Source organism: Eleutherodactylus coqui, chromosome 2 (assembly GCF_035609145.1).
Source record: "Eleutherodactylus coqui strain aEleCoq1 chromosome 2, aEleCoq1.hap1, whole genome shotgun sequence".
Taxonomy (NCBI): Eukaryota; Metazoa; Chordata; class Amphibia; order Anura; family Eleutherodactylidae; genus Eleutherodactylus; species Eleutherodactylus coqui.
Genome location: NC_089838.1, coordinates 114,310,025 through 114,382,113, shown reverse-complemented (window position 1 = coordinate 114,382,113; position 72,089 = coordinate 114,310,025). Strand labels below are relative to the sequence as shown.

General features: G+C 43.9%; 1 protein-coding gene across 3 annotated transcripts; it reads right to left on the bottom strand.

Moving 5' to 3' along the window:
- Positions 1 to 29,633: 29,633 nt before the first annotated feature.
- Positions 29,634 to 67,469, bottom strand: REEP2 (receptor accessory protein 2). 3 transcript variants are annotated; one of them, XM_066589839.1, is made up of 8 exons: positions 67,371 to 67,469; positions 59,387 to 59,459; positions 53,213 to 53,289; positions 49,003 to 49,123; positions 46,310 to 46,423; positions 40,241 to 40,388; positions 34,767 to 34,924; positions 29,634 to 31,414 (listed from the first exon to the last, which is right to left on the bottom strand). In XM_066589839.1, the coding sequence occupies exons 1-8, from the start codon at positions 67,400 to 67,402 to the stop codon at positions 31,340 to 31,342; spliced, it is 798 nt and encodes a 265-aa protein (XP_066445936.1). In that variant the 5' UTR covers positions 67,403 to 67,469; the 3' UTR covers positions 29,634 to 31,339. The 3 variants fall into 3 exon arrangements, with proteins under 3 accessions (XP_066445936.1, XP_066445938.1, XP_066445939.1); XM_066589841.1 differs by having other exon boundaries at positions 34,767 to 34,906; XM_066589842.1 differs by having other exon boundaries at positions 34,767 to 34,903.
- Positions 67,470 to 72,089: the final 4,620 nt, after the last annotated feature.

The following is a 72,089-nucleotide window of genomic DNA, read 5'->3' as shown; positions in this document are numbered from 1 at the left end:
AGTCACAATACGTAGCCACTGACTATCTGTGCAACAGTCTTAGACAAACTTCACAGCCTCTATGGCTATCTGTTTCTCTCAAGTGACCCCTCTTAGGACTTCCAGTTCCTGGACCCATCTCACTCTCTCTCCATTACATACAGCAGAGTTTAGGGCTCTACTTCTCCAATATAATGGTAATCCCATACAGGATTTTTGCAAATATTTTGCCCCAGGGTTTATACCCCAGCCTGTTTCTTATGCCCCTACTGCATTTTCAGGCTATGCATTTTCCAAATCAACCTCACTTAAGTATCCTTGATTACTCATCTTTATCTATTTTTTTTTAAGATTCATTCAAATGTCTTCCTCCTTATCTGCACTGACTCATCCTTCCTCCCACAAACCCAATTAAAATGCAGACAGCTCCTAAAAATAATGTGCAGTATACCCTTATATGGACATATATGTCCTAATTACGCAATTAACCCCAGAAACTCCAGGTTGTACTTGAAACCTATTGTTTTCCGATGCTCTTCCCAGGCAGGTTGAAATAAATGAGGTGAAATGAACCAGAGATGGATAATCTTAGATGCTGCTTTCCAATACACATAGAGAGATGGGAGACCTCCTCTTATATTACCAACACTGATGGGGATCCTCGTTATGTTGCTGCAGTGGTGATCCCGCCTCTTTAGTTAGATATTTGTGTGGGCGCAGGGATGGCACATCTCTGACATTAATAACATCTCCTCTGGGCAGCCAGAGAGGTAGACTTCCACCTACGCAAGACGTCCCAAGGGAAACCCACGCTGCAAAGAAAACAGGCTGTATTTCAAAGGAATGGGATTCCAGCCCAATCGAAATTCAGAAAAAAAAGAGAGAGAGAGATAGAGATAGGATATTAGTCTGAGTAATTTCCATGTGCCTGTCAGTGACTCCAGCAAAATGAGGAAAACATGAGCCTTGCTCTCAGTGCTGCACAGACAAGAAACATACTTTGACTCTTTCTGTACTTGTGCTCTTGGCTAGTGCTCCACAAGCCCACACTCCGCCACCAATGTTTTCATTGGATTTATCATCTGTTTCCGGCAGATGTGCTTGCAGGGGTGTGGAGCCGCGCTCTACATGTGTGTGCAAGCAGCAGACTGACTTACATTTTGGACTGTACTGTAAAACATTTCCTTATGACTAAGCACTAATAATTCTTGCTGTGCCTCTATACTATACAATAGACAGCACAGAAGTGATGTTATACTGTATCTATACATGAATGATGTATATCTCTGATTTCATCGTAAAGGAAGACCAAAGTAAAGGCTTATAAAAGCGAGCCTTATAAAATGAACTAATGCAGAATGATTCTCTGGCTAGGAAACCCAAACATTTCTCAATAACTTTTTGCATTTGTGTATGGTTTTCTATGAAAATTGACCCGAATGAAGATTATATGGAGCAGATTTATGAAAATTGTCCAGCAAAAATACTATCACAGAGCAGCTGTCACGTTTGTCTACTCCTGTCAAGAGCAACTGACCTACAGATTCAGGAAAGGGGGACAGGGACAGGCTAAATGACATTTTGAATATAGGGGGTTACTGGGTAGCTAGACGTGCAAGACAATACAACTGATGGTGGTAGAAATGGAGGTGAGGCCTGAGATCTTTCCCTGGTCTGCCCTAACTGCACTTTCTAATTAAGCGGAGCACCCACTCCGAAAAAGGTAACCCCACTTCTGGAAGCTCGCTTGATTCGCTATGCGTCCTTAGGTGTTAAATGAAGGACAGTGAATATGCAAGGATGGGGCAGAAAAGAATAGCCAAATAAACAAGCAGAGGTCAGAGTGCAAAAGTAATAATAGTCAGAACCAGAGAGAATAGCAGACAAATGAAGTTTGAAGTACAAATTCTAAAAACGAAGGCACTAGAGGAAACACTCCCAACCAAGGAGTGGGACGGGTATACAGATGTATTACCGGCATCCTCTGTAAGGAGGAGCCGTAATAAATATACTAAGCAAGCTACTGATAGGCTGAATGAGATGATAGACAGCTCAGCGGGCCGCTAGAACAGAAGGGAGATGTTTCTCTCTCTGCATCCAGCAGCAAATGCCAATGCGCATTCACCGGCAAGTGCATCAATTGGTCCGGCACTGACACTGTGACATCAAACCAGATTTCATTTTTCAAAAGCACTATGAGAAATCAAAGCTATGCTGCGATTGGTTGTTATAGGCAACAACATTTTTGCTTTCAATATCTCCTACTTTTGTATAGTGAACAATCATACCTCTCGACAAAGTGGACTGTTCCCGTGATGTCGAGACGTGACCGCCAAATAGGCGTTTGACTCAGTTGAATAGCGTGTTAATACAGGGGAAAGGCTTCATGTAAACAATGTCAAAAGCCTTTCAGAATAAAGATGGTGAGATAAGCATACAGACAAAATCTTGTATTCACAGATTGTTGAAAAAATTTGAGACGAATTATTGGAAAGTTCCTTAACACAAAATAGCACAACGTGCCGCACATCTAACGCAAGCAGGAGGGAAAGTGAAAGTTAGTTTGCTCACCAATTAATTTAGAAAATTCTTTGGCCTCCATGATGACCAGACTCAACACCATCTGATTACTGAAGGACAGCATATACAGCAATAAGCAAGACCAATTGATGCTCACAGAGACGTGTTACACCGGCAGGTTGTTCCCTTTACTGATGTCACATAAGAAGGTGCCTTCACCAATATCCAGACTCGCATAGAAAAGTGTTGGAGGAGACTGTTTTCATCATATGCTCTAGGACATGTGTCAAACGGAAGACCCGTAGGCCGAGTCCGGCCCGCAGCCATAATTTTTGTGGCCCACCGGCTGTGCATAAAACCTGGGATACACCAGAGTAGCGCCTGCTGTTACACAGGGGTTGGAGCAGTTTTTCCGCTCCAACCTCGGTGTATCCTGGCGGGCACTGCCTGAATAATCCTTTTGAAGGAATGCTACTCTCACCCTACCTGCAGCTCAGCCCAATGGTGCAGTGCAGAGACTGTGACAGCTGACCTCTCCTGACCGCTGACGTCTGTGCCAAGGTGAGAGGTCAGCGGTCAAAGACTCAGCGGCCCTTGGTGTGCCAATGTGCACAAAAATAGAGCATGCTGAAATAAGTAATGAGAATGGCCCATTGAAATGAATGGGTTCAATTCTCTATGTATTGCACATGCAAATACATCTGTATGAAGGAGCCCTTAGAGTCTAGTATCAGCTGGATGCACTAAAATATAATGTTATTTCAGGCCATCAGGAACAGGTTCATCACTGCAGATGGAAGTTGGGACATGGATACTTGAAGTCTAAGTCTATTTCATTCTAGAGGATTTTTTTCCACCATATGTACTTAAGATCATGATGCAAGGAACGATTATCAGAGCTCCAGCAGATATAGCCACAGCTTATATACTCCAAATATAAAGGAAAGAAAATCCTACATTGTTACTATGGTAACCACTGCCAAGATTTGTCTAACATAAGACTGGGAGTTAAATCTGTGACACATATATATGGCAGAATGATTATAAGTCTATATGCTGCAGGAAAATTAAAATTGCTCTGCTCTGGAGAGGGAAGAACTGCCTGTGATGGAGGTGAACAATCTGCCCTACATGGAAACGCTGCGCACTGAAATATGAACAGGATTTCATGTAAAACTAATGTGCACAAGGGGTCATGAGAACCGAGAAGGAAAATGCATACATTGAATGTCGCGCTTCTGTAGCTTTTTTTGCGTATGTGCTTTTATGTAATGATAATGCATTACTAAGCCATGCATTAAGAATGAACTCATATGAGTTATTTCATGCAATGTTTAATAACATGTTATTATTCCAATTGCCAGATTGGAGTCGGGAAGGAATTTGTTTTCCCTTAAATTAGGAAAATTGGCTACTACTAGAGATGAGCGAGCATACTCGCTAAGGCTAACTACTCGAGCGAGTAGTGACTTAGCCGAGTATCCTCCCGCTCGTCTCTAAAGATTCGGCTGCCGGCGTGGGTGACAGGTGAGTTGCAGGAGTGAGCAGGGGGGAGCGGGGGGAGGAGAGGGAGAGAGGGATCTCCCCTCCATTCCTCCCCGCTCTCCCCCGCCGCTCCCCGCCTGCCGCTGGCAGACGAATCTTTAGACACAAGCGGGCAGATACTTGACTAAGGCACTGCTCGCTCAAGTAGTTAGCCTTAGCGAGTATACTCGCTCATCTCTAGCTACTACCTCATTGAGGGGGTTTCTTGCCTTCCTCTGGATCAACATTGGGGGGGGAATAGGCTGAACTGGATGGACATAGGTCTTTTTTTGGACTTACGCACTATGTTACTATGCTATATCATGGATAAAAGTCTTAGTGCTCGTTCACATCAGTGTCAGGGAGTTCTGATTTCATGCTCCATTTAGAATTGAAGGGCGCTGAATGAACCCCAATTGACTTTAACGGGGTCTATTCAATTTCCAGTCAGCAGTCCGGGGATTTTGCTGTAGTGTTCAGGATGAAATAGCGCTGCTTGTTGCGCTATTTTTTCCTGTTTTCTAGCAGAAATCAGCGATGGAGGCTCTGAACGGAACCTCCGACGCTGATATGAACGAGCCATTACACTACTGAAAGCTGTAGTATGGAAAGAAATATACACTGGCAGGCGTTATTTCTGTGCAGCTTCCAAATCATTACTTTGGTGTCTCATTAAAAGTCTGCAGTAAAAGTGAATCATGATCCCGGGGAGCGGAATTTGTTATTTGTTTCTTATCAAGTTAATAAGAGTTCATTTGTTAGCGCTAACACTGCTGAACATATCGATTGGGCCCAATTGACCGATGTATGCCAAAAGTCAAACAGTGGCCTCTTTTATGTATTGAATAGCGGAGTGGAGAAAACTAGTCAATACAGAAGTGTCCTGCAATAAAATATCTAGTCAGTCGTACACTGCGGTGTATGCTTTCTCTGATAGTGGCAACATGTATGTCTATATAGCCAGATAGCTCAGGAACTATTTACTAACGTATGTTTTAATATACATTGCAAACACAGTGCAAGCAGAAATGTCTGTGATACGGTTCCGTAATGTGGATCCGCAACCCAGAGGTATTACAGATGACATTGCAACCATATATCATCAGTACTTGATCAGTGTTTGATCAGTATTAGGGTGACTACCCACTAGCATTTTTTTCTGCTGCGAATTTGCTCCTATTTTTTCTTCCAATTGTCAATGGGACTTCCTAATGTTAAAAACGCAACGCGACGCAACACAACTTTGCGTTTTTAACATTAGAAAGTCCCCTTGACAATTGGAAGAAAAAATAGGAGAAAATTCGCAGCAGAAAAAAAACGCTAGTGGGTAGTCACCCTTAGGGTCATTCACATGGACGTTGTGATTTTCGGCCGCCCACATGGCGGCCAAAAATCACATGAGCGAGAGAATGCCGTGACTAAGTCACAGCTAAATCTCACGTTTTCTCGCCCATTCAGATGGCCACAGCCAGGGGCGGAACTATAGAGGGTGCAGGGGATGCAGTTGCACCCAGGCACAGGAGCCTTAGGGGGGCCCATAAGGCCTCTCTTCTCCATATAGGGAGCCCAGTACTATGAATAAAGCATTATAGTTGGGGGCCCTGTTACAGGTTTTGCATTGGAGCCCAGGAGCTTCAAGTTAAGTCTCCGTGCAGCATGGTTTAGGTATGCGTATGGGTACAGAAACAGATAGAGGGGGGGCCCCAGCTCACGTTTTGCATCAGGGCCCCCGAGCCTTTAGTTACGCCCCTGGCCACAGCCCAGGAATTCCATCAGCCATGGGGAGAGAGTTTAACAACGCTAAACTCTCTCCCTCTTCCTTTGCCGCCTGATCCCGGCAATAGAAGCTCCCATAGAAGCCTATGGGAGCTGCCGGCAAAGGAAAGGGGAGGGAGTTTAGCAGCGCTAGTCATGATAAACTCCTCCCCCTCCCCTTGCCTATACAAGACCTATCTTTTCTGGCCACACGTAAAAGCGTCCGGCATCTGCAGCGTTCCAGCTATCTTTAACGGCTGGACGATTTTAAGTGCTGAAAAATTGCCCATCTGAACTAATGCGTTGGAATCCAATGCTTCAGATGGTCGCGATTTTTGGCCGATGTTTTATCGCAGCAAAATAGCTGCGATAAAACGTTCGGGTGAATAAGGCCTCAGCTGTCATTGGTTTCATTTTCTACTGGGTACATCTGGATCTGCATGTGCTCAATAGGAAATAATACCAATGAATACAAATACAGAGGCAAAACCGGACAAAAGTAGCGCATACTGCCTTTTTAAAACACAACAGTGAAAAATAAAGTCATGTGCATAGATTTACATTACCTCTGTATGGGCTCATGCCCACAGATGGAGCGGGATACCTGAACGGATATACACCGCAAGAGTAGAGCAGTGGTAAACAAACGTGCCTGCTGGTGATCTAGGTGTCAATTAATACTATAACAATGGAGACCTCCTGCGGCATAAATCCATGGAAAATAGAAGATACCACGATTTATTTCCCGCTGCGAAAATCTACGGTAAAATTCCGCCTGTCGGCATTGGCTGGCAAAAAAGTTTTAGGTTCAATAGAACCTAATAGCTGCGGAATTCCACTGCGGATTTATGCCGTGGGCACCACGGTACAAATCTGTTTGTGGGCGTTAGCCCTAACGGTAAAAAAATTCACTGGATTGTTTGAATTTGAATTCTTCATTGTAAAGGCAACCAACAACTTAACGAGGAATGAATTTCAAGCAGGCACGAAAATCATTGTTGGCTCGTTCACCAATCGCTCGGTTTAAATACCGATCGTTCAGGAGTTCTCATTCACTTAGGGTGGTTTCAGATGACCATATGTGCAACTACGCTTGCCGGTACGAAGCGTAGTTGTGTGTGAATGGCTTTTTTTTCCCTTACGTATTTGCATGCCTCCCATAGTCTTCTATGGGGCCCTTAGAAGAACAATAGAGCAGGTCTTCTTTTTTTCACAGGGAGAATGCGCACAACAAAAACATTTGTGAGAACGAACCCATTGAAATAAATGGATTTTGTGCGCAAAAATGGTCATCTCAAGGAGCCCTTGCTATGTGCGGCCCAGTATTATTCTGCTGGAAAATGCCTTTTGGAAGAACGCATGTGGCTGCAGGATGTCCTAAACATATCGCTGTCATTGTCCCTCGTACCACTACTAGGGGTGACCGACTGTGATGACCCCTTCCCAGACCATCAGTCCAGCAGTGAGGGCAGTGTGCAGCTCCACAGCAAAGGCAGGATTGAGGCGCTGACCGCTAGGTCTTCAGACACGAATATGGACGTTGTCAGTACACAAAATAAATTCGTCGCTGAAGACAACCCGGCTCCTCTCCATAGCAGTCCAGTTTCGTCATTCACGAAACCAAACAGAGGTGACGGTGGGTGTCCAAGGCAGTACGTGGTGCCGTATAACTAAATGTCAGCCAACTAGGAGAAATCTCTCCTCTGTGTCTTAGAGGCGTCTAGTGGTCAACAAGCTCCACATAAGCAGAAAAAGAGGTCACTACATACAAGTAGCCTCTGAGAGCCTTTTTATAAAAAAGGTAGACCAAGGGTGGCACTTTTAGGGCCTCAGGTGTCAAGACTGTTCATCTAATCACACCAGAACTCTCATCATTTGTATATCTACCTGAGATGGAACTGACAACTCCTTCTAGGTGCTTGATTGGTTTTGACAAAAAGTGTACTGTGCTTCCTGTGTTGCCTGTCCCTACCGCTACAGCAGCCAGATTTCATTACATGATGAATTATACCAAATTGTAAACTAAGCATTAAAGCGTACCTGAGTTTTCAGCAAATTTTCTGAAATACACAGTAGGTTTTCCTTACCCTTTCATTTGCTGCTGTTTGCACCCCGTTTCATTTCTGTATGTCCTGATTTTCAGGTGGTCTTCTCCATTTTTCTACTGTTGCAAATCACTTTCAAGGAGGGGGGTGGAGGGGTGTAGCAAGCCTAGTATTCTCCCAGTGGTTTACCGAACTGCACTTTCTTGCCACATTACATCTCTGGTCCAATCAGCTAGGAAGCAGAATCTGAAAGCCTTCCTCTCTGCTTTTAGAGACATTCTGGCCAAATGATTAGTAAACCCATCCTAATGTACGCAGAACACACACACAACACCATACACACACTGCAACAACAGGAGAGGCAGAGACTGTGGATATGATTATCACAGTGTCCGCAGATCTGTCAGCCTGCAGCCTGTAAGTGCAAGGGAGCTGCCTATGAAGATAGCTCCCCCCCCCCCTGTTACTATAAGAACATTCCTGTGTCCTTGTTACTATGGAAGCTCTGTAACTAAAGACAAAGAGTGAATTGCAGAGAAGCTGGAAGGGAGACCTCTTGTGGCAGCCACTTCAAATGTGATTTACAGAGGTAAAACAACAACATTTTTAATGCCAGTATATTACAAAAATTATGAGACTAATACAAGCTAGTAGATGAGCAGAAGCTGCCTAATGTTAGTGCCTCTTTAATATATGTATGGAAATAAACTGTTATCCTATTATAATCATTGGCCAGAATGTAATTACAAAAAACAATTAACAGGTCAATTCTTCATTTTTGGAAGTGATTTTTTCATTTTTTTATCTCCACTTTCCAAGAGCTATAACTTTATTGTTTTTTTAAACTCGTTTTATTGAAATTTAACAGCATGCCAAATCTTTCGTTTTACAAAATCACATATGGATATTGGAAACCCATAAAAAACAAAGAAAAGAAGGAGGAGAAGGGGTAGGGGAAGGGAAGAGAAAGGGGAAAGTTTCCCCTTGTCGTTACAGTGTATAGCACTTGCAGTGTACTCCAGAGGTGAAGGAAAGGGAGAGAGGGAGAAAGGAGAGATGCAGAGAACACGTATGTAAAAAATGGACATGTCATAATAGAGGCAGTACTAGACCATCCAGGTAATCGCTCACCCGTCGCTGTGGTCTAACATGACAAAGTAGGTCCCGGATCCCCCTGCCCGTCTCCAGCATCTGTTGATTACTGAGGTCCCCTTCGCAGAGTTGATATAACCGAGGAGAGCAGTCGCGGAGGGAACAGGGTGAGCGAGGAATCACACCATCGACCCCATACCTTCTGGAATTTTTCTGGGCATTTGCGTGCCTTATAAACTAAGTTGTTGAAGGGAATAGTTGTGTTAGTGATCTTTCTTCACATCGCCAGGGTAGGGCCCCTTGGCTCCATCCACCTCAGCGCAATTACCTTCCTAGGCAGGAACAGGACCTCTCGGAGAAAAATTCTATCATGGTGTTGCCAATGCTCCTCGTCCAGAATGCCGAAGAGGCAGACTTCTGGGGTGGCGGGGATCGGAATACTAAGGATCTCAGCTAGCAAATTTATGACCTCGCTCCAGTACGACTGGATCAGCTATAACTTTATTTTTACATTGACAGAGCTATATGTAAGCTTGCATTTTGCAGGACGAGTTGTATTTTTTCTGGGCACCATTTAATGTTCCATGAAATGTACTGAAAAACATTTACAAATTTTTAAATGCGTTGTAATAGGAAAACAAGGCAATTGTTTTTATAGTTTAATGTTTATGCCATTCACTATGTAGAATGAAAGAAAATATAAACTTATTCTATGGGTCAGTATGGTTAAATTGATATTAAATTTATATAGTTTTTTTATGTTTTACTGCTTTACAAAAAGACCATACTGGAGCCGCGTGAGAGCCTTCTTTATCTAGGGCAAGCTGTAGTATTTATCGGTACCATAGTGGGGTACATATGACTTTATGATCCTTTTTAATCAATTTTTCTAGTAGGCGACCCAGAAAATCTTGCAATAATTATATAATTCTGTGGGGTTTTTTTCAACAGCTTTCACCATGCGGGATAAATAATGCAATATTTTACATTTAAACTTTTATGGATAGCGATATCCAATTATGTTTATATTTTTTGTTGTTTAGATTTGTATGTGATAACTGGGAAAAAGTTATTTCTTAACTTGCAATACTTGTTGTTCATATCTATATCTATCTATATATATGTATATATAGATATAGATAGATAGATATAGATATTGTGACAGTGCAGTAGCAAGAGTGGCCCGTAGGGGGCCTCTGAGCACAGTCACTGTGTTTGGTTTAGTTAACCTGCACCTGCAAGAGTGTCGCTACACAGTTTAAATTTCCCCTCCCTCACAAGCTCAGTGTCCTTGAAGCCTGTGGAGCTTAAGTCCATTGAGGCCTGTGGGACCTGAGGTCTATGTAGACCTGGTGCTGGTCTGTGTGGGACCTGGAAGCATGGAGCGGACAGGGGGTAGTCGACCCTTCGCTCATCGCCTGTCGGGGCGAAGTCACCTTCCTGGAAGGTCCACTTGAAGTAGCAGTACGTCTTGCTGTGTGCACTGTGACAGACAACAGTGTGAAGTTGCATATGATATGCTGGACTGTATGTATATTAAATACGCTACTATGCTAAAATAAACGCTGGAGGGAACAGCATTTGGACTTTACCTCATGTGTCCGGACTTCATTGAGGTGCTGCCACCCCTGGGCAGGGGAAAGTAAGCTGGAGATCCCGGGCAAGTAACCCCAACTTGCCACAATATATCTATCTATCTATATATAAAATTGCTTTCTTTTTAACTTATTTGTAACATTATCTCTGATCCCAGCCATTGGAGGTGGGTGTTGACTTAGTACCAAAGCTGGCACCTGCCATATATATGAAGTAGGCTCAGCTCCTGAGCCCATTTCATTCACTCATACATGTATGTTGGGAAGGGGTTAAAAAGATTATATCAGATTCTGTATTCCTATAGCCTGGATTAGAACAGATAAGAATATATATAAGGCTGGGTTCACACCAGTGCTTATGCATTCTATTGTTTGGCTCTGTACTAGGAGTCGAACAACTGTAAAATCGTAAATGCCAGATCCGGCACACATCAGACCCGGACAGTGCCAGCTGGACCCATTCACCACAATGGGGTCAGTCTGGCTTCTGGCATCCCCTCTGCTATTTTACTGGACATGCTGCACTATTTTGTCTGGACCTTTGAGTTGGATGTGAAGATGTGGAGACTCTGATGTGAACTTAGCTTTACTGGTTGCTATATGTAATGCCAAGATCATACGCAGGACTGCAGACTGTGCTATTTGTTCAGTTAGGCCTCATGTCCACGGGCAAAAGAAGAATTAAAATCTGCAGCGGATTTTAACTCTTCTCCTGCACGCGGATCCGCATCCCATGGGGATGCATTGACCACCGGCGGGTAGATAAATACCCGCGGATGGTCAATAAAAGTGATTTTTTTTAAAAATGGAGCATGAAAAAATCTGGACCATGCTCCATTTTCGTGCGGGTCTCCCGTGGGGACGGCTCCCGCGGGCTTCTATTGAAGCCTATGGAAGCCGTCCGGATCCGCGGGAGACAAAAATCAGATTTTACTCACCCGCTCCGTTTCTTCTCTTCGCCGCGGCGCCATCTTCTCTCAGTCGCGGCCGGATCATTTTGCTTCGGGCCGGCACATGCGCGGGGCACGTCACCGACGTCATCCTGCGCATCCGCCGGGCCGAAGAAAGAAGATCCGGCCGCGACGCATCTCTTGGTAGAAGATGCTGGTCTTTACTCTGTTGTAAACCCATTGAGAACTAGTGTTATGCATGCTTGTTTGTAGTGCCTCTCTCACCTTCCCTGAGGACCATCTGGATACCCGTTGTCCCTCCCCTCCTTGCATTTTGGTGTGTGGTATGGTGACCGCACAGGTGCATACATCCGCAGGTTTCTCCCTATCCCTTTACAGGTGTGGTCTCCAGACTTCTGATGTCTTATGTGTGTGTCAGATGGGTGATGTCTGACACTATTCCCTATTACGTCAGCATGGTGCCTGACTCTCTATCCCCTTGGTGTGAGAACACTTGGACTAGCTATAGTTTTCTACCTTTGTGCATGTGAGTTTTGGGTGGGGTTCCTGTTCTATGTGGTATGCATGACCTCGTGTGTTGGTATGAACAGCGACTTGCTCCGTATGTCTGTGCAGGTGGCTAGACATGAGGTGTGAACTGTCCTGTTCTGTGTGAGAATAGTGTTGAGTCCTGTGTTTTGTACTTCTCGTTCCTAATCAGAGATAGCCAGATCATATTGAGTTGGAAGGGACCTCCAGGGTCATCTGGTCCAACCCCCTGCTCAGTGCAGTATTCACTAAATCCCAGATGAAGATAGTGGGGCTGTCCTTATTGGGACAATCACCCTGCTTTTAGGCAGGGTTTCCACACTTTCCCTGATTAGTAAGGGACAAGGGTCCTTCAATCTTTACCTGGAGTGGTGCAATTGGTCTGTGCAACATGATGAGAGTTATTGCGGTTTTATTAGGACACCATCTCGCCTCCTTGCTGAGGTGTGGCACTTTAGTGCGCCGAATCGACGTAACAGAAGCAAATGGAAGCAAACTGAAAGCTTTCCGTTTGCTCTCCATTTTTTGGAAAAACCATTGAAATCAATAGGGAAAGAACAACAAATTTATTTCCATCTTAACCCTTTGCAATCCAATTTTGGATTCAAGGTTTCCTAGGGGCCTTTCTCTTTCTGCCATTATACAATGGCGCCATCTGCTGGCTAGAGCCAGTACTGCAGTATGGGACATGCTGGAGAGGCCCCCCGACAACAGAGCGGCCAGTAATATAGAGTAAGAATACCCTGTCGGACGTCTTCCGACATCAGAGCTGTACAGCCTTCAATCAGAATGTCTTCAGATGTCAGACAGTAGATTGGAAAGGGTTAATTGTGTTTCTCTGCTCCAAAAACGGAATAGAGAGATTGAATTTTAACTGGTGTTAATGGAGCCTTAGAGAAGAATCTAAAATCTAGTAATAAAATGAACGCATCAAGTGAAGATTTTGTCCCCCTGCTTCCTCAGTGACATTGGGAGAGACTTATCAAGCTGTTTTATAGTAATAATGTCCTAACCTCTCGTTTGCTAGGTTGTTCTTCTCCTTCCCTAGCTTGTTTCTTTAACTTTTTGGGTTCTTATTCCTCGAATCCCCCCCCCTTTTTTTTCTTTCTTTACTTCCCTTTTCCCAATTTTTTCTATCTGTTCTACTTCTCCCTGGCAGTTTTCTTTCTTTCTTTTCTTTCTCCCCCATCCCACCTCCTCGATCCCCTTGTTCTTTGGTTCTAAAGGATATTTGAGTCGTTCGGTTTAATTACAGAACCGCCTTTCCAAGTGCTTGCACATTTGGTTAATTTCACTTATGTCTTTGTTCGAAGAACGGCTTGTTACTTGGCACAGTCGTGTGACATCAGGCCTGCGTACTGACACTTTATTTCAGTTCGCTTTTTGTTGTTTCCTCTATTTGAAAACTTGAAATGAATAACAGAATAAAAAAATGAATGTTCTTTGGTGCCCTTAGCAACCAATCAGAGCTCAGCTTTCACATTTAGTGATCTATGTTAAAGGAGATGTCTCGAGGAAGCAGTGATTTTTTTTTTTTGCCCAGTCCCCCTAATTAAACATACATTACTAATTACCCCTGTAAATTACTTTTCTAGCTGGTTCGTACTTACCGTTCCAGCGTTTCAGTAACTTATAAAAGTTTCCCCAAGATGGCCGCCGGCTCTTTCCCCGTCGCTCGCTGCAGCCCGACGTGCGCGCTCCCGAGACGCTGCCAGCTGTGTCTCCATGGCAACCGGACGCCCCGCAGCCGCCGACCAGACGCCCCGCAGCCGCCGACCAGACGCCCCGCAGCCGCCGACCAGACGCCCCGCACCGCCAGGCAGCAGGTAACCGGCGCTAGCCCCCGGCTCCCCAGCGCTACGCTCCCGGCTCCCCAGCGCTAGACCCTCAGCCCAGGTGAAGGCCCCGGAGCCCAGCGCTGGGCTCCGGGGCCTTCGCCTGTCAGTGAACATCACTCCCGGCCTAGCGGCAGCCCCCCCCCCGGCCTAGCGGCAGCCCCCCCATCGCAGCGGCAGCCCCCCCCATCGCAGCGGCAGCCCCCCCCCCCGGCCTAGCGACAGCCCCCCCATCGCAGCGGCAGCCCCCCCGGCCTAGCGACAGCCCCCCCATCGCAGCGGCAGCCCCCCCCGGCCTAGCGACAGCCCCCCCCCCCGGCCTAGCGACAGCCCCCCCATCGCAGCGGCAGCCCCCCCCGGCGCAGCGGCAGCCCCCCCGGCCCATCACTTACCTGGACAGCTGGGCGGCTTCTCCGTCAGCTCGGCAGCTCTGCACCTTCCTCTAACAGAGGAAGGTACAGAATGGCCGCTCCAGCGCGCTCCCGAGCAGTGACAGCTCATCTGCGCATGCGCAGAAGAGCTGTAGCGGGGAGCACACTGAAGCGGCTCGTGCTGAATGGAGAAGACCGGACTGCGCAAGCGCGTCTAAAAAAGCAAGCTGCCGGCGAATTTAGACGGAACCATGGAGACGAGGACGCTAGCAACGGAGCAGGTAAGTGAATAACTTCTGTATGGCTCATATTTAATGCACGATGTATATTACAAAGTGCATTAATATGGCCATACGGAAGTGTATAACCCCACTTTGTTTCGCGAGACCACCCCTTTAAATGAAAGCTCTGATTGGTTGTTGGATCAAGCAAGGATCATGTCCCCCTATGACACAATCTTTACATGACACAAATGTTGTTAAAACAACTGAAGTAGTGACAATCATGTCCCCCTAGGACATCAATTTCATCTGACACAAATGTATATGTCTTCTGCCAATATTAACTATTTATTTATAAACATAATCATACTGAATTTATCATACATAAACAGGAAACTACTCTGCAATATGCAAGTTTATGGGACAGCATGTGCACAGGACTCTGAAAAGAGTCAAACTTTTGTCGGGTGAGCAGACTTTACAGGTGGGCACTACAGGATGAAGTCTCATTGATTTTGTGCGTAAATACCCAGCAAATATGCACATAACCTGTGTATTTTGCGCGAATTTACGCACACCCATTGATTTCAATGGGCTTTTACAGTTCTTAATACGCACCAATGCGACATGCTGCATATTTTTACACACGCTCGCACAAAGCGTGGAAAAATATGCGCAAGTGAACAAACCCATCGAAATCAATGGTTCTATTCACTGTGTATTACAGACTAAAAAATACATGAATAATATGCAGCGTATTTACACCCGTGTGAATGCACTCTTATGCTGGGTTCCCACGGGATGGAAATCCCGCAGCTTGGCTGCACTGGAAAGCTGCTAGATTTCCGCAGGAGAGGTGCAACTTCAAAACCTGCTGCATTTTGCCACGGGTTTTGGAGCGGTTCGGCCGACAGCATTCTGTTGTGGCTTCCACCCCCCCTTCCCCTATAGAAAGGAGTGAGGCCGCAACGGAAAAAAAAAAAGAATTGACATTCCGCGCTGCATCGCCGGTTCCGCCTGGCTGTGCCGTGACGGATTGGCCGCCCCCTGTTGACGAGATTTTTGCAAAATGTCGTCCACATGGTTGGCTAATCCCGGGATTAGGAGCCGTGGGCGGATTTGCCGCACAGGAATTCTGCACAAAATTTCCATGGCAAATCCGTCCCGTGTGAATCCAGCCTTTTAATTACGATTGAAGGCCTTATTCACACGACCGTATTCATTCAGATTACATATTTATTCAGATGAGTGAATTTTTTTTTTAGGCGCGTAAAAAAATCACGCCAGAAAAAAAAAGAACATCAGCAATTGAAAACGGCAACCAATTCTATACAGTTTGTGAAAAGATAGGTCTTGCCCTATCTTTTGCCGGGATACACTGGAAGTTCCCATAGACTTCTATGGAAGCTTAAAAAAAAGGGAGGGGGAGGGAGTTTACCGGAGTCCAATGCTGGGAAAAGAGGACATCTGGCTCTACTTAAGTATTAGCAGTCATTCCGAGGATTTCTGCCAATCGACGGAATCCACGCTGCAGCGTATTATTTTGCCGATACGCCACAGCCGCTTGTGTGAATGGACAAGAGAACACTAATGAAAATTTGGACTTGATCGTGGCTATTCTTCATTCATGCAATTTTTTTTTTTTATTTAATTTTATTTTTGTATCTGCGATGCAGGGACCGTAAAAAACGCATACTCTCGTGTGAAAGAGGTCTACGGGTCATGTGGCTCTTGGTGAAAATGAGTTTCACAGCTCTGTCCTAGAGAGATCTAATCTTCACTTGATCAGGTGTCTTAATCCAATATTGGATGTCATAAAAAGCTAAAACTATTCAATACATTCCACAATTGCTTTTCAGTTACCTATATAATTATATTTACATAAAGCAATTATCATCCTTACTTGAAAGAATGGGCTTATTTGCAAACTAGTAAAGTGACATTTGTACCTTGTCTTCATCCTGCAGATATTTCAAGAATATGTGGAAATAAACACAAAAATTGTTAATTGACTAACTGTGCTGCTTCTGCCATCTAGTGGCTGCAAATAATATTGACATTAACAAAGCTAATTCCAAATTCACCAACCAATAAATCTAATGAAAATAAGGAAAGAGCAGATAAATGGCCAATCCTTCAACCTGATAATAAGTAATATATGTAGATCTATGAAAGATACTTGGATATGTGCAACCAAATATTACACACAGAAATACACACAGCTGATTTTCCAGCAGTGATCTCCCAGCCCAGGACTGTGACATAAGAGAACATGTTTTAGAGTAGAGCTGGGAATAGCACTGCAGTGCTGCCCTCAATAAAAAGGGGTTCTCCCATCAGGACAACCTCTTCCTATGCTCTGCTGGCACGTGGATGTCATAAAACGGTTCCCACACGGAAGCCCTCTATGAGTCAGAGTGGAGAACCAAAGAGAAGGGTCAGCTCTTAGGCTGCTCCCACATAGTCTGCTTTTTACGGTGTTTGGGGAGGCATATAGTGATCTCTGATACAGCATGAAAATATTCATGTAGATTGCCAATAATGAAGAACTTATTAGAAAACTACTAAGAATATGAGTACAGTGATCCCTCTATTGCGGTGGTTATGTTCCAGAGACCCCTGCGATACGTGAAAATCAGCGAAGTAGCGGCGTTATATTTACACAAATCAATCTGTCGGGTGAACTGCCAAACAATCTCAAAAGTGAACAAACAGACCGATGCTACGATCAGTGAGCCAATCAGCGCCCAGGATACAGAATACATTCCAGCAGCCAATAGTGTGCCTGTACAATCTCACATTGGCAAGCGCTAGTAGCGTACTGTATTTCCTGTATGTACCGCAAAATTCCGCGATATAGCGAAAAACTCTGCAAAACAGAATTATATATGGTCTATCTAAAATCCGCGATGCACTGAAGTCGCAATAATTGAACTGCGATATAGCGAGGGATTGCTGTACTTTATTCTGAAAATACTGCCTCGTTATATTCTTCAGGGCGCCTTCAGATGGCCATAGGCACAACTACGCTCGTCGATGCAGAACGTAGTTGCGCCTGATTTGAGTCCCACAAGCGGAGAATCGCTGTGATTCTCCACTCGTGGAAACGGGGGCGGCTTTTCCATAGCAAGGCTATTAAAACTGTGCACTGTATTACTCGCGGCCGGATTATCACCACAAATAGCGCAGCGACTATCGTCCGTAGACAGGAGCCTTATCACAGCCGCATAAGGGGAGTAAAATACGTTCGTCTGAACATGCCCTCATATGCAGACTGTGTCAGAAGCAAAGGGCTCACATGTCGCCCATGTATCATGCATGTATTTTTCTCATACGTAATACGCAGTGCTAAAAGCCCGATTGATTCCTACTGGGTCATTTATACCTGCGTTTTTCTTCGTGCACGTGCAAAACCAACTATGCGGATTTAACATATGCATCAAATACGCGTTTACATGCGCTTTTACTGTGTACTGCATATTTTACGTGCATGTAACATACACACGGAATGTGTGGGACACATACGACCATGCAAGTCAGCCCTTAATGGGACATTTTTAATAGACTTCCATGGGAGAGTGGACGCATGGCAGTCATCAGAGTCAGATTTTTGTGCCGTGCGCAGACACCGGCTCCATATACAAATACATCCTCCAGCTCCCTGCCACCTTCCCAAATAGCACCGTAACTTAGTTTTTTGGTGCTATTCAGAGGTGACTGGTTTCCTTTAACACTATCACCACGTACAAGCGCTATTATGATCTTCCTACATGGAAATCCTCAAACTTGCCAACTCTCCTATAATGTCCTGGAGAGCTCTCAGACACCCAGGCAAATCTCTCCTCATTCTTGCAGCCCTCTATAGTCCTGAATGGTACTGTAGACAACATTGTTGGTGGCACTACCACCTGAGTGTAAGGGAGTACTACGGTAGTTGTAGGAATGGAAGAGGTGGTTATCCGCAGGATGCATGAAATATACTTTGGGTATCTTAGCTGGAGTCTGTATTTATTCAAGGGTCTGTCTTGGGATCCAAATGCCATTGGTGGGGGGGGGGCATTTCCTATGTAATCAGAAAGGCATACGGTTTGCACAATGCCTGTGTGTATCCCTTGAAGATTGGCACACTCAGTGTCTGGCACAGACCACCAACAGCTGCCAAGCTTATTTGCCTAGTGCGACCACTGCCATTCAGTTTGAATGGTGACTGTGCTACCCAAACAGTGTAGCTGCACCTCATTAGCCCAGTGGCTACATTTATAGATCACTTCAGAATTTCTTAAATGTTACTTCTCAAAAGTTGGCAAGAATACAAAAGTGAAATGAGAAGAATAAGAATGCGACACCTATATAGTCCGAAAATGTTGTTCTTTGACTCAAAGGCTATGACTCCTTGGAGGGGCAATTTTTTTTTAACTTAAATGCATGTATTTTGGGCTGACAAAGCATTTTTGCAATGGGGTTTGATTAAACGTTTTGTATAGTTTGTCTTCTGCAGTTCCTACATATCACTGTATATAGAAATTGCAGTCAGTGGGGGACATTCATAAAACATTTCACAACAGTTTCTGTTGTAAGAAAATCGCAACGTTTTGTACAAGGTTTGTTTGTGCAAACATTTTGCAACTTTTGGCTGTTGATTATTAAGGTTATCACAGGCAGCATTATTTTGCATTATGGTACACCAGTCATTAGTTTAAGGAGGTCATTTACTTCATAAATGAGGGTTCGTTCACATCAGCATTGGATGTTCTGTTAGGAACCCCATCACTGATTCTCACTAAAAAACAGGATGAACTAACATTGCATGTAGCGCTATTTTGTCCTGTCAGATCCAGACCCCATTAGACCAGGTTCAGGCAGGAGTATTACAGACGTGTTACGGATGACATCACAACAGTATGGCATCAGTATTTGCCTTCATATGGTTTTTAATTCCTACTGGGCAAATACTGACCTGTAGTTGGGCAACAGAATGGAATAGAAAAACGGAGTCAGAAATGCGAAAAATAGATCATGCAGCCTTTTTAAACAAAACCCATATTAACCCTTTCCAATCCACTGTCTTGCGTCTAAAGACATTCTGATTGAAGGCTGTACAGCTCCGATGTCGGAGGACGTCCGGCAGGGTATTCTTACTGTAAATTACTGGCCGCTCTGTTCTCGGGGGCCTCTTCGGCATGTCATATACCGCAGTACTGGCTCTAGCCAACAGATGGCACCATTGTATAATGGCAGAAAGAGAAAGCCCCCTAGGAAACCCTGAATCCAAAAATGGATTGCAAAGTGTTAATAGATACATAACGTTACATAAGCTCCATATTCTGATCCCCAAAACACGGAACAGATACAGAGCTAAAATACGCTTGTATGAAACTGGCCTTTTAGCCAATGGGGTATGTTTGGCTCCATCATATTACAGTGCAGCCAGCGGTTGCCATTTTCCTGCTCCCTGAATGAAACAAGAAAATGGAAATCCTAGTGCTGATGTGAATGAGCCATTATATGGTGGGGTTGAATATCTTTGTACTTAGATAAATGTAGTAATAATAATAATGATCAAAACTAACAGAAAACTGTCCTCGTTGTCCACAGGAGCCAATCAGTGCTGCTTTTGCTGCTTAAACTGTCATAGAAAAATGAGTTTTGTTTCTTTGATATATCTGCGCAAATTTTGTTTTGAAATTTGAAATAAAAAAGCAAACATTAGTCAGAGCCATAAATATGCCATCATAAGGAACAACTGGAAGGTAATAAATGTAAGTTTACAGCAATGCATAAGCTCTGAAAGCTCTGCATATGTCCTATCCGTGTATTGTTTAACAGGGATTCTATCTTCTAGTAAATGACATTTCAAAGGCTTTTCTAAATCTATTCAAGGGGACAAAAAGTACAAACCAAAAAAACCAACAATATACTCATGTCAAGATCAACAAATTCTAAAGTACTTCAACCCTTTTCCATCCACTGTCTGACGTCTTCCTACATTCTGATTGAAGCTTGTATAGCTCCAGTGTCAGAAGACGTCCGACAGGGTATTCTTACCATCTATTGCCAGCCACTCCGCTGTCGGAGCCTCTCTGGCGCACACACGCTGGCTTTAGTCAGCAGATGGCACCGTTGTATAACAGCAAAAGGAGAAAGCCTTTTAGGAAACCCTGAATCCAAAATTGGATTGGAAAGGGTTAAAAGAAATAGACAGTATCAACATTTAGGTGGAACGATCGTTCAGAAAATTATTCAAATGAGCGAAACTGAATGATAATTATTCAGACTGAGCTAGTGAACATTTAACCCTTTCCAATCCACTATCTGACCTCTAAAGACATTACGATTTAAGGCTGTACAGCTCCGATGTTGGATGACATCCTTCGGGGTTCTCTTACTGTATATTGCAAACCTCTCTGCTGTCGGAGCCTATCCAATGTGTCACCTCATGCAGTACTGGCTTTAGCCAGCATATAGTGCCGTTGTATAACGGCAGAAAAATAGTAAGCCCCCTAGGAAAACCAGGATACAAATTGGATTGGAAAGGGTTAATTCATTAGCAAGCTGCATGGACCTGTATCACCGGCCGGGTTGTCAGTTACATCACTGCTACAACCCAGTCACGCGGTGACCACTACGCGGGACGATGCCCTTGGATAGTTGTCTGACAAACACTCATGCAAGTGACATCTATCTCACCCAAAATTCTCCTACACCCGCATGAATGGCTGGACCGAACTTTCATGTGTTCTCATGAGGGGCGAGTTGAGAGGCCCAATAGATATTACATGGTTGGCTTGACCAGCTGAAATCGTCAGGTTTAGTAAATATACCTCTAATGTATATGGTCATGTTAAGAGTTTGACAGTGTAAACTTTGACTTTGCAGTCTAAAAATATGACAATGTCATCGCAGTGGCTCATGCTGGATGATTTGGCGCATCTTTAGGTACTATTTTGTCCCACTTTATACCGTCTATTGATTGGCTTAATTTGTGCCCAAATTTTGTGCTCATTTAGCCATGCCTCCTCTCCACTAAACCACATCCCTTGTGAAGCAAGCCACAGCAGATTATTCACATGATGCTGCATTGTGCACCGGAAATGCATCAAGTTCTGCTGCATTTTATGACAAGGTCTAAGCGCAATCACATTAACAAATAAACCCTGTTGTGTAGGTCCGGTATCCAAGAGAGAAATCCATGGGTCGAATGTTAAAGGGGTCACCCTAAAGATCTCCTCACTCACTACTGCTGTGTCTGCATCTTGTGCTGGTAAGATGGCAAATCACTATGGTCCTCATTGTCATTTATACATATTATATATTTACAGTGTTCCCCTGACATTTCATAGTTGTAGCACTACAAAGGTCTCAGGAGGGCTCATTGTGATCACATTTGGTTTTCAGGTTTAGTTTTGTAACATCCCTGATGATGAACCCTACTGTACGCGCGGTGTCAATCTTTCCAATCAGTCAATAAAAAGTATCACTGTATCAACGCACCTTCCACTTTCATTAATGGCTGCCTTCATACAACTTTTTACTGCAATTTAATACTACATTTCAGAAATGCTGCAATGCCGCTATCTTTCCTGGGTACCACCATTAGCTCAGATACATTTCCCCACTGCTCCAGTCCTCTTATTAATCTGCCTGCAGAAGTTTTAGTATTGACTGTACTGTCGGCATTTCATTCATGAACCAGGAAGTCTGGATGAACTAAATATTTTAGTGAAGAATCAAATAATGTATGTCCCATATGTTAGTAACATGCTAAAGTATAATGAGGGCACATATACATGTATATCAGGCTGTGTACTGTACATGGTTTACTCTTACATAGTATGACTCTACCTTCCCTAATATGTAGGACTAGTCTAACCAACCCCCCTCACCATGTGCTGACTTCGTAGCAGGATTTTCCCCTGTCCATGGTACTGAACCATAGAAAAGAAGCATTCAGTGCTATTGTCTGGCAATTAAACCCTAAAAAAACACATCTGTAGCCCTTCTTCTAATATACAGCAGCTGGGGGTTACGCTAGTATTTACAGTACTGTGCAAAAGTTTGATGGGTGTGGAAAAAATGCTGTAAAATTAGAATGCTTAAAAAATAGAAGTGTTAATAGTTTATTTTTAGTAATTAAAGGGGTTGTCCCGCGCCGAAACGGGGTTTTTTTTTTTTCAACCTCCCCCCCCCCGTTCGGCGCGAGACAACCCCGATGCAGGGACTTAAAAAAAAAACCGCTCAGCGCTTACCTGAATCCCCGCGCTCCGGTGACTTCTATACTTACCGGTGTAGATGGCCGCCGGGATCTTCTTCCTCCGTGGACCGCAGCTCTTCTGTGCGGTCCATTGCCGATTCCAGCCTCCTGATTGGCTGGAATCGGCACGTGACGGGGCAGAGCTACACGGAGCTACACGGAGCCCCATTCAGAAAAGCAGAAGACCCGGACTGCGCAAGCGCGTCTAATTTGGCCATTCGATCATTTTAGACGGCGAAAATTAGACGGCAACCATGGAGACGAGGACGCCAGCAGCGGAGCAGGTAAGTGAAAAACTTTTTATAACTTCTGTATGGCTCATAATTAATGCACAATGTACATTACAAAGTGCATTATTATGGCCATACAGAAGTGTATAGACCCACTTGCTGCCGCGGGACAACCCCTTTAACTAAATGCAAAGTGAATGAACAAAAGTGAAATCTCAATCAAATCAATTTTGGTGTTACTGTCCTTTGCCTTCAAAACAGCATCAGGTTTTGTAGATACACTTGCACAAAGTCAGGGATTTTTAGGATTATAGTCATGTGTATGATTAACCAGTTATTCCAAATCAGTGATAATGATCAGCATTTTCATATGTAGGTTGAAATACAGTCATTAACAGAAACAGCTGTGTAGGAGGCTTAAAAATGAGTGAGGAATAGAAATACTCTGCTACAAAGGTGAAGTTGTGGAAGACAGTTTTAGGTTACTTGGCAATACTGAGCACAGCAATAAGACACAAGGCAGTTATATTGTATATGGAAAGTCTCTCCCAGTCAAAGATTTCAAAGCAGGCTGCAGTTTCAAAATGTGCTGTTCAAGGTCTTTTGAAGAAGCACAAAGAAACGGGCAATGTTGAGAACTCTAGACACAGTGGAAGCTGTCCAACAGTGCCATTAGCTCAGAACTGGCAGCAATCAGTGGGACCCGGGTATACCCATCTGCTGTTCAGAGAAGTCTGGCCAACAGTGGTTTTCAGAGCAGCATTGTGTCCAAAAACCCATATCTTTGACATAGAAACAAGGGCAAGAGACTCAACTGTGCATGAAAACATAGGAACTGGGGTGCATAAAAATGGCAGCAGGAGTTCCGTACTGATGAGTCAAAACCTGAAATATCTGGCTGTAACAGAAGGCAGTTTGTTTGCCGAAAGGCTTGAGAGCGGTCCAATGATGAGTGTGCAGGTAACAGTGAAACATAGTGGAGATTTCTTGCAAGTTTGGGGCTGCATTTCAGGCGTCTCCAGCAGGACAACGACTAAACATACAATCAATGTCTTTAACAACTATCTTCAGCATAAAGTAGAGCAAGGAGTCCTATAAGTGATGATATGGCCTACAGAGCCCTGATCTCACATTCATTAAGTCTGTCTGGGATTACATGAAGAGACAGAAGGATTTGAGCAAGCCTACATCTACAGAGGATCTGTGGTTAGTTCTCCAAGATGTTTGGAACAACCTCCATGTCAAGTTCATTCAAAAACTGCATGCAAGTGGACCTAGAAGAATTTGTGCTTATTTGAATACAAAGGGTGGACACACCAAATATTGATGTAATTTACATTTCTCTTTTGTCCATTCACTTTGCATTTTGTTAATTGACCGAAAAACTATTAACACTTCTATTTTTGAAAAAAATTCTTACTCTGCAGTATTTATTCCCCACCAGCCTAAACCGTCCGCACAGTACTGTAGGCACCGACATAACTGGATGTCCCTTAAAGCTTGAGATCCGTTATTGAATATGAAACGTTCAGATAATGGAAGAGGTAACCAGCAGTAAATGCTCTGTAATAGGAGGAGTAACTCATGGAATATTTATATCACTAACACATTAGAAAGTTGTTCAAATTGTTCTTGAATCATTTAATTTCCTCCTCGTCCCAGCGGAAATAAAATGTGATGGCTGCCAATATGAAACATCTATTGTCTTAGTATATAAGAGGTAGTTAGTTATATGTGGTTCATCATGGATCTCAAATGTGTTTAAAAAATGTAGACAGGAAAAGTGTTTCTGTCATTGGTGACAGAGGAGGCTTTAAGAATATAAGTCTTCAGAAAGCTGAAGGAACAAGGGAAGACAACCAGTAGTAGATCGACTGAGACTATTCAAGAAATTCTGAACATGTCATTAAGAAGAATGATTAATCAAGAGCACCCCCAAGCCTAGATGCATGTGTCACAATCTACTTCCCCCAGGGAATAGGTATGAGCTGTTGGGATGCCTCTTATTATAGTCCCCCTCCCCCACACACACACACGTAAAGACTTGAAGCACATACTATGGTGCATATGTCGGAATTCCGCCGTATTGTTGCTGTCCTACTTCTGGCAGTCAAATGAAAGAGTCCAAGTCTGGACACCCATGCCATCATTATGTATCTTAATATCACTGGCTGAATAAAAGAGGGTAATCAAAGTAGGTCTCATTCACATGAGCGCTGTGTTTGTGCATTAGAGGTATGTGAAAAGATCACTTTTGGTTTCCTATAGAAGCGTTCACATGAAGGAATTTTAGATGCACTAAACTCTCGCACCAATCAAAGATAGGACATGCGACTGCAAAGCTCGCATCTAAGGTCCATGGTGTGGGAAAAGATCGGACCTGACCTATCTATGGTGCGCGATGTGCAGGAATTTCCATAGACTTCTATGGGAGCAGGAGTTAGTGGAAACTCTTGCACAGGAAAATTGGAGTACAAATCTAATTAGGAGGATTTCTGCTGATGTATGGAATTCCCTGCTGCTTATACTGGGACATTTAAAGAGCACATTTTAAATGTCCCGCTATAAACTCCTGTTAGTGCCCACGTGGCTGAGGGGAAGGCCAGAGGGTTCCCTTTATCCCATGGGGACTAACAGGAATTTAAAGCAGGACATTTAAAGTGTGCTTCTGGGCAGCACTCTTTAAATGTCCCACTTTAAACAGATGGGAATTCCTCCAACCCCACTGATGGACAATTTCCCAGCAGCCGGGGCAGTAGGGGACTCCCTCCACCTCTCTCCCCAAGGGATTTCCTCTATAGCGGAGAGAGAGGGAGGGGTTACAGGGCTTCCAAGAGAGTGTGCAAGGAGAGGGCAGGGCTAGAGGGACACACCCTCTAGTCGCACCCCCCTCTCTCTTTTCTATGGGGAATCCTTGTGAGAAACCCAATAGCCCCGCCCCCTCTCTCTATGCTATGGGGATATCTCTTAGGGATCCCCAGAGCAGGGAGAGAGAGAACGGGGCTCTGAGTAAATTCCCCATAGCAGGGAGAGAGCAGTTATGGGGGATTAATCCATAGCAGGGAGAAACAAATTCCCCATAGCCCTGCTCTCTCTCTCTCCCTGCTATGGGGAAATTCAAAAACCCTGCAGGACTTCTTCTCTCTCTCCTCCTGGAGCAGCTGCCCGTTCACGCAATTTTAAGCGCTGTATAGGCGCTATTTTTTCACACACATATACTGCGCTCAAACAGCCCTCGTGTGAATGATGCCTTACCATGTTCTCAGCATTAGTATGGCGATTTAGCAATTATTGCTTCAGTACCCAACAGTACAGCATGTAGACACAATTAAGAAAAACACCAAAGCTAAAGTGTAACAGTTCATTGTTTTATTGTTTACATTCTTCAGTTTTGTTTCACTTCTCATTGCTCTTAATGCATTCAATATGCACACGTTCCTTTATTATTTTATTATACAAAGAGATTATTGGAATCACAAAGGAAGAAAGTATCATTTTCACATTAACATCAGTGCATCAACAGAGCTCTGTGTTCATATCACTTCAGTGAATGCAGCCATAGTGATATCAGTGTCTCCATATATTATATTCCACCCAGGAAAACCATCTCTTCTATACATGCATCAATAACACATGATATACCGTATTGTCTTCTGTAATTCTGAAGTTACAACTGAGTGACATAAGAAAAAAATGCACAACACTTCTGGTGTGATACTTTTGGGAGTCACCAAATACTTTAATTAATGGTTGCGGGGCGGACCCCATAATACAACCTTGTCTTGGCACAACTTTCAAAATGACAAAAGCTGCTGGGAAAATATCCAGTTTGGATTCTTGTGACTCCCTGGCTTATACATTGTTGCTCCATAGTAAGCTTTTTTTTAGATGTTCGATTTCAATTGTCTAGTTATATCATTTTAATGTACAGCAAAAGACTACTGTACCTAATTCCTTGGCCGTCCACTTCTGTAACTTGTAAACCCTCTTCCAAATGAAGTTCCATTGTCAGTCTGTTCCCATGGAGATCCTCTAACATACAGTATGTATGGGACTAGTCTTGCAGCAATGGTGGAAACATCATTAGCTCGTTAAAGGTGATGATCTGGACATCTAAAAAACTGAATAGTGTTCACTGTCTGTGTGGTTGAGAGCAGTGATCTCACTAATTTAGGGGGTGACTGTTCAAATGTGCACCCCAGAGCAGACGCATGCATTATATCCCTTGCTTCAAGGTGACTGGAGTAGTGGAAACAGTTTAACAAAGAAGAACAGATCACATGATTGCTAGGTTTGAGTCTAGTTTAGATATTCACAATGTGTAGTGATGATCACATATGTAGGCAATGATTGCATAATGCATATAAAATGTTTTCAAAATGCCTTCATATCCAATAGACCTGTTTTTATTATGCCTATATGCTGATTCATTCTAAACCTGGCAAAAAAACAGCAATGTATATTTCATATAATAAAGTCCTCTATTGTTCCTCTTACCTGCCCCTTAAAAACCTGCAAAGTAAATCATAATATTAAAGGGGTTGTCAAAGCAGTTTTTTTTTCAAAAATCTGTTCCCCAAGCAACAACATAAACAATCATATACTCACCTCTCCTGGTTCACTGCATTTCCTGTGCCACTGCTCGGTCCTCCGTGGCCAGTGATTGTTTAGAGGTTCGGGCTTCACAGGTTACTGCAGCCAATGACAGAGCTCAGTGTTCGAGTGCTGAACTCTGTTAGCTCTGTTGTGACACCCCTTAAACAGGCTGCTGCAGCCTGTGCACATGACGTCATGGCGGAGGACCATGAGCAGCGGTGCTGGACACAGCAGGGAATTGGGAGAGGTGAGTGTATGTCAGTTTATTACACGGACAACCCCTGTAAACCCTGGAAGCAGGTGGTATGTACCAATGGCGACCACTGCTTATCTTTGCTGGAGTTACATTATGGCTGTGTTGTATGTTGCTATGGGCCCTTTTACACGGAACAATAATCATTCAGATGCTCGCAGGATCACGGGAATCTGAAAGAAAACTGTTCAATGTAAATGCTTGCAGCAACTGAAGAACGGATGATAATTTGTTCACTTAGTGTTTGTTGTTCGGTTTCTGCAGGCATAAAAACTGAATGATGGTCAGTCCATGTAAACAGGCAGTCATTCATCTATGAAGACCTGCCTCATTACTGTGAATAGAGGCGAATGGCTGGAATGATCTTCAGCCTGCTCCAGATCCGTTCAGTGAGTGATTATCGCTCCGGTGACTGTCGGCCGCCCGCGGGCCAGACCATTGTCCCATGTAACAGGACCCTAAGAATATATGGGCCACACAGCAAAAAATATAAAATATCAAGTCTGGGGGACTCATTACAATAGGAAATTATTTGCATTTTCTCTTTAAGAATTGCAAGAACACCGGAGTGCTACTACGTTGCAGTACTGGAACCAGCCTAAAGACAAGAGTGGTGCTGTTTCTGGGAGAAAAAAAAGTAGAGCCTTTTTTCAAATCCCAAACAACCCATTTGATACAAAAAAATCACTGGAGCTACAGCAGTTTGACCATTTCTGAAGAGCCATCCTTCATGGCACCACATGACCATAGTCTTCTGACACGTCTAAATGCATTTAGCAATTTTAAACTACAACATCAAAATGTTAGCAACATTGTCAAGAACTGTGATCATCAATTATTCAATAACTTCTAGATAACAGGAAGAAATCTCCCTGGAATGTTAAAAAGAATGTGTACCGAGAATTCCCAGTCTGCCAATGTTAATGCCAATGTAAAGTGACTACATACTTAGAATCCAAATGCCCATCAAATAAAAAGTGCTAACAAAAACACGGCAAAATAAATACACAGAAACATTATTTCATACAATCAAAAGTGCAAGTCCAACTACAAGTCATCACTGGCCAAAGGTTGTCACCCTTCGACCCCCGTAGAGTCATTCCAGTTACTGACACCAGCAGCAGGCCTGGCACAGGATCTGCCCCAAGAAGCCGAACCATCGCTGGGCTTAGCGGCCCTCCTGACTGACTTAAGACTAAACGTGTTATTGCACAATCTGTGTAAAAATACAAGTGACTCCGCATGTCCGTGGTTGATTGTACAATGTACTGGATGGAATGATCCAGTAACAACTGAGCTGTGTAATTAGTGTCTAACGAGTTATAACCACTGGTAATATCATGTAATTAAGGCTTTTCATAAATGTACTTATGGAATGAAGCTAGTATATATCACACCACTGTGTGCTAGACTATGTGCACATGTGCAAAGAGTGTGTGCTAAGGGCTGTCACCTGTATTCAGTCTGATTTTCTGGGCACAGATGGGCAATCACTGGGCATATACATTCACATTGTGACAGTCAATGACCTTCAGGCTGCTTCCTTATAGTAAAAAGGCAATGAATTTTCCACAAGAGATGGAAAAATGACTATAAAAAAATGCCATACCTAGATCATGCAGCATTTTGAGTAGAACATAAAAAGCTTTAAAACGCACAAAAACTTTGTAGCATACTTCATAATTCCTATGGCTTACAACAAACATATAAGCACATTGTAAAAAAAAAAGTGGCAAAAAAAGCAAAAAGGTGACATTTTTCCTAAAAACCTGTGTGAACCCACTTATATGGTGGTATATAGAGAAAACATTCACTACCACTCCTCTTACTGCAAATGAATAGTGCAGTCAAGAAATAGCAACTGGCGCACATGTATTCAATATGTGCCAATCATCTCCCCCCCCCCCCCCCCCCCACATTAATTTTCTGAACAGGAGTATTTAACTGCCCATTGCTTGTCCTCCCCTGCCAGGAAATCAGGACAGGTGACAACACATTCTGTACACTGACAGGTATGTAAAGTTTGTGAAAGTGAAAGTCGCATCTGAGAACTTCTCCTACCAATGGACTCAAAAGTTCATCTGCCCGATTTCCCTGTGCCCAAAATGCGTCGGCAGAAATAAAAAGCAAAGTATGGCTCATAATCACTGATTCTGTGTCTTTATCCACACTGCATATTAAGGTTTATTTTTGCTTTACTTTTTATAGAAATATAGAGCTTACTTGCAAACAGGCTGAATAGAAAGGCTATCAAAGCGGTGGCAATCTGTAATTTCCAACCACACATACCTATAATCTAGCAACTATTTTAGGAATAGCAGCCTTAGTTCTGCTTCACGAAGGCAATCTTACTGTTGGTGGTAGCATTATATTAAGCAATATGGAAAATGGAGAGGTGCCGGACGATTTATACACAGTATAAAGTGAATGTAAACTCTAAGAACCGCATGATGTGACATGCAGCATTCGTACATTGTCAAGGATCAGTGAAAGACTTCTCTCGAATTCTGCAAAAACCTGTTCTTTTTGAAGAATGGATATCAGTAACCCATGAAGAGTACTGCCCCAATAGGCCCATTCATAGCCGGAAAATCACCTTATCTTAAGATGTTATGGAGAGTCTAATCTACAAGCAGTAAAAATATTTACATTTACACTTCTTTAATAAGTTCTGTGAACATTCATAAGTTTCCATCCACCTAAAACCAAGTAGAGCCTCCAGCATATGTGGCCGAGGGTTATGGAGCTATACTCCGTCTATCTTCTCAGAGCTCGTCATTATAATATACAGTATGTACCCTTGGTTTAATCAGCCTTGATTGGTTACACAGCCCTCCTTGTTCACCTACAGTCTATCCATCTATACGCTTCTAGCCTTCACTGCCACCAGTTTCAACTATTTCATTTTCTGACCTTCGATATCAAGTCTCTTCCATAAATCTCCTATTCTGTAGTGCCCGTCATCTTGGCAGGAAACAGACCCAAGTCTATCCCCTGCTATAATACAGCATAAAAGCATTCCAGTTCACTAAATACGGATTCATGTGCATTGCTATACCGTATAAATGACTGCCTCATCTATACTACTGTATATCCTATGTAGGAGCACACTAAAAGCTTTTAGGACAGGTAAGGTATAGAGACAGGAATGGCTGTTATTTTTAGATTAAAAACAATTTTAAAATGTGAATACTTATTATTTGCACTACTGAGGCCACTGTAAAGTATAATTAGCGGAATACTGAGCACCTATTGTAGTAGTTCACACAAGTCTTGTAGATAATAGATCTGCAGCAGCCTGGGGAGATGGCAGACACAACTGCATGCCTGTCCTTATAGGATTCATTATTACTGTTATTATAGGGTTTTGGCTTTTTTAATCTATTTTTGCAGATTTTTGTTCACTGAGAACAGCCAGTACCAGCTGTGGATCTCAGCACCATCGCATATTGTAGTGTGGCTCGGTCATATATATAATGATAGAATTTTAATAAACATGTTTTCTCGCAAATACTGACCCCCAGATGTGGAGTGATCCTAAAAGTAATAGTTGTTGCTATTGAAGCAAACGGTCCTCCCAAGAGTTTTAAATCAGCAGCGAATAAGGTAAAATCTGGATAGAAAGACATGTTTTCATGCTGACTCTCCAGGCACAGTGGTTCCTGTCGTTTTTTTCTTGGGGCGCACCTTTAAATTCTTGGCTTGTGGCTGTTTTAGAAATACAGATGTTGTACATATTAGATATTGCTTCATTTACATTAATACATAACACAATCAGTCCAAAGATAAGCATAGTAAATTACTCTAGATCACCTTCACTTCTTCTTTGCACTGATTTCCATAAAGCCCCTGTCTATTCCCAGACTGCTAATCTAACTCTGTACTATGAAAATCATCCTAATCTTAAAGGTCTTCAGATTTCTTGAAATGCCCATATATTCAGGATTCAGTAAGCAAACAGCAATGTTCCCTTACTTTTCCAAAAACATAATAATGCCCCTCACATTGTCAGTGTGTGCATCTTTACTGTCATAGGGTAAGGGGGATAAGTGGTTGCCAGGGATAAGCACCTAGGAGTTGTTGTTTTGTTGTAAAACTCGGCATGAGGTTACATCTTAGACTAAATGATTAGAGTTGCGGGTGATTAGATGATCGGTCTGTCACCTGAGGCCCTAAAAGTGGTTCCACCATTGGCCTATAAAAGGCTCTCAGAGGCTCCTTGTGTGTAGGGACCTCTTTTCCCACTTGTGTAGAACATGTTGACCACTAGACGCCTCTACGATGCAATCAAAGAGATTTCACCCAGTCAAGAGTTTGAGAGGGGCGTATTATTGGAATGTGAGATGCTGGATTGTGGTATCAACAAATTGCCGCCACCTGGGCCATTTTCACCAGAATGTTAGTAGATGTTGGGATCAGTGGATGCTTGGGGATCAGGATGCCCTTGACAGAACCACCAGTAGAAAGAATTGTCTAATCATCCAACAACACTGCACTGATGACAGCCATGTTCGTGTCTGGAGACCTAGCGGTGAGCGCCTCAATCCTGCCTTTGCTGTGGAGCGGCACACTGCCCCCACTGCTGGTGTGATGGTATGGGGGGCCATCGCATGCAACAATCGGTCCCCCCTAGTAGTGGTATGAGGGACAGTGACAGCTCAGTGATATGTACAGGACATCCTGCAGCCACATGTGTTCCTCTCATGGCAGTAACTACTTCTAGGTCATGGATTTTTTTTGAAAATGAGTGTATATACACTTTTATTAGAGACAGTTGCCCATTCATGATTGGAATTTCCATATATGTAAATTACACACATGACCCTGGAGTGAAACATAAAATCAAGACAGCAAGTTGTCTGTAGGTCAGTAATTTAGTGCGAATCCACATGAGATGTTGAGTGATCCGAGGGCCAAGAGTTCAAAAACTGCCAACCTTGTGACAGTTTCCTTTCTCATGATATCGAGAGTAAATGGATAATGATGTGATCGAGGAAAAACATTTGGCAAAAAGGAATCCTGCGGATGTAAACAAGTTGTCAACGAAGATGGTCAGAGGAGGATGTCAAGAATCATTCTGACAAACAAGTGGTGCACAGTCAAGCAGACTGCAGCCGAATACAATGGTGAAGCTCCACTAATGTGTCCGAATGCACAGCTCATCATTCCTTAGCATAGATGGACTATAATAGCAGATGACCTATCCAAGTGCCATTGCTATGAGAAACAGAAAGGCAAGACTCCAGGGGGCAAAAGAGCACAAAAATTGGATTCTCAAGCAGTGAAAAAACATTGCCTGTTACACCACACTGATGTAGGGGTCAGAATTTGGCACAAGCGGCATGAATAGATGACCCCTTCCTGCCAGCTCTTCAGAGCATGTCAGTACCTCCATCTAATTTGCAGCAACTTCAAGAAGCTAACCTGAACTAAAAAGATAGAGGCAGCTCACCATTTAAAAACTGGGGCGCCGAGGGCACGTAAAAGCAGTATCCAGACATGTAATAAAGGAACTGTTAAGATACGGCTCTCTAGCCGTCCCACTTGAAGCTATACTTGAAATTACTTTATTACAAAAATAAGAAATAAGTACAAAATAAATGATAATTAAATATAAAAAAATAATACTGACAGTCAGAAAATATCAGGGTGATATAAACTGTGGGATCATCGAGGTAATAGACTAGCCCTACAAAGCACAGTTATAAGAAATATATTGACACTGCTGTAGTGTCGTGAGTGCCAGTATCTGGCGTGGATTGTTCATATGGTCTATCAGCATTGTTTTAATCATTTTTGCTACATGTGAAGATAAGTGGAACATCCAATATTTATATGTAATATCGGACTGAGTATCTTTGGATACGTATATGGAATGCTTTAACCATAGACTAATCTGGAATAATGTATCTTGTATTCAGAAGTCATAATGATATAACTTTATCCTGTTGAATTTGTATATTTATCTCAATGATTTTCCTATATACGAAAACCTATGAGGATCGGAGGATCTGCGATTATAGGGCATATAAGGGTATGGTACTGGTGCATCTTGTCTCCACCAGCAGCAAGGGCTGACTGGCCTAGCTGGAGGTAACACCCCGATCACGCCCCTAGCTGTCGATTGGCTCCTGGTCTCTGCTGTCCCGTCATCCATCCATTGGAGGTTGGCGGGGAGGAGAGTGACAGCAGAGCTGGGAGTATAGAGGGGAGGCCAGCGGGGAGACTGACCACGGGGCCATGACCAAACACATGGCAGGGCGCTGGGGACTGTGACAGCGAAGATGGGAGGCCAGCGGGGACGAGAGTCACAGTGGAGCTAGGAGGCCACCGACGAGATAGTCACAGCGGGGCCGAGAGCATGGCCGGCGCAGATGGCAGGGCAGGATTTGGAGCGGGCGCAGGGTGAGTGGCGGACACTTCAGCAGCAGTGTTCTGTAAAATGTTGTAGTGCTCTGCGCCGGGAGTGCTACACCTGCAGCTTGCAGCTGTATGGTTTGCTGTGTGTGGGCCGCTGTCAGGACGGCAGAGCTGGAGAAGCCGGACAACAAGCGGCATGCTGCTTACCAAAAAGGCTGTCCTCAGGGCAGGATGCCCTGGCCTCCAGATTGATGGGTGCCCCAGGCTGGAGATTTACAAAGGCACTCCTACCAACCAATCACCACTTGGGGGCGTATAAGGGTGACCAACCCATGTCTCCACCCATTCTTTCGGTGGAGACGATGCACCAGTACAGAAGGGTATTTTAGTAGGAGTTCTACATGCATGCAAAGAGTTTAATATATTACAGGTGGTAGTATTTGATAGTACGTTTCAATAGATTTATTATAGCTGTGCAGTGCAGGGATAGTGTAATAAAGCAAGGGCCTTTCTCCCCCAACTTCAGCAATCCAGGCACTTTCCTGAGTTACACATTTAACCCCTTCCAGAGAAAGAAATTTTCCACTGCTTTCTGCATCCTGGATGCCTATAGTTTGGCCCTCTACTGGCGTAAGCATGACACTCCAGTGGGCACTTTGCCACAATAGGAATGAATACCACCAAGTATTTCAAAGCATACCTCAACTTTTGTCACTTTCTTAACACTTTTGACACTTGCTATACGTTTTGGTGCTTTTTCAACAGCATCTTCATCTGACGGTTCTGATTTCACATCCGAGTGGTCTACATCTGACTTTGCTTGTCGTTGTTCATCAGCTGCTAAACAGTTGGATGAGGCTGCAAGCAAAAATGGAAAATCAGATATGGTATACAGCGGGTGTAAATCACAACTAACTTTGTAGATATGAATGATTTCATGGGTGACATTATATGGAACACATCTGCTGAGCCTTTAGGGAAACAAAAGGGAAATGACAGAACCGTAAATGGAATTCTCCGGTCTCTAAACAAAGTTTACAGACCACAAGTGACAGCCACGATGTACTAAACATGACTAAGTGTTATGCTATAGATAGCAAGAAAGGCTTCAACTAACTTACATCACTGCTCAGTCTGTGACACCATTATTGTATGAGACATATAGACAGCTGTAAAGTGCCAAAATAGAACTGTGTGACAGCAGTTTCAATGGGAAAAAATGAAAATGTCAGTAAAGCAAAATAACTGTTTTTCCATGACAAAAATGTTTGAGTCTCTTGTGCTAGCGGAATAAAATAAAACATAGCATCTATATTCTGACAAGAGAGCCCTAATAAGGAGGTACTTCATTGGCTTTAATAGATTGACAGAGGAAAGGGACCCCCTATGGAGGATGCATATAACTCTGAATGTCCTCTGATATCCCCCACATTTTGGAGGTTCCCCAGTAATAACATCTAAAGAACCTCCTATGATCTTATCATAGTCATTAAAATTTGCTTGGAATTATGTTAATTTATCCGCTTTACATGGCAACAGGATCACAACACTACATTAAGAGCCTCGTATGGCGCAGAGTGCTAAGCTCTTGCTCACAGCCTGAAGGTTGCAAGTTCAATATGTGGTTAGCTCAAGGTCAACTCATCCATGGGCGTAACTATAGAGGGTGCAGGGGATGCGGTTGCACCTGGGCCCAGGAGCCTTAGGGGGCCCATAAGTCCTCTCTTCTCCATATTGGGAGCCCAGTACTATGAAAAAAGCATAATAGTTGGGGGCCCTGTTACAGATTTTGCACTGGGGCCCAGAAGCTTCAAGTTATGCTTCTGAACTCATCCTTCCGAGGTTGGTAAAATGAGTATCCAGCTTGGTGGGGAGGTAATTAATAAATTACTTAAACATGCTGTGGAATAAGTTGTCGCTATACAAATAACAAGGTTACACATTCTTACATGTTACACTTTCTAAAAGTGACAAGGACAGAGTAGCAAGTTGCAGCTAAAGAGCAAAAGTTGAATGACACACATGGATGTGTCTAGAGGTACGCAGAGTCTACATAACTGGGTTAACATCACTCCTCATAAAGGCCCCTTTTTTGCATGATTTTGTTCTCTGCAATCACTTAAATATGATTTTCATATTGCGTAACATAATGGCTACAGCAGATGATGGACACTATCTGGGAGGGGACCAATCACCACATTGCTAAGTAAAACAAAAAAAATCAGTTAACAGAGCTCGGGACCATCAACTATCTTTCTATCCTACCCTGTTTCTCCGAAAATAAGCCCTAGCATGAATTTTGAGAACTTTTGAGGATGCTTGAAATATATGCCCTACTCCAAAAATACACTTAAGTTACAGTTAATAAAAAAAGTTAATTAAAATAGCGTCCAGGCAGCTATACATGTAAAAAAAATAAGAGCTTTTAGAGCAAAAATTATTATAAGACCGTGTCTTATTTTGGGGGAAACGGGGTAGTATCTAAAAGTGTCAACTGTTCTATGACATAGTGGGCCTCTGCCCCCTGCGGAGCCTATTGCTATTCAGTTCACCAAACATAATTGAGTTTCCCTTTAATTTCATGTTTATTCTCATACAAGAATACCTTTAATTGTTCAGAATTTAGTTTCATATTCATATAGAGAACATCAGATAAGATCATGCAGATTAACAACTGACGACCGTGCCCTATATTGTAAACTTACATGGAATCCACGGAAGCAGAGAAGACAAAAAAAAAGTGTTCAATAAATATGTCCATACATAAAACTAGGAAAAGATATAAACTGTGTTCATTGCAGAATGACTTCACATATTAAAATGTTCCTTTCTAGTCATGTGACTATTATTAAAATGTATGTAGACCTCAAAACAAGAATATAATGTCATATTACTTGCTCATATTACTACAATAATCAGCTTTCAGACAAGCTATACTGGCACTCAAGTTGGAGATGGCAAAATTCATCATCAACCTCCAGCCGCACCCATGAGATCCCTTTGGTGAATTTACACGTGTACGGTACTGTGCAAACATTTTAGGCCTCATGCCCTCGGTTGGGTCGGATTCGGACTGCGAAATCTCGCAAGGGAATCAGCCCCAGTGCCCCGACAATGACCCCCAGAGACCCATACTCACCTGTCCGGATCTGCCACCAGTGTCTCAGCCGGCGTGCATGCGCAGTGCTGGGCATGACGCACTGGCGCTGGGCTACAACTCTCACTGCGGAAGTGCCATGGGACAGACGGCTTCCATTGACTGCAGTGGAAGCCGTCCGTGTGATTTTTCCGCACCAGATCATACTGCGATTCTCCCCCATGAGCGGAAAATCGCAGTTGATTTCCGTTCGTGGGTAGGGAAGAATCTTTTAATATAGCATGTCTATGGATGGACATTGCTGTGGAATTTGCGGCGGGCGTCTGAGGGCATTGGACCTTAGGTAGGTGTGGAAAAAATGTTGTAGAGTAAGAATTTTTTTCAAAAACAGGTGTCTGATTCAGGGACATAGGAACTGGGGAGCAGAAAAATGGCAGCAGAAGATGCTCCAGACTAACAAGTCAAAATGTGAAATATTTGGCTGTAAAGGCAAGCAGTTTGATCGCTGAAGGGCTGGAGAGAGGTACAATAATGAGTGTCTGCAGGCAGCAGTGAAGCACGGTGGAGAGCGGTACAATAATGAGTGTCTGCAGGCAGCAGTGAAGCACGGTGGAGAGCGGTACAATAATGAGTGTGTGCAGGCAGCAGTGAAGCACGGTGGAGAGCGGTACAATAATGAGTGTCTGCAGGCAGCAGTGAAGCACGGTGGAGAGCGGTACAATAATGAGTGTCTGCAGGGAGCAGTGAAGCACGGTGGAGAGCGGTACAATAAGGAGTGTCTGCAGGCAGCAGTGAAGCACGGTGGAGAGCGGTACAATAATGAGTGTCTGCAGGGAGCAGTGAAGCACGGTGGAGAGCGGTACAATAAGGAGTGTCTGCAGGCAGCAGTGAAGCACGGTGGAGAGCGGTACAATGATGAGTGTCTGCAGGTAACAGGGAAGCATGGAGGAGGCTCCTCGCAAGTTTGGGGCTGCATTTCAACAAATGAAGGTGGATATTTGGTCAGGATTAATGGTGTCCTCAATGCTGAGCAATACAGGCAGATACTTATCCATCATGTAATATTATCAGGGAGGCTTCTTATTGGCTACATATTTATTCTGTGGCAGGACAACGACCCCCAAACCTACAGCCAATGTCATTAATAACTAGCTTCAGCGTATGTATCTCTTCTAGATTTTGCACTGAAGATTCATAACATAGTACAGTGCAAACTATATGCATGGGATTTAAAGTAGTTTCTTGTGACTTAACTATTGGTGACCTATCCTCAGGATAATCCATCAGTTGTTGGCTGGAAGGGACTGGTGCTTGGGACCCCCACTGATCAGCTGTTCACTGTGCCTGCTTTCAATGCAGACAGAGCTGCAATCAGACAGCTCAGTCCACATTGCAGTGGCCTGGGTTGGTAATGCAGGCATATCTTCCATTAAATTCAGTGGGAGCTGCACATGCAATACCACCCTAGGCCACTGCACTATGGACAGAGCTGGTTCAGTCCACTTTGAGAGAAGAGCCAATAACAGCTGGTCCCCATCAACTATTGATGACCGATCCTGAGTCCTGGAAAACACCTTCAGCATATGCATCTTTTTCAACAAAGATGGAAAGAAATAGTGCTTTACATCTTTGCATTTGGGAACATAACAAATAATATGCTTATTTCAGCCATGAAGAAATATCTACACTTAGGCTGGTTTCACACAGCCGAGAAAATCACACAAGATTTCTGCGTTGCGAGACGCGCAAATCTCGTACAAATATGAACCCCATTGTTTTGAATGGGTCATACACATGAGCGATTTTATTCCTACATGGCATTGTGATGTGAGAAAAAAATCACAGCATGTTCTATCTGGCCGCGAGATCTCGCATCACAGCCCCATTGTTTTCAATGGGGGCGGCGGTAGCAGCACCTGCCCCATTAAAGGCAATGGGAGAACTGTGCGATCCTCTGCCGCGACTGTGACAGCTGCAGCGGACGTTCCATTCTTCCCCAAAGAATGAAAATTTCTTCTTTCACATGAAAACACCTCGCATCTACAGGGCTTTCACGTGGTGGGAAGTGCGATATGGGGCCGTGATTCACGGCCCAATATCGCGCTTGCCCGTGTGAGGCTAGCCTTACGCTAATTTCACACAGGCGTGTGTCGGGCTGTGAAACCCAGCATGTGAGATCCCCATGGATGTGGGGCGGATTGGGTTAAAAATGCCTTGCATCACTTCAGGGAAGTAGTGATCCTCCGCCGTCGAGTGTTTCCCATTGTTTGAAAACAATAGGCGATGCGTTCTGAGGGAATGCCCAAAGATAGGACATGCTGCGATTTTTCCCGTGCTGTGATGTGGAAAAAAAACAAAACGCTCATGTGTATAACCTCATTCAAATTAATGGGATTCATATTCATGCGTCTCGCAACGTACAAATCTTGCACGATTTTCTTGGCCATGTGGAAGCAGTCTAGGTACGCAATACTGTTCCAAATATCAGCAGAATAACAATCTGGTAAGTGACAGCTTTTAAAGCTGAACACATAAAATCAATCAGTGTCCTGCAAGGGAAATTATATTAAATTATGCACTTAGTGGTTAATTTCATAACTTTTTTTTACTTATATAGACTATACAAATTTGCTTTATTTGACCTTCACTATTGAAATACAGAAAGCATAAATGCTAAAACATCAGTGCTAAGTTTTGTATTGCTGTGATTGGTTCATCGTGCGCTGGCTCTGATTGGTTCTCAATTGCTGTGGCTCAGCCAATCAGAGACAGGGCTTCCTGGAAACTGGGTTTTGAAAACCTCTGACCAGGAATCGTTGCCTGAGGACTAAAGACACAAAATCGCAATATTGCCATGAGAAAACGCAGCAATATCGCACGGAACATCGATGCGATATCGCTGTCGGCCGTGTGAAAGAGACCTTATAGTCCAAACAATCTCAAGAACCTCATGATTACCTAAACTGGTCTTCTTATTACACAACGCAATCTAGGAGTGAATGCACATTTCTACGACTACCTCCGCACCACGTACTCGTACACTAATTCTAGTTCACGCATTGCCATTAAGTTTCTACCTTGATCCACCACGTTCTCCACTAGTCCGCTGGAAGCACTGCGTAACCGGGGCTCTGGACTCTGCAGATGCACAGCATCATCATCTTGTATCAGAGATAAATCCTGCATGCTGAAACTCCGCAACTTCTCTGACAGCACCCCTTGGCCCTGAGAAATAAACATGTTCTAAAACATACATGCCAGCCAATCAAGCTCTGCATACAGCTACGGGGTTATGTATTACTAATGGCGCAACATGGGATTTACCAACACAGGAACTGTAAATAATGACAATCATTAAAATACAATTTATGTTTAAAAAATCTGATTAAAAGGAAATATTTTCAAGGTGAGTTTGAGTAAACTATGAGTATCTTCTTAAAGGGGTTTTCTCATTAAGGGCTCATGTCCACGGGCAAAAGAAGAATTAAAATCCGCAGCGGATTTTAACTCTTCTCCCGCGCGCGGATCCGCACCCCATAGGGATGCATTGACCACCCGCGGGGTAGATAAATACCCGCGGATGGTCAATAAAAGTGATTTTTTTAAAAATGGAGCATGAAAAAATCTGGACCATGCTCCATTTTCGTGCGGGTCTCCCGCGGGGACGGCTCCCGCGGGCTTCTATTGAAGCCTATGGAAGCCGTCCGGATCCGCGGGAGACCTAAAATAGGAATTTAAAAGAATTTACCCATCCGGAGCGGACCGGGAAGGTCTTCTCTTCCTCACGGCCGGATTTTTCTTGCTTCGGCTCGGCGGATGTGCCCGGCGCATGCGCGCGGCCCGTCGGCGACGTGCCGCCGGCGTGACGAGTTCATCCGCCGGCCGAAAAAGAAGATCCGGCCGTGAGGAAGAGAAGACCTTCCCCGCCCGCTCCGGATGGGTAAATTCTTTTAAATTCCTATTTTCAGCGCCCATGTCCGCAGGGCAGGAGGGACCCGCTGCAGATTCTCCATGTTGAATCCGTAGCGGCCTGATTTTCCCCGTGGACATGAGGCCTAACACAAAACCCCCTTCCCCAGCTGGGCACTGCCTAAAACAACAAAGGAGGGTATACTTACCTCTCCTGGGGTCCGGGAAAGCAGCTGACAGCCAGTGCTGGCATTGGCAGTGACTTCAGTTAGATGAGCCGGGTAGAAGCATGTGACTGCTGCGGGCAATAAGAGGCTGCAACAGCACTCTTGGCGCTCATGGCATCAGTGCTCATATCCTGGCTGCCATGATGCCAGGAGTTTGGGAACATGATGCTGTGGCCTGTGATTCGCCGCAGCCGTCACGTGCTTCAGACCAGACGATCTACCTGGAAGTCGCCACTGATGCCAGCTCTGGGTGTCAACATGTCCCGGGGGTCCTAGGAGAGGTGAGTATACTCTCACTTGTTATTTTAAGCAGGGCCCAGCTGGGGACGGGTTTTGTTTTATTGATAAAACCCTTAAAAGTGATCATTTTCAACTATGCTAAGAATTTACGTTATTTTAGAATTAGATTCTATACAGCAGTAATAAGGTTATATTTTAATGGCTGTATAATGACCCACGGCTCTACTGAACTAAACTTAACAAACTTTGGCAATCTAAGTTAAAGCTGTTTTCTGGGCAAATACTAAGGATAGATCACCAACAGTTGATCGGCTAGGATCTGCCACTCACGACCCCCCCCCCCCCCCGTCCCATCAGCTGTTCAAGCACGAGCTGTCAGCATCACAAAACAGGGTATGAGATGGAAACAGACAGCTCCAACCCCTGTGTAGTGGCCGGCGCTGGTAATTGCAGGCACAGCTCTCACCGAAATGCCCAGAAAACTCCTTTAAGTTCAGTAGAACTGTGGGGGTCCAAGTCATGTGACCATAGTACAAATGTTAAAATGTGGACATATTACGGTTATTTGAAACCTGCCTAAGTGTGAGAAATGTAAATGCAGATATTATAGGAGACATTCTTATCCAGGAGGAGGCAGCAAATAATGCTAATGAGGATAAAAAATGTTATAGTTTACTAACACAGTATGATAGCAATGAGGAAACAACGGAAGGGCTATAACCAGGGCAAAATAAAGCAAAATTACAATTCACGCTCAAGCCTGTAGCATGTCTCAGTTTTCTATGGAGCCATAATAGGACTGTCAAAAGCGGTCCACAAGGCCTCTACTGTACCTCCATACAGGGGTGTAACTATAAGGGATGCAGGGGATGCGGTTGCACCCTGGCCCGGGAGCTTTAGGGGGCCCATAAGGCCTCTCTTCTCCATATAGGGAGCCCAGTACTATGAATAAAGCATTATAGTTGGGGGCCCTGTTACAGGTTTTGCATTGGGGCCCAGATGCTTCAAGTTATGCCTTGGCCTCCATAGGCCTCCTACGGCATACAGTCGTTTGTTCTTCCAAATTCTGTCAAAACCCAATAGAAAAGAAAATTGTTGCTCATGCCTTTGTACTCTGTATGCCTACAGGTATTCTCTCATTTAGAGGAGTATGTCTCTGTACATATATTGTCTTACAGAGCCTTACGGCATTGCATGGAGGCTGCACAGAGTTCCATATTAAGGAACCATACAGCCTTTGCCATACAGGCTCTATCCATAAGACTCTGCTGTATGCATGGTACAAATGTATGATTACAGGAAAGGTAATTCTATCCAAATCCACAGCTTTACTCATCTTCACTTATTCAACTCTTTAGGCTATTAAGTTAAAATCTTCCTTGCTTGTTCAACATCTCTACATAAGGATACACACATTGTCCCTTCTCTCGACCCCCCCCCCTCCTCAAGAAAGGAAAGCCACATACATTAAGCGAATGGAGTCTAACTGCTTCTCCTTCTTCCAGGTACCCCTTTTTCTCTTAATGTCACCCGAATTTTTGCTGGAAAAAGTGAATTAGAGCGATAATCGTCTTGTGTACACACAATCACCGACAGGGCACTAAATCGAGAAATCGCTTATTTGTTGGAGTTGCTTGGTTTTAAGCAGAACTAAAAACCAAGTGACTTTTCTGCCGTGTAAATGCTTGTGCGACTCCTGTTTACTATGAATGGATGAATGATCCCGGCCTGCTCTGCCTCCATTCACCTGAACGACTATCACACTTGTGTAAAACATAGGAGAGATAGTCGGACAGTAGTCTGTAGGATGGCTGTCGAGTAGTCGTCCTATGTAAGGGTAGAGTATGAAGGTCTCTCCCTTCCCTGCTGCCGACACCCTTAGTTCTGAAGAAATAGCCATATAGCTGAGCCCCACCACAACAGCTAGTGATCTGAGCCATCTTAACTACCAAACTTTTTCATGTAGCCCCTAGCAATAGGTATATTTGGAAACCAATCTAAATCATCTCCCCTATGTCACCCTTCTCTTCCAATGAGTCCGTAGGGCCCCCCACCCAAGGCTGCTCGTTCTGGAGATCTGCAGTCTTGTTAGTCTAGTCTTTACATTACACACTAGTGATTTTCCTGGTGGTTTAAGGAAGTTGAGTGGTCAATGTCAGTAACTAATCTAGGTACTGCTTCCTTTCTTGATATTTTAGGATGGAAGAGGGGGTAGTTTCTTTCATATAAAGCTGCATGGCAGGTAGATGGAAATGGAGCTCACCTGGACCGTGGAGTATATTTGATTGATCTTTTTTTGAGGTGACTAGGAGGAATCTTAAGTTATTCATATATTCTTGCCATTGTCTATTAACGTCTAATAGCAATGTAACCTTAAAATTTGGGATTTAGCACATTTAAGCAGAGTCTCCACTTGTCCCAAAGTTATTAATTTAGCATAGATATATCATTCTTTTGATGGGGTCCTTATACATTACAGCTACTCCCATCAAGCAGATATAGATGACTTTGACAGAGATCTCAGATCTTTCTCCCAGCACCTTCCCACTACTATTAAAGGATAGTGCACAGATAAAGCAAGCTCTTACTGTTGAAGCAGATTGGCCACCAAGCAGTCAGAGTGCAGAGCAGAAATATAATTACAGTCAATTAGATAGAGGATAGATTAGAAGTGGCATTTAAAGGCTAGGGATACCTTTGTGCATGAAAAATCAATATATCCACTTATCTGTTTTTGCATTATAATTTCCTTTCATGCATGCAGAAAATCTCACTGGTTTGCAGGCTTTCCTACATTCAGGTTTCTGGCTGAGGTGCATTCTCAGGAATGATCAGCTGATCTCTCTTATAAATGCACACAAGTTCAGCTACTCTTTCCTCTCCTATCTCACCCTAGCTACATATCATCCTCTCTCTGAGTAGCTGCTGGTCCCTTTCCTCCTCACTATTTATGAGAGCAAAAAATTCACCAAACAATGATTTACAGCCCTCTGTAATAGTGGTGTTCTCTGCTCTATCCTGATCTCCTCCACCATCCCTCAGCATTGTCATACAGCCCTCTGTAATAGCAGTGTTCTCTGCTCTCTGTACTGATCTCCTCCATCAGCCCTCAGCATTGCCATACAGCCCTCTGTAATAGTAGTGTTCTCTGCTCTGCCCTGATCTCCTCCACCATCCCTCAGCACTGTCATACAGCTCTCTGTAATAGCATTGTTCTCTGCTCTATCCTGATCTCCTCCACCATCCCTCAGCACTGTCATACAGCCCTCTGTAATAGTAATGTTCTCTGCTCTATCCTGATCTCCTCTACCATCCCTCAGCACTGTCATACAGCTCTCTATAGTAGCATTGTTCTCTGCTCTTCATCTTCCTGATTTCCTCTACGATCCCTCAGCACTGTCATACAGCTCTCTGTAATAGTAGTGTTCTCTGCTCTCCGTCCACTTGATCTCCTCTACCATCCCTCAGCACTGTCATACATCTCTCTGTAATAGTAGTGTTCTCTGCTCTCTGTACTGATCTCCACCATCCTGCAGCACTGTCCTACAGCCCTCTGTAATAATAGTGTTCTCTGCTCTATCCTGGTCTCCTCCACCATACCTCAGCACTGTCATACAACTCTCTATAATACCAGCGTTCTCTGCTCTGTCCTCCTGATCTCCTCCTCTACCACCTCCTAGCACTGTCATAAAGCCTAATGTTATAGTGGTGTTATCTGCTCTGTCCTGATCTGCTCCACCATCCCTCAGCATTGTCATACAGCCCAATGTAATACGGTAGTACTGCTCTCCGTCCTCCTGATCTCCTCCACCATCCCTCAGCACTGTCATACAGCCCTCTGTAATAGTAGTGTTCTCTGCTCTATCCTGATCTCCTCCACTATCCCTCAGCACTGTCATACAGCTCTCTGTAATAGTGGTGTTCTCTGCTCTCCATCTTCCCGATCCCCTCTACCATCCCTCAGCATTGTCATACAGCACTCTGTAATAGTAGTGTTCTCTGTTCTCTGTACTGATCTCCTCTACCATCCCTCAGCACTGTCATACAGCTCTCTGTAATAGTAGTGTTCTTTGCTCTGTCCTGATCTCCTCCACCATCCCTCAGCACTGTCATATAGCCCTCTGTAATAGTAGTGTTCTCTGCTCTATCCTGATCTCCTCCACCATCCCCCAGCACAGTGAATACACATTCACAACAGGGGAGCGAGCTGGGGGAGGAGCTGTCATTTCTCTCTGACAAAATTTGCTAAGATTGCAGTCCTCCAGTCTGCAGGGCCTTGGAACACAATACAAGCATTAGAATAAAACAATTTAGAAATGTTTAATTAAAACCAATTACAAAAAGTCTTAATTATCAAAAACACATTGATTAAAAGAAAAAAAAGGTGTAGAGCCTTTAATCATAAGGCAGAGTGTTTTATAGTGCTGCCGGACCTCCATGACTGTGGACTACAAGCTGAAGGGAATTTCTAGCAAGTTTTTTCCTTGCTAAAAAGTGTGTCTTAAATTCTGAAAAAATTTACAAATTGCTTCATTGTGTTGAAGATTATACTTATATATCAACTGTAGACTATAACTATTTTATTTTTCTTATCATACGATATCATATCTTTACTACAGATCCTCCAATCCACCAGAGTAAGGTGAGAAGAATCTATCAAGAACAATACAATGCTGATAATAATGTAATTATGGAAGAGGCAAAACCAAATCATGAAATGCATTTTCAATAAGTATTGTGATCTATCTGTCACATACACTGCCACCTTACCTTAGTAGCTGCCGTCACTGCAACATTCGCAGCGAGATTTAAGCCCCTTTTGCCAACACGCATCATTGTTTCATAGCTCTTGTCTCTCGCCTGAGCGATGTACTCATCAATCTCCTGCAGGTGCACATTTAAGAACATTTGTCATTTAAAGCCAAATTACAATAAATTAATGAATCTGGTTGTTGAGGTGTAAAATCACAGAGGTGAGGAAAAAGAAAAAAACCACATATTCACTGAAAAAGCCAAAAATACAATACCTGAAGGTCTGCAAAGCAGACACGGTCGCCATAGGCACGATCGCCATAAGGCAGGCACAATCGCCACCGGCACAATCGCCGTAGGGCAGGCGCAATCGCCTTAAGCCCTGAAGATATGTAGTCAGCCAGACAATAATGTGTGGAGGAGCAGCTTGTTCCTGGCAGGCTAATATGCAGTCACCCACTCAACCCAGCCCAGATTGGGGAGGAGTGACTGCATATACTAATAGCCTGCACATGTGAACGATACCAAAGATGTCAGCCATAGATGGGTGGTGACCCACCATACAGGATATCAACCCTGGCTGATATGACAGCGGGTTGCCCTGTATCTCCAAGGTGGGCCACACTGGCTGACATCTTGGGCTCCCCCACCAACTAGCAAACTACATACAAAGATACTAATGCATACTAATAAAATGCGGGTGTTGGTACTGCATTTTGGCCAAAAAGCATGGTTGTTGAGGTGTGCAGCGTTATTTGATACGGCATATTATATCTTCCTTCACTGGAAACTAATATTACACTAAGCAGTCTAGATGCCATTCTGTGAAAATCAATAAAGTAAATGGGATTGGGAGACCTTCTTACTTGATTGTCAAACTTGTGATCGAAAATGGATAATGGGAATACAACTGACATGAGAGGTGTGATTTATTGCATATGTCATAAATGGGAGTCCGCTCCCTCTCTGCAAAGAGCAACTGAAGCTATGAATGGCTCAGAATGACCATATATTACATGTCCGCCATTTTTTTCAATTGCCACTAGGTAAAACCATATTTGGCCCCAAGTTGTCACTGCTCCTTTGGATCACACTATCTAGTATACAATTTATAACTTGAGTGACTTTAGACAAGCAAAGTCTGTCCAAGCTTATGTTATAGAAATCATTTTATCTATGGTAGGCCAGGTCCCAGATCAGGCTTCAGTGAATCTTTCTTGTTTTTTGTCTTTATATTGTATGTGCCCAGTTTGCTGGATACTCTGGTAGTTATCAAAGGCCGTCCTTTACCTGTATATTTATTTTAAAGAGTATCTTCACTTTTGTATGTACAGAATAGGCGATTCTATCAACCTATTCTGTATATTTTTCTAACAAAGCCGCTCTTCAGCTAGATGAAGAAGGGGCTGAGAAATCCGTCTTCACCTGACTGCACCTCACTGCATTAACAGGCATAACAGTAGAGGGTTATCTATCCAGCTGTGTCTGCACCTATTATCTATAGAACAGCTGCAGACGCAACTGTTCCTATATTACAGTTTATTAATAAGTGTCTGTATTATGACATGGCTCTCAGTGCATTGGGTTATGACATATAGTAGTGTATATCCAATGCACATCTGTACATCCAATGAGTCCCTGTCAATGCACTGGATCCGGTGGGGAGCGAGTGCTGTGAAGAGAGAAGCCGTATGCAGAATAGAAGTGTTTCTGTCCTTTACAGCGCACCGCCGGGGAACAGCAGCATATGAGTGGGTAGAGCAGTAAAACACATGGCGTGGTGTTGCACAGGTCTATTAAAAATAGGTTCAATATAATACAAACACTTAATAAACTGCAATGTGGGAAAAGTCGTGTCTGCAGCTGTTCTAAAGACAACAGGTGCAGACACATCTGGATGGAGCGCCCTCTACTGTTATACAGCTAGGTGTAAATGGATTTCTAAGGCCTCATGTCATGGGGAAAATCAGGCCCGCTACGGATTCTCCATAGAGAATCCACAGCGGGTCCCTCCTGCTCCACGGACAATAGGGCTGAAAATCAGAATAAACTCACCTGCTGCGGGCCGTGCGTGTCTTCCCTTCTTCGCGGCCAGATCTTCTTTCTTCGGCCGGGCGGATGTGCCCGGCACGCACGCGCCGGGCACATCCGCCGGACCGAAGAAAGAAGATCTTGCCGCGAAGGAAGGAAGATCTGCATCGCCCGGAGCAGGTGAGTTTAATTCAGGCGCGGGTCTCCTGCGGATCCGGACGGCTTCCATAGGCTTCAATAGAAGCCTGCGGGAGCCGTCCCCACGGGAGACCCGCACCTAAATGGAGCATGTCCATTTTTTTTTTCATGCTCCAAATTTTTTAAAATTCACTTTTATTGACCATCGGCAGGTATTTATCTACCCGTGAGTGGTCAATGCATGGGGTGCGGATCCGTTGCGGATTTTAATTGTCCTTTTGCCCGTGGACATGAGGCCTAAGCGTCGTCTTCACTTGGATGCATAGCAGAAGAGGGTTTTTGTGAGAAAAATTTACAGAGCAGGCTGATAAATTCTATTGTGAAAATACTTAGAAACGCCTATTCTGTACATTAAAAAAAGTGCTGGTTCCCTTTAATGAACCTTTGAATATGCCCCAATGAACTCATGTACAAATAAAAAAACAATACTGTCAGTTACAGCAAAACAGCAATAAAGTCTACAGCATTAAAGGCAAACATACCTTTTCCTTACTAGAGAGAGTTGGATGTACAAATTTCCTATACAACACACTAGAGCCTTTAGTGTAGGGTGAAAGGAGCCAAATCACAAAGGCAATTTTTAGCTCAAAATAAAAAGGAAACCTGAAAAAGAAAAGCACAAAAATGACCACTGTGTAAAGAGTTAAAGAAAAAATACAGCGAAAGGCCCAGAACTAGTGTAAGAACTGCAAGGCAACAGTGATGTTGTTCTGCACTCACGCGTATGCCAAAGGTGTGTCCTTTTGTCATATGTTTGGCTGTTTTATGCTGGTATACCATTGCCTCAGCTTTAATGAAAAGTGTATTGATTGATGGAAGATGGAACAATACCTCTGCAGCGCCACCTATTGGATGGCAGCATTCCTTTAAATCAATGCCTGACCCTTTAGACAGGTCTTTTAGAGCAATGATTGGGAATTGAAAACCAAGACAGAACCCATACACAGACAGCTGTTTCCAGGTTTTTGTCCCTCATCAGTGTGCAGTAGGATCCTGGCTTGGCTAGTGAGAGGCCTGGGATGTGGGTCGGGAGGGGTAACATCACTGCTTAAAATGAGCATGAAGAAGGTGAGTGAGGAGCCTTATAAGGCCTTCCATGCTCCTCTGGGTAATATGCAAATAAGGTAGATGGAACAATACCTTGTCAGCGCCACCTATTGGTTGGATTGCATGCAAACAAATTAAAATGGCAGAAGAGTACAACATAAAGAGTTTTTTTTCATCAGATTGACTATTTGGGTATCATATGCAGACTCAAACAGATATATCTCTTACTTGAGGGCGTTGCCACAGCTTCGAAATGCATCTCATTTGGACATTTTAAACATTATACCCTTTGGATGGAGTTTGCGGACTAAAGTTACCCATTGGGGAGTGCAATTCTCGGTGTTTGTTGAGTCTGCATATGGTTGCCAATAACGCTGGATCTATATAGGAGCATAATATCCTGCTGATGTTACATACCCTGTGTCGATTATCAAGTTAATATAGGTGTTATGCTCTCTGCACAACATCATTGTTACATCTGATCAATCCCAAAAAGGGCAATTGACACTTAGTTCTATAGACCAAAAGGACGGACAGACTAGGAGACGTACGAGGTACCGGAGTAAGTTGATGACCAGGTGGAGAAGTCCAGAAGGGACCTCACCCTACTCTGACTGATCCTGACTGCAGTAGGATGTCTGGAGCCTTACTGGATTCCCCAGATGTCCTTAGATGGAGGTTGGATAACAAATTTAAGAGGACAGGGTAGATAGGACAAGACTGATATGGGAGCGAGGAATTACAGAGGGAATGGAGGGGGATGGGGGGTGAAGAGAACCACCAATGGGTAGTGCAAAACGCAGGAGGGGTCGCCAAAATAGACCAAATGGTAACAGACACATGGGCAATGTAAGAGGAGTCCAAAAGAAAAAAAGAAAGCACTAGAAATGGCCACAGCATGGCAAGGCAAAAAGCTCTCGAAGACTGAAACAAACCATGATACTGAAAGCATCCTCACTAAACCAAAGCCGCCATAAGAGTCCACACGGAGACCTTGGTAGGATTACTTGGACATGATGTACTAAAGTTTGCTTTATGTGCCGACATGATTAATACTTGGCTGTGGAATTTTCGGAGACATCTTTAGTTGTTTACTGCCAGTTGTCCGTTTTCTACTGCTTAATAAAAGCATCCCCAATGATCCATGAAGTGGTAGCACGGCCCTGCGTATACATTTTACCCTTGGGAATTCATTTTCCAAATACTCTTGGAAAATATCAGTCAGTTACACACATTTATGCAGTCAGAAATAGTGCACTTTCCTGTCAAGGTAGTGGACCACATTAATGTGCCTCTTCTCCAAATTCACTAGAAGACCAAGCAGGCAATGCAGTGGAAAAGCCGACAGAGTAGATGGATAAAAGCCAACATTTATCAGAAAATTTCCTTTTCTTTTGGGGCATTTTTGTGCAAATAGTGACCGATCCGCTGTGCAACATATTTAGTAACCAATTGTGGCAAAATTCTAAGCCTTTTAGGCTGCTTACACATCTGTGTCAGGAGTTCTCTTTTCCTGCTCCATTCGGGGAGCATAAAAGGGGAATCCCCAGATCGAACGGATCAGCCTTAGGCCTCATGTCCACTAGCTAAATGGAGTTGCGGATTACGCAGCGGATTTTGCCCAGAGGGAATCATTGGCCATCCGCGGTCCATTAAAGGGGTTGTCTCACGAAAGCAAGTGGGGTTAAGCACTTCTGTATGGCCATATTAATGCACTTTGTGCATCGTGCATTAAATATTGGCCATACAGAAGTTATTCATTTACCCACTCCGGTGCTGGCGTCCCCGTCTCCATGGCTCCGTCTAATTTCAGCGTCTAATCGCACGATTAGACGCGCTTGCGCAGAAGGGTCTTCTCCCTTCTGGTCGGTCCGGGCACGAGTGGCGTTCTGGCTCCGCCCCCTTCTACGCGGCAGCGCGTGGCTCCGCCCCATCACGTGTGCCGATTCCAGCCAATCAGGAGGCTGGAATTGGCAATGGACCGCACAGAGCCCACGGTGCACCATGGAAGAAGACCCGCGGTGCATCGTGGGTGAAGATCCCGGCGGCCATCTTGGAGGAAAAGAAGGAAGAAGTTGGAAGAAGAAGGATTTGGGTAAGTAAAATTATTTTTTTTAATTTCAACACATCCCTTGGGTTTGTCCTGCGCTGAACGGGGGGCCTATGCAAAAAAAAAAAAACAGTTTCGGTGCGGGACAACCCCTTTAAATTGATTTTTAAACCCGCAGATGGCATTTTAAAAGAATTGCGTTTTTACACGCGGGAAAAAAAACCCGCCATGCTCCATTTTGCCGCGAATTCCGTGCGGATCGGCAACATTGCTATCATATTGATAGCAATGTGTGTGGATATCTGCATGCAAAAAATACAATTTAAAGCAAATCCGCACGGATTCTGCGCGGATTGTATTTTTCGAGTGGACATGAGGCCTTATTATGGAACCAAACAGCGCCAAATGGAGCCCATTCCGCTAAGCTGCCCGGCATTTTGCTGAAAGAAGAAGCGCAGGATCTGTGATGGAATCTCTGAAATGAGGTTGCAACAGAGATGTGAAGGCAGCCTTCCACCGTGCGCGTCAGTTTGTAAGAGCTGAGTTACTACTGGGTGTGGTTACCTGCTTTGCTGGGATTTAAACACATTTTTTAAAAAGTTGCTAAATATTTGCATCTATTCTGTACAAACCTTGGAGTAGAAAAAAATCTGTAATCTTAGCCAATGTGAAATTTTCAGACACTGATGTATGCTGTGACAGATTTCTCAAACAGGACACATGCAGTCACACATCTATAGCAACCTATGTCAATAAATGAAACTAGTCCTAACTACTGGCTAAAATGACACTATTTTTGATACACATGGGTCATAGTATATCAATGTGTGAACTATCCACCACCACAGCAATGCTGATATCTCCATTGGAAACGGCAGAATAGAGAAAACACAGCACTGTGAAATACCCAGGGTCAGGGGTGTAACTATAGGGGATGCAGGGGATGCGGTTGCACCCAGGCCCAGGAGCCTTAGGGGGCCCATAAGGCCTCTCTTCTCCATATAGGGAGCCCAGTACTATGAATAAAGCATTATACCCTGTTTCCCTAAAAATAAGACATACCCTGAAAATAAGACATAGCATGATTTTCCTGAATTTTTGAGGATGCAAAATGATTTTTCAGGCTTTTTGAGGAAGCTTAAAATATAAGCCCTACTCCAAAATTAAGCCCTGCTAACAGATAACTAAAAGAGTCAATTTAAATAGTGTTCAGGCAGCTATACATGTAAAAAAGTTAAACCTTTTTGAACAAAAATTAATATAAGACACTGTCTTATTTTCGGGGAAACACGGTAGTTGGGGCCCCGTTCCAGGTTTTGCATTGGGGCCCAGAAGCTTCAAGTTATGCCTCTGCCCAGGGTGCTTGGAAGAGGCGACTAACCCAGATTAATATACCTAAAAAAACTCTGTCCTCTCCTTCTTCATGCACGGATAACGTTTCCCAACTACGGTAGGGCCAGCAAGACTTTGCCTATGGTGAGATACACTATATAGACTTGAGGAAGGTCTTATGACCGAAAACTTTCACCTATTGGTGGATTATCTAAATGTTTTGGAAATAAAACATTGAAGATATAAGATTTTCGGCTACTTACCAGGAGAGGATAATATCAGTTAAAGTTTCTGCAGTGGTAAAAAAGGCAAACACGATCCAATACATCATCCATTTTACCTGCAAGAAGCCATACATTACTCTTCTAGTTAGTGCTCAGCAGTATGTGTTACGGCAGGACAACACATTTAGGGAGTTTTAATTGAAGGTTAAAAAAACTCTGTAGCTTTAACATATGAAGATAAGGAGATGTGCATACTTGTGTAAAAAAACATCTATGCTACATCTACAAAAAGAATTGACCTTTTTCATACATGTGTAGCTCAGTGTGGCCTCCGTATTTGGTCCGTATATCAGTTTCTTTTTTCTGTATGCCATGAGTTTTTCATGTCCGCAAAAGACTGAAACTAGCCCAATTCTATTTTTCTGTATTTAAAAAAACACAGATGGCACATGGACTGCATACGGATGGCACATGGACTGTACACGGATGGCACTTGGCCTGCATACGGATGCCACATGGACTGCACACAGATGGCACATTGACTGCACACGTATGGCACATAGCCTGCATACGGATGCCACATGGACTGCACACAGATGGCACATGGACTGCACAAGAATGGCACATGGCCTGCATACGGATGCCACATTGACTGCACACAGATGGCACACGGCATGCATACGTATGGTACATGGCCTGCATACGGATGCCACATGGACTGCACACAGATGGCACAGTGACTGCACATGGATGGCACATGGACTGCACACAGATGCCACATTGATTGCACACGTATGGCACACGGCCTGCATACGGATGCCACATGACCTGCATACGGATGCCACATGGACTGCACACAGATGCCACATTGATTGCACACGTATGGCACACGGCCTGCATACGGATGCCACATGACCTGCATACGGATGCCACATGGACTGCACACAGATGGTACATTGACTGCACATGGATGGCACATGGACTGCATATGGATGGCACATGGACTGCATACGGATGCCACATGGACTGCACACGGATGCCACATTGACTGCACACGGATGCCACATGGACTGCAAACGTATGGCACATGGCCTGCATACGGATGCCACATGGACTGCACACAGATGGCACATTGACTGCACACGTATTGCACATGGCCTGCATACGGATGCCACATGGACTGCACACAGATGGCACATTGACTGAACACAAATGGCACATGGACTGCACACGTATGGCACATGGCCTGCATACGGATGCCACATGGACTGCACACATATGGCACACTGACTGCACACGAATGGCACATTGACTGCACACGAATGGCACATGGACTGCACACGTATGGCACATGGACTGCACATGTATGGCACATGGCCTGCATACGGATGCCACATTGACTGCACACAGATGGCACACGGCCTGCATACGGATGCCACATGGCCTGCATACGGATGCCACATGGACTGCACACAGATGGCACATTGACTGCACACGGATGGCACATGGACTGCATACGGATGGCACATGGGCTGCATACGGATGCCACATGGACTGCACACAAATGCCACATTGATTGCACACGTATGGCACACGGCCTGCATACGGATGCCACATGGCCTGCATACGGATGCCACATGGACTGCACACAGATGGCACATTGACTGCACACAGATGGCACATTGACTGCACACGGATGGCACATGGACTGCATACGGATGGCACATGGGCTGCATACGGATGCCACATGGACTGCACATGGATGCCACATTGACTGCACACGGATGCCACATGGACTGCACACGTATGGCACATGGGCTGCATACGGATGCCACATGGACTGCACACAGATGGCACACTGACTGCACACGTATTGCACATGGCCTGCATACGGATGCCACATGGACTGCACACGTATGGCACATGGGCTGCATACGGATGCCACATGGACTGCACACAGATGGCACACTGACTGCACACGTATTGCACATGGCCTGCATACGGATGCCACATGGACTGCACACGTATGGCACATGGGCTGCATACGGATGCCACATGGACTGCACACAGATGGCACACTGACTGCACACGTATTGCACATGGCCTGCATACGGATGCCACATGGACTGCACACGAATGGCACATGGACTGCACATGGATGGCATTTTTTGTGCTGCCTGTTTTTTTCTCTCCCAAGTGACTTAAGTGGGCGAGTCTCATTCGTAAAATGATTTCAGTCTCTCACCTCCAAAAACAGAGCAGAGAGGTGCAAATTCTGAACTGTACCCTAAGAGCTATTACCCACTAGCGTTTCTTTTAATGCTGCGATTTTGCGCTTTTTGTGCGATGCAATTTTAACATTAGAAAGTCCCACTGAAAAAAACGCTAGTGGGTAAAAGCCCTAACCAGGTGTGAAGGCAGCTGACACTGCTGACATCTGAAAAGTTGAAATATATGAGCAAAAACCGTAAAAATCTTTCTACAACTTTCGGTACAATTGCTCAAACAAATATCACTACGATGTATCAATCAATGTATCGGTTTGCTGAATGCTGGAACATTTAGCTTCTACAGTTGTAATCACAATTATTCAGAAAGATGAAGTCGCACTGAACTGCACTGAAAGGCAGGTATCTCAGCTAGTAAGGGAGCAGTCTGCTGGCTGATATTATAAACTAGTGCATTCTCTGCACCATTAATAGGGTAATACAGGGAGCAGTCAGTCTACTGGCTGATATTATACACTAGTGCATTCTCTGCACCATTAATAGAGTATTACAGGGAGCAGTCAGTCTACTGGCTGATATTATACACTAGTGCATTCTCTGCATCATTAATAGGGTAATACAGGGAGCAGTCAGTCAACTGGCTGATATTATACACTAGTGCATTCTCTGCACCATTAATAGGGTAATACAGGGAGCAGTCAGTCTACTGGCTGATATTATACACTAGTGCATTCTCTGCACCATTAATAGAGTATTACAGGGAGCAGTCAGTCTACTGGCTGATATTATACACTAGTGCATTCTCTGCACCATTAATAGAGTAATACAGGGAGCAGTCAGTCTACTGGCTAATATTATACACTAGTGCATTCTCTGCACCATTAGTAGAGTATTACAGGGAGCAGTCAGTCTACTGGCTGATATACACTAGTGCATTCTCGGCACCATTAGTAGAGTATTACAGGGAGCAGTCAGTCTACTGGCTGATATACACTAGTGCATTCTCGGCACCATTAGTAGAGTATTACAGGGAGCAGTCAGTCTACTGGCTAATATTATACACTAGTGCATTCTCTGCACCATTATTAGGGTATTACAGGGAGCAGTCAGCCTACTGGCTAATATTATAAACTAGTGCATTCTCTGCACCATTAGTGGAGTATTACAGGGAGCAGTCAGTCTACTGGCTGATATTATACACTAGTGCATTCTCGGCACCATTATTAGGGTATTACAGGGAGCAGTCAGCCTACTGGCTGATATTATAAATTAGTGCATTCTCGGCACCATTAGTAGAGTATTACAGGGAGCAGTCAGTCTACTGGCTGATATTATACACTAGTGCATTCTCTGCACCATTAATAGAGTATTACAGGGAGCAGTCAGTCTACTGGCTGAATGTTTATTAGCTAGTCTCAGGACTATACTAGTCCTACCTGTTGTTCTGTTCTAATGGCACCATACTAATTACTGAAGGATGGATAACAATGAAGGAAGGATGAATGATAACACATTAGACCCCTGATGTGATTATTATATTAAAATGTGTAGCATCTAGAGATGAGCGAACGTACTCGTTTCGAGTAATTACTCGATCAAGCACCGCGATTTTCGAGTACTTCAGTACTCGGGTGAAAAGATTCGGGGGCGCCGGGCGGCAGGGGGAGGCGTGGCGGCGCGGGGGGTAGCAGCGGGGAACAGGGGGGAGCCCTCTCTCTCTCCCTCTCCCCCCCACTCGCCGCTGCAATCCCCTACTCACCCACGGCGCCCCCCGAATTTTTTCGCCCGAGTACGGAAGTACTCGAAAATCATGGTATTCGGGTGAAAAAGGGGCGTGGCCGAGTATATTCGCTCATCTCTAGTAGCATCATAACTTAAGAGGAGTGAATGAGCTGTGATATGTTGTCATCAGGTCTTCATCCTGTCTGGCTGTAATGAGCTGTGGTGTGCTGTTAGGCAGACAGCATGTATGTTGCATTGATTTTGGCTGCTAAATAAGGGCCACTGATTTTCATTATAATGGGTTATTAATAAGCTTACATTTTCTGTTTAGTGATAAGATTTATAATTCCAAAGAAGACAAACAATAATTTTTCAAGCAAAAATGCCTTGAATAGCATTTGTGAGATTCCCGATCCACTTGTGCGGGTTTAACACACGATAGAGGATCAAAAGTGTTACCTATTGATTTCAATGGGAAATGTCGCATTGCACTCACATGGTATGCAAGAGCCATGCAATGCATTAACCCCTTCAGTGGCAGGTTTAAGTAGTCTTCAGCATATTTCAACACTGATTTTTAGGAGATTTTCCAGGCATGCCACTAAAGGGGTTAAAGGTCCCATTGAAATCAATAGGGAATGCCTTCCGAGAAACGCAAGAAGATAGGACATGTTGCTTAGGGCTTATTCAGATGTGCATATATCGGCCGAGTTTTCACGCCCGTCCGATATACGCTGTTCCTCCCACTCACCAGCTCTCTGCTTCTTTCCTCCCCTCTGAGTGGTTTGCAATGGGAGTGGGCGGGACGAGGGCAGACCTAAGCTCCAGCCCCCCCCCCTCTGCGTCCCTTGTCCATAGCCAGAAATGGGAGTGGGTGGGACAGAGCAAAGCTTAGCCCCACCCCCGTCCCGCCTCCTCCCTTTGCAAATGCAGGAGTGGAGGAGAGAGGCAGAGAGCGAAGGGGGGACTGCTTAGATGGAAGCGTATATCGGAGGGCCGTGAAAACGCTGACCGATATACGCTTGTGGGAATAAGTCCTTCTGTATATGACTTCATTCAAAAGAATGGGGTTCATACTCACACAAGATTTGTTTGTCTTGCAATGCACAAAATGCAGAACAATTTTTCACAGTAGTGCTTTGTGAAACCACCTGAAAGGGTTTCTGAAATGTTATTACTGATGACCTAGCGCTAGGATAGGTCATAAATTTAAGATTGGCAATGGTCTGACTCTTGGCGCCCCAGCCGATCAACTGTTTGTAGGGGTCGTGATCCCACCCCCGCTGTCTCTTCTTTGTAGAGCCTTGTGTGATGCAAAGTGCTAGGCTCTCACTCACAACCTGAAGGTTGCAGGTTCAATCCCTGCATGGTTTAGGTAGGCAGCTCAAGGTCAACTCATCCTTCCAAGGTTGGTAAAATAAGTACCCAGCTTTGTGGGGGGTAATTAATAAATAAATTACTTGAAAGCACAGTGGAATCAGTTGGCACTATACAAGATTTTGGTTTATTTTGCAACGTCACATGGCCTTTCTACAGTTAAGTCTCATTCAAGTAAATGGGATTGAGCTGTAACACCAGGCAGCCTCTTTTAACAGCTCATCACCATGTCCCAGGAGGGGGCCCATACTGATATGATATTGATGATGATATTGAGTTAGTCATACTGATAGTCCTGAATAAGGGGAACCTGTCACCTACCTAAAGCACCATAACTTAGTTAATGGGTTTATGGTGCTGCAAGGAGGTGACGGGTTCCCTTTAATGAAATAAGAACAAAAACCCATTACGGGCTAATTCACACGCATCAGAATTCCAAGTTTTTTCCATGTGCAGAAATCCATGCACATGCTGCAGACCGTCTCTGTAGCTGCGTGCATTGCCAAAAAGTCTACCCCTCTTGCCTCCTATGACATTAGTAAAAAGTTCTGACAGGTTCCCTTTAAACCTAATACTATTATAAAGGTCATGATTTTGGATCATTTAGATCATTTCAAATTTAGCAACATTTAAAAACTATCAAACCTGCAGATAAATCCCTGAACGCAGCATAAGACATTGAGATGGAATGAACTAGCACAGTGATGGTCAGAAAAAAAGGATTCTAGAACAGGTTGGCTATAATACATTGCATGGACAAAACAGACCTGGTGACAAGTAGCAGGACTGCAAAGCTGATGGAATAATCCGAACTAAATGGATAATGTGAATTAGCTGCATGCAGACAACAGGCATGTACGGGATATTCATTCAAAGAAAAACTTACATATTCTTTCACATTTTTTGTCTTCACGGCCTTATATGATGAGTATGCTGGATATAAAGTGCCAAATAGCAACCTACAAAATAAAAAGACAGAAACATAGATAAAAGTAGAGTAAAGCGGAATATAGTCAATCAGAACGGACTGTAACTTTGATAGGTATGCTAACGTACTGTAAGGTAAAAATTAATTTTTTGAAGAATTTGGGGTGTTTTCAAGCTGCAACTGGAGTTATACATCAAGAGGATTTCCCAACAAATACTGTACCAAGAAAGGATGCTTCCGATAGATGATAGCTGTGCGATTCCATACAGCAGAAAAAGGTATACCAATGTATACCAGCCTGACACAGGCCAAAATAACACTTTTCCAGCCTCCGTTGGGTAAATTGGGGCCTATGGATATGTTCAATTAGGACTACATTTCTGCTCCCTTAACACTCTGCGCCACACGAGGCCTATTAGTTGAGTAACCTTGATCTATATAGTATACAAATATACATGTTGATTAGAAATAGGAAATATTTCATTCCAAAAATGAAGATGATTTTTTTATAAACACTTTATACAACTTACATGATTCTAGATTCTGTATGAACAATCACAGAACATGGCCATATATTTACTGACTGAGGAGGGCAGATAGCTGTATCCTCTCAACATGCAGGTAGCAGACCCTGGGACTACGCCAGGGGGAGCCCAGGGTGGCAGTACCATTGTGGTCCACTTTTTGAGGTGCAGGGCAGCCCGCCCAACTATTATGGCGTCATTAATAGGTTGCTGCTCTGCATGGTGCACTACATGTATCAGAAGGTCTGGCACTTTGTATCTACTCTGTGCAGGAATGTACACCAAGCAGCCACCCCCTCTATATTAAGAGGCAGTGTGAGTGGCTGTCTCATCGGTGTCCTGCACAGGTGTAATTAGCTCCCTTATTTGGTAGTCAGCTACCTGCATGGTGAGAGGAGGATGCATCTATATGCACTCTTTAGTGAGTAAGTATTTGAACGTTTTCTGTGATTGTTTTTATATTTCCCCTTCTGTGATGTACTTATATTAGTGTAGGGACTCACCATAAGCAAGGAACCTTAACGCGGTTAGTGAGCTGATGTATCTTGGCCAATATCCAACTATTACCTTGCATTTACCTTGTATCTATTATTCACAGGCAGTGTGGCTTTAAAACGGCCAGGGAGCCCAGGGTGGCAGTACCAATGTGGTTCACTTTTTGAGGTGCAGAGCAGTCCGCCAAACTATTATGACGTCATTAATAGGTTGCTGCTCTGCATGGTGCACTACATGTATCAAAATGGTCTGCCACTTTGTATCCACTCTGTGCGGGAGTATACACCAAGCAGCTACCCCCCTCTATATTAAGAGGCTGCGTGAGTGGCTGTCTCATCGGTGTCCCTCACAGGTGTAATTAGCTCCCTCATTTGGTAGTCTGCCACCTGCATGCTGAGGGGATGCAGCTATCTGCCCTCCTGAGCCAATAAGTATATGGCCATGTTCTATGATTGTTTTTATATTTGCCCTTCTGTGATGTAGATTCTGCATGAATGTCCAAAGTCTCTACTAGCCCAGGTGTCCCATTAAACCCTCTAATATAACCTGGCTGATCACATTCAGTAAAGTTCAACAGTATAACGAATGACCGTCACAGACTGTCAGCCTTAATCTTTCTTCTGTTACTGGAATAATAAATAGATTAGCTTCTGGGATTGAGCAAAAAAATTGTGCTGACTGGACAAATGCATTCCTAAAGGGAACCAGCTATTAACATGTCAGATTAACGCTGTTATACGTCATACACGTGCCATGGAAGTGAAAACCCAACCATACAATGTGCTTACAACTAAATCAACAAAATAAATACACTTTAGATGAGGGTCCAAAAACAAAATATTTTCCCGTAAAATGTTAGTTTTGAAAAAATAAAATATTGACTACTTCAACGCTTCAGTCACCAGACACATGGCAATACAAATGTTCATAGACATCAAAAGAAAACGACCCAAACATTGAGAGTGAACTAGCAGATATCTGATGAGAGCTTACAATTTGATGCTTTAACACAGGGGTGCACAACATGTAGCCCACAATGCCATTGTATCCAGCCCCAATTATGTGGATGCAGAAATATCTTTGCATGGGGGGTTTACATGTAGTTTCCATGTCAGGATGAAGAGGGATGGCAATTAGCAGATTAGATTAGATTAAAGGAACAGACAATCATTCTTGCATCACGATTGACAACCACAAGACACTGGAGATCAAAAGAAGCTCCCTCTATTCTTGAGGTGAGAAACTCGGTGAATCAAACTTTTCACTTAGAAGAAACTTATTCTCACAGATTAGTCACTAAGTCCCCCTCTTGGGCGACATGGCTGGACTATACGGTGGCAAACCCTCGATGATTGAGGACCGTGGAGGCTGAGGATGTGCGATGGAGGAGATGTAGATAGGTGAGTCTGGGTGCAGAAATGCTCCCTTACGCTAAATAGCCCCTACTAGAGGTGTATACATAGCTCTCACCCCCCTGTGTAAAAATGTCTGGGCCCCCTATATATTAGGACAAGTACTAAGAGTGCATTGTGTATACCTGTCTGTGTCTCCTATATATTAGGACAAGTACAAAGGGTGCATTGTGTAGGCATGTCTGTGTCCCCTACATATTAGGACAAGTACTGGGGGTGCACTGTGTAGTCATGTCTGTGTCCCCTACATATTAGGACAAGTACTAAGAGTGCACTGTGCAGCCATGTCTGTGTCCCCTATATATTAGGACAAGTACTAAGGGTGCACTGTGTTGTAATGTCTGGGTCTCCTATATATTAGGACACATACTAAGGATGCACTGTGTTGCCATGTCTAGGTCCCCGTATATATTAGGACAAGTACTAAGGATGCACTGTGTTGCCATGTCTAGGTCCCCTACATATTAGGACAAGTACTAAGAGTGCACTGTGCAGCCATGTCTGGGTCCCCTATATATCAGGACAAGTACTAATGGTGCCCTGTGTAGTCATGTCTGTGTCCCCTACTTATTAGGACAAGTACTAAGAGTGCACTGTGCAGCCATGTCTGTGTCCCCTACATATTAGGACAAGTACTAAGGCTGCACTGTGTAGCCATATCTGGGTCCCAGTATATATTAGGACAAGTACTAAGGCTGCACTGTGTAGCCATGTCTGGGTCCCAGTATATATTAGGACAAGTACTAAGGCTGCACTGTGGAGCCATGTCTGGGTCCCAGTATATATTAGGACAAGTACTAAGGTTGTGCCAACCCTACCAATCAGGATCTGACTTTGCTGCAGGGACCTCCAGGCTGTTACTCTAGGAGTAGTCTCAGTGTTGTGAATGCTGATGCACATTGGTCATGGTGCCCGTAGCATGGTACTGGAGGAGCAGGCAGAGATGCGGTTGTGACAGAGACCTAGGTCAGGCCAGGTCCTGTGTAACAATGTACAGTAATAAGCCAGGTTCGGGGCAGGCAGCTGTAGCATGGCCCCGAGACAATGGAGGAGACGGGAGAGCTTTGTAGAACAGACTTGGAACGAATCAGAAGTCAGTCAGAATAAGCGCACAACTTTGCATACCAGACAAGAACCATTTCACGCTACCGTTTATCCTCCATTTTGGCTTTTCGTGTCTCTATTTTTGGAACCGATAGGGAATTAAAAGGAAATTAAATGGTTGCATTTTTACCACCATTGATTTCAATGGAGTTCTTAAAAACTGAAAGCAAACAGACTGCGCTATTGGTTGGGTTTAAAAAATGGAAACTTAAAGAATGGAAGCAAATGGAAAGATTTCCACTTGGGAAAACCATTGAAATGTATGGTGGTAAAAATGGAACCATTTAGTTCTGTTTTAATTCCGTCTCTCAGCTTCAAAAATGGAATAAAGAGACAGAAAGCTAAAATGGAGGATAAGCACTAATGGAAATGAGCCCTTAATGTCAAGGCACCTCCCAGCGGGAAAGGGTACCTCAAATAGCTAGAGGCTTATCTGGATTGGCCAGGGATGGAAAAGCTGGGTGTATGTGCTAGCCCTTAAAGAGGTGGGTCAGCCGCACCAGACACAAAGCTAGCCACAACCAATAGCCGGAGGAGCTACAGGACGCAGTTGGTTGCAACCAGCCACCATAACATGGACTTACATAATCAACCATGATGGCATATCCTATCAATATTGTTGGAAAAATTGCTACAATGTTGCCCTTAAATAGGAATACACAAACATCTAGGGATAGAAAGTGTAGGATGCAATCAGCCCCTCTCTATCATACTCATAGGCCCTAATAGGGCACATGGTGATGGTTTGTCCGGGCGGGAAAACTATTTTTTCATCAAATTTGGAAATTGCTTAGCAGTTCTGTAAAGCCTCATCCCCTCCTGTATAAGACACAGTGTCACGTAGCAGAAGACACAGTCCATTATACATGGGAATCAGTGCAGCGACACGCTGCCGTGAAAGTGGGTCACCTACAGCCAATTAATTCCAGCAAGTGTTTCCGCATCATCTACAGAAGGAGAAGAGCTGTCGCTGCTTAGGGGTAGTTGTTGGCATGATGGCACATGTCATGTAGGGCATCTAATGATATTTCTAGGTTTGATGACTACAACGGACTACTTGGAGGTCTGAGGATTCAATATTAAAGGCGCCATCCCAAAATCTAAAGTTATCCCCATATCCACAAGATAGGAAATAACTTTATGATTGCTGGGGGTCTCAACGCTGAGAACCCTACCAATCTTGAGAACGGGGTTCCCGTGTCCCCCCTCCTCCTTACTGCACCCTCCGCAATGAGTAGGAGATTAAATGAAGCAAAGGTCACACATGCATGGTGCAATGACCTACATTTAGTAAGACGTCTATGTGGGTGGGAGAAGCGACCCCACAGTGACAAGAATAGGGGGGCACGGGATCCCCCGTTCACAGCGGTGAGACCTCTACCAATCATAATTAAATAGATTAATTCACACAAGCACGTTTTTTTCCTCGCAGCAGGAAAAAAAAATTGCAGCCCATTCTATCTTTGGGCGTTCCCGCGGAACGCCTCGCCCATTGTTTTCAATGGGACCTCAAAAGTCAGTGCATGTCACTCGCATGCTGTACAATGTGTATGCGAGTGCAATGATTCCCATTGAAGTCAATAGGAAATACTTGCGTTCGTATCACGCACGTGAAGCGCGCTGCGTGAGGAGCGCAATTCCACATTTTGAATCAAAAATGCTTCCCTGTAAAAAATGCATGTTGGCAAGCCTGACATCGGACCGAGTTTCTTGGCCGGATATCGCAATCGCCCGTGTGAATGTACATGGAACATAAAGGAACTTTTAACCCTTTGCAATCCAATTTTGGATTCAGGGTTTCCTAGGGGGCTTTCTCTTTCTGCCATTATACAATGGCACCATCTGCTGGCTAGAGCCAGTACTGCAGTATGGGACATGCTGGAGAGGCCCCCCAACAACAGAGTGGCCAGTAATCTACAGTAAGAATACCCTGCCGGATGTTTTCTGACAGCCTTTAATCAGAATGTCTTTAGACGTCAGACAGTGGATTGGAAAGGGTTAATAGTCTACTTCTTAGGAGAGATTGACTCTTTTGCCACTTTGCCCCCCATAAAATGTGATCTGGAGGTTCAGGTCTGACATAGGGGCATTACGAGGAACAGCATCTGTCACCTGTATTATGGGGGAACACACTATGCGGGAGAGTGCCCATAGCAACCAATCATTGTGCAGTTCTTATTTCGGGCAATGTGCTGGAGAAATGCAAGCTGTGCTGTGATTGGTTGATATGGGCAACATAGATACTTTCTCTTTGACAAAGTTTCAGAGATCTGGATATATGTTTCCATGCTAACACGATTGTCCTTGGGACACAGGAGCAAGGAGAAGACCATCTCCCAAGAACACAGTAATTCCTTCATTCAGTCTATTGACGGCTGGGATTCTTAAAGCCATATCCACATTATAGTAATGTCTTGGATCTCAGAATGTATCTGTGGTGTTGAGCGGTCAGATACCGGCACAATACATGAAGACAGATCAGGAGACGGATGTAGTAGACATGTGCAAAGGATTTACTGACCTCCAGAGGCTTTCTGCCAATTTGACCATTTATGGTGCAACGCAGGGGCGTAACTATAGAGGATGCAGGGGATGCGGTTGCACCCGGGCCCAGGAGCCTTGGGGGGCCCATAAGGCCTCTCTACTCCATATATGGAGCCCAGTACTATGAATAAAGAGTTATACTTGGGGGCCCTGTTACAGGTTTTGCATTGGGGCCCAGGAGCTTCAAGTTACGCCTCTGGTGCAACGTGAATCCTGGCGCTGATATCAATCCAGTATGCAGTCCGCTGACGGTACGTACAGAAGCCTCTCTGCATGGCACACGTGCGAAGGGTTGCCACAGGCAATATCCCTGTTATCTGTATATGCTTAAGGCTGCCTTCACACAGGCGTATTTGTGTGCGCAATACGCTGAGAATAGAACCCATTGATTTCAATGGGTTCATTCACATTTCTGTATTTTGAGAGAATCTAAAATAAAATAGTGCATGCTCTATTCTTCTGTGTGTCTGCGCACCAGAGGTCCTCATAGAAGCCAATGAGGATGCGCAAACAATACGCAAGGAGATGCGTGAAACACTGCGGAACTCCGCCGGAAAAAGAACACATCTGGAACTCATTAGCAATTTATATTTGTGCATTTTTGTTTGCCATGTGCAAATGAACACACCTTGTGGGGGGAGGGGGGCAAAAAGAGCAAAATACGTAGATAGATTATAGTGATAGACATAACATAGATAGAAGATAGATAGATAAATGGATTATAGAGATAGACATTAGATGGACAGATAGATATAACACAGATAGATAGATAATAGATAGATAGATATAAGATAGATATGAGATAGATAGATAGATATGAGATAGATAGATAGATAGATAGATAGATAGATAGATAGATAGATAGATAGATAGATAGATATGAGATAGATATGAGATAGATATGAGATAGATAGATAGATAGATAGATAGATAGATAGATGATAGATAGATAGATAGATAGATAGATAGATAGATAGATAGATAGATAGATAGTAGATAGATAGATAGATATGAGATAGATATGAGATAGATAGTAGATAGATAGATATAAGATAGATATGAGATAGATAGATAGATATGAGATAGAAGATAGATAGATAGATATGAGGTACATAGATAAATAATAGATAGATAGATATTAGATTGATAATAGATAGATAGATATGAGATAGATAGAAAGATAGATAGATATTAGATAGATAATAGATAGATATGAGATAGATAGATAGATAGATAGATAGATAGATAGATAGATAGATAGATAGATAGATAGATATGAGATAGATAGATAGATACTGTAGATATGATATAGATAAATAAATAAATAGATAATTAGATATGATATATATATATATATAGATTATAGAGACAGGTAGGTAAATAGATAATAGATTACAGAAATGGATATATAGATAGATTATAGTGATAGACATAACATAGCTGGAAGATAGATAAATGGATTATAGAGATAGATATTAGACAGATAGATAGATATGAGATAAATAGATAGGTAGATATGAGATAGAAAGATAGATACTGTAGATATGATATAGATAGATAATTAGATATGAGAGAGAGACAGATAATAGATATGAGATATATATAGATTATAGAGACAGATAGGTAAATAGATAATAGATTACAGAAATAGATATCAGATACATAGATAGATAGAACACAGACAGACTCCTCTGCTGATGGATGAGGCCCTTGCATTGCACCATCTTGTCACCCTGGCACACATGTCAGCACTATGTACACAGCCCTCCTGCAGAAGCCTCCTCCCCTCCATCCCCATGCCAGTATATGGCTACTGTACGAGCTGTCAGAGATGCCCCCTCCCCTCCCCCACACACTACTTACACCACCAGTCTGGAGATGATCCAGGACACCATCCTGCCGGCGCCCAGTCAGGGGCTCCCCGGGCAGAGCAGCAGCACAGGATGCCCGGGACTCACGTCTCCCTGCCGAGGAGGCTTGGATTACAATCCCGGAGCAGGTTAAATCCGTAAAGGCAAAGTCTCTGCAGCAATCCGGGAGGTGTGGCCGGCTGTTAAAGGCTGCGGTGTGATGAGGTACTTATTGTCGGAGGGCAGAAATCCCCGGATGCTGCTGACATCAGGCTGGGAGCAGGAGGAGGACCAGTGAGGATGGCCGGCAGGGGGCCTCCTCCACCACCTGTGGGGGGCATTTCCAGCTGATGATGTTCAGAGATTCGCACTCATTTTTTAACCCCTTTCACACCGGTGGAATTTTCCACATTCCGTACCGCAGGTTGCGGTAGATTCCGCAGCGCTCTATGTGGGAAGAGAATGATTCCGCAGCAAAATCCGCAATTAGCCCTGCAGACTTTGGGACAGAATGCCCAACAGCAAATTCTGGTGGATCCAGATGGAAATCCACATCAAGCTACACATCAGAAATACGGATTTTTGGTGGAGATGTTTCCACAAGCGGACGAGTCCGTCCCGTCTTACAGAACTTGTAGGTCAGACTCGCACGGGCGTATTTGTATGTGTAATACGCAGGGATTCACACTGCGCAAAAAAATACAGCATGCTCCGTTTTCCTGTGTATTTGCACCCCAAAAAGTGCCCCTAGACGTCAATTAGGATGCATAAAATACGCTAGGAGATGCGTGAAACACTACGTAGTGGCGCCAGAACAACACAAATGTCCATCCAGTTCAGCCTGTTTCATCCCCCCTTTGTTGATCCAGAGGAAGGAAAAAAAAACTGGAACTTGCTAGACTAATTAGCCATTTCAATTGCTTATTATCTTGCTGCACACATATGCACATGCCTTGCGCCTGAAAAAAGTTCAGTAAAATACACCAATGCGCTCTCAAAAAAGCAACGCTCGTTTCACAAAAACGCTATATTCATGCGCACGTAAATACGCTCGTGCGAATCCGGCCTTAGTGAGCAGCCCATTTGGCACCTTAAAGGTCAAGTGATTTACTTACATTTTTCTTTTGTTTTTCTCTTCATCACATTGCAAGGGCCGTACGTTTTTGACATCAGAAGGCGTGTTATTTTGCAAGACGAGTTGTATTTTTAATGGCGCCACTTTTGGCATTTATATAATGTATTGAATAACTTCCATTACTTTTTTTTTAGGGAGGAAGGGTGAAAAAAATTCCATAGTTTTTAGGGTTTGGTTTTTATGACTTTCACCATGCGGTAAAGTAATGATCAGCATGAATATGGCAATGCCTTGACTTTTTAGGTTGCCTGCACACGACCGGGTCGGACTCTTCATGCAGGATCCCGCAGCGGAATTGAACCCTGCGCCCGTCCGGTGACCCCCGTGTACTTGTCCGGATTCTTCTTATCTGTATTGCGGTTGTGCCAGCAGGCACGCTAGCGCAGTACAGATAATGCCACGCCATCTCTGGGCGATTAAACGGATCTCACGATCTTTTCACAATGATGATTGCAGAAGGGCTGCAGGTCGGGCGGCTTTCATTGACATCAATGGAAGCCGTCCACAATGAATTTGCCTAGAAATAGAGCATGCTGCAATTTTTCAGCCTGTAGTGCAAATCCGGCCGTGTGCCGGCAGCCTCAGGCTGGGTTCACACAGGGAGGATTTGCCACAGAATTTCACTACGTCCGCTAATCCTGGAATTAGCCAGCCATGTGGACGAGATTTGTCAAAAATCTCGTCAACAAGGGGTGGACAATCCGTCACGGCAAAGCCGGCGCTGCGGCGCGGATTCCTGAGACGTAGAATGTCATTTCTTTTATTTTCCGTTGCGGCCGCGCTCCTGTCAATGAGAGAGCCGTCTGCAACGGAAAAGCGTTCAGCGAAGCCGCTCCAAAACCTGCGGCTAAGTGCCACGGGTTTTGAAGCAGCGCTTATCCCACGGAAATCTTGCGGATTTTTGCTGCAACAAAACTGCGATATTTCCGCTGTGAAACAGTCCCGTGAGACCCCAGCCTTAGTGTTACTACTGATACACACTACAACGCAAACTAAAACATGTTTTTGTCGCCTCATTATAAGACACATAACATTCGGGAATTATTCTGATGGCCAGATTGGAGTCAGGAAGGAATGTTTTGCCCTTAAGGCCGGCGGCACACGACCGGGTTAGATTCCAGATGCGGGATCCCGCAGTAGAGTCCGACCCTGTGCCCGGCTGGTGACCCCGCGTACCTGTCTTCTCTTTATTTTATCTGTGCCGCGTATGGTGCGGACGGCTCGCCGTCAGACATGCACAGTACACATTTTCTTGTGTTGTCGCTGGACGATGACACGGAATCCGCGGCGACATATTAACATTGCGGATGGGCTGCGGGTCAGATGGCTTTCATTGACTCTAATAGAAGCCATTCATGCGGACACTGCACTAAAATAGAGCATGCTGCGATTTTTCCTCCACGAGCAGAAAATCGCAATTAATTTGATGAAAAACCGCTTTTTCCATAGCATGCTGTGGATGGTATTTGCTGTGGAATTCAGGGTGGATGCCCACTCCAGATTCCGCAATGCAAATATGCCCATTTGCAGCTGGTCTAAATTGGAAAATTGGTGTCTACCTCATTGTTGTTTTTTTGTCTTTCTCTGGTAATAGGCTGAAGTGGATGGACATATGTCTTTTTTCGGCTTTACATATTATGTTACTATGTAACATTTTTATTTTTTCATGGAAAGAGCAGTATAAGTGTGTATGTTTTGTGGGACAGGTGGTTTTCATTGGTTCCTTTTTTGGGGTACAGATGACTTTTGATCATTTTTTATTCTGTTTTTTGAGTGATAGGATTGGCAAAAAAAACAATTTTGTCATGTTTTTTACAGCATTTACATGTGCAGTATAAATGACGTTATCTTCAGGGTCTTCTCACACATGAGTGCGACAAAGTGATTTTACTTTTCGTTTTTGGTCGCATCTCCCTGCAGCCAACAGCATGTCTTAGCGTAGCCATCATTGTGATGGATGATGAGGTGTGCTAGATGGCCAAAGATAGAGCAGACAGCACTCGAAACTCTCGACGCTGGACGGTGTTTTCCAGCCGCGGCGTTATTCGTGGCACAAACCGCCTGTGTGAGGGAGACCGCATTCTATGGATCCACATGATTACGTTGCTGTGAATTCTATATTTTAATTTTTTTACTACTTTTATACAATAAAAACACTTTATGAAAATAAAATAAAAATTCAATTTGCATCGCCGCATTCCAAGACCCAAATTTTTTTTAGTTTTCTGCCAACAGAGCCAAGTAAGGTCTTTGTTTTGTGGGAAGACTTGTGGTTTTTACTGGCACCGTTTTGGGTGCAGGGTTCATGGGACTTTTGGATCACTGTTTATTGCCTTTCTTTGAAGATGCGCTGATGAAAAATGGCAACTCTGGCATTGTGTTACATTTTGTATGTCACGCACTGTGCAGGATATATTACATAATACTTCATTTTTCAGGTCTTTACAAACACAGCAATACCTGCGTGGGGTTTCCCCCCCCCCCCCCCCCTATTTTTCGCATTTTGCAAGTGTTTTGTCAGGATACAATTTTTGTACACGGGATTTATATATAAGTAAATTTTATTTAATTTGTTTACACTATTTTTTAGTCCCTCAAGAGAAATTGAAGGTACAAATCGATCACTAGCATAATACACTGCTTTACTTAGGCACTGCAGTGTATTGTCGCTATAAAAGCAGCCTATTAGCCATTCCACTATCAAGCATTTACATGCTAATTTGAAACGGCAACACCTATTTTGGGATGCAATACGCAGTGAATAATTATGTTCCATGCGTATTTGCTGCAAATATGCAGCCAAAATGTGCTTGTGTGAGGCCCTAGACTACTGATGCATACTATGCACAGTGTGCATCACATAGTCGGAGAAACTGTTTGGCCCCTTTGGTTTCTTCAAGCCTGGAGGGTCGCTTTAAAGACAGATACACATCTGCATTGGACATACCATTGGAAGTCTTTGTCATGGATTCTGGAAAGAAAAGGAAATATAGCACAGCATGCTACAGTATTTTTTCCTGTAGTATGATAGACCCATTATAGACAGTGGGGTCATTTGGGTGCTGTTGTTGTACGTTTCGTGATACGGGCGGACATGGAGGCTCTAGTACCCTGTGTTACCGCCTCTATCTTGGATGTAAGATGTGATACAGGCGGGCATGGAGGCTCTAGTACCCTGTTGGGCCGCCTCTAGCTTGGATACAAGATGTGATACAGGCGGGCATGGAAGCTCTAGTACCCTGTTGTACCGCCTCTAGCTTGGATGTAAGATGTGATACAGGCGGGCATGGAGGCTCTAGTACCCTGTGTTACCGCCTCTAGCTTGGATGTAAGATGCGATACAGGCAGGCATGGAGGCTCTAGTACCCTGTTGGGCCGCCTCTAGCTTGGATACAAGATGTGATATGGGCAACCATGGAGGCTCTAGTACCCTGTTGTACTGCCTCTAGCTTGGCTGCAAGATGTGGTATAGGCAGCCATTGAGGCTCTATTACCTTGTTGTAACGCCTCTAGCTAGGATACAAGATGTTATACAGGTGGGCATGGAGGCTCTAGTACCCTGTTGTACCACCTCTAGCTTGGATGCAAGATGTGATA

Coding starts and splice junctions, on each gene's coding strand:
- REEP2 (XM_066589839.1), bottom strand. CDS start 67,402: ATGGTGTCCTGGATCATCTCCAGACTGGTGGT. Junction 49,124..53,212: donor ACTGATATTATCCTCTCCTG/GTAAGTAGCCGA, acceptor TTTCTTTTTCAG/GTTTCCTTTTTATTTTGAGC. Junction 31,415..34,766: donor AGAAAGTGACAAAAGTTGAG/GTATGCTTTGAA, acceptor TTTCTAAAACAG/CCACAAGCCAAGAATTTAAA.